This window comes from Nothobranchius furzeri, chromosome 6 (genome assembly GCF_043380555.1).
Source record: "Nothobranchius furzeri strain GRZ-AD chromosome 6, NfurGRZ-RIMD1, whole genome shotgun sequence".
Taxonomy (NCBI): Eukaryota; Metazoa; Chordata; class Actinopteri; order Cyprinodontiformes; family Nothobranchiidae; genus Nothobranchius; species Nothobranchius furzeri.
This window is the reverse complement of record NC_091746.1, coordinates 75,782,545-75,843,492: the sequence shown is the minus strand read 5'-3', so window position 1 is coordinate 75,843,492 and position 60,948 is coordinate 75,782,545. Positions and strand designations below refer to the sequence as shown.

At 44.0% G+C, this 60,948-nt stretch overlaps 3 protein-coding genes across 9 annotated transcripts in view; 1 reads left to right on the top strand and 2 right to left on the bottom strand.

Annotated features, from left to right (window-relative positions):
- Nucleotides 1–338: 338 nt before the first annotated feature.
- LOC107375149 (cyclin-dependent kinase 2-associated protein 1) lies at nucleotides 339–8,670 on the bottom strand. Of its 2 annotated transcripts, none has more exons than XM_015943528.3 (4): nucleotides 8,525–8,670; nucleotides 6,086–6,186; nucleotides 1,036–1,162; nucleotides 339–940 (listed from the first exon to the last, which is right to left on the bottom strand). In XM_015943528.3, exons 1-4 carry the CDS (start codon nucleotides 8,550–8,552, stop codon nucleotides 873–875), a joined length of 324 nt encoding a protein of 107 aa, XP_015799014.1. In that variant the 5' UTR covers nucleotides 8,553–8,670; the 3' UTR covers nucleotides 339–872. The 2 variants fall into 2 exon arrangements, with proteins under 2 accessions (XP_015799014.1, XP_015799012.1); XM_015943526.3 differs by lacking the exon at nucleotides 8,525–8,670 and adding an exon at nucleotides 7,991–8,165.
- Nucleotides 8,671–10,600: 1,930 nt separating this feature from the next.
- sbno1 (strawberry notch homolog 1 (Drosophila)) lies at nucleotides 10,601–50,895 on the bottom strand. Of its 6 annotated transcripts, none has more exons than XM_015943521.3 (33): nucleotides 50,572–50,895; nucleotides 42,114–42,233; nucleotides 41,913–42,011; nucleotides 41,597–41,824; nucleotides 40,094–40,235; nucleotides 36,337–36,437; nucleotides 36,116–36,212; nucleotides 35,788–35,948; nucleotides 32,045–32,178; nucleotides 31,871–31,961; nucleotides 31,224–31,385; nucleotides 31,005–31,140; nucleotides 30,825–30,930; nucleotides 30,586–30,739; nucleotides 30,321–30,503; nucleotides 28,400–28,497; nucleotides 28,172–28,323; nucleotides 27,338–27,532; nucleotides 27,090–27,260; nucleotides 26,835–27,004; nucleotides 26,623–26,754; nucleotides 17,668–17,803; nucleotides 17,472–17,584; nucleotides 17,330–17,401; nucleotides 17,155–17,254; nucleotides 16,953–17,027; nucleotides 16,729–16,875; nucleotides 16,546–16,640; nucleotides 16,389–16,475; nucleotides 11,597–11,734; nucleotides 11,431–11,507; nucleotides 11,148–11,341; nucleotides 10,601–11,051 (listed from the first exon to the last, which is right to left on the bottom strand). In XM_015943521.3, the coding sequence occupies exons 1-33, from the start codon at nucleotides 50,701–50,703 to the stop codon at nucleotides 10,909–10,911; spliced, it is 4,341 nt and encodes a 1,446-aa protein (XP_015799007.1). In that variant the 5' UTR covers nucleotides 50,704–50,895; the 3' UTR covers nucleotides 10,601–10,908. The 6 variants fall into 6 exon arrangements, with proteins under 6 accessions (XP_015799007.1, XP_015799008.1, XP_015799009.1 ...); XM_015943522.3 differs by having other exon boundaries at nucleotides 40,094–40,232; XM_015943523.3 differs by having other exon boundaries at nucleotides 41,597–41,821.
- A 3,306-nt stretch (nucleotides 50,896–54,201) lies between these two features.
- kmt5aa (lysine methyltransferase 5Aa) overlaps nucleotides 54,202–60,948 on the top strand; it is a 17,634-nt gene continuing 10,887 nt past the window's right edge. Inside the window, exon 1 of the mRNA XM_054744749.2 lies at nucleotides 54,202–54,406. Coding sequence (XP_054600724.2) covers nucleotides 54,398–54,406 — 9 coding nt within the window. The 5' untranslated portion in view covers nucleotides 54,202–54,397. The remainder of the gene's footprint in view (nucleotides 54,407–60,948) is intronic.

Sequence of the window (60,948 nt, the reverse complement as noted above, 5' to 3'; positions counted from 1 at the left end):
TGCATTTTTCAAACAGGAAGTGGGAGTTGAATAAGAATCTGGTTGGGGGTGACTTGTTCTTTAAAAAAATAATTCAAACGACCATAGATTTTTAAATCTAAAGTCAAATTTGAGTAAAATCCGTTATAAATAGTAATAACTTTACTATTTAGGTCAAGTTGATCCTAAACTGTGGTAAAAACTCCATTATGTCTAAACATGGTTGGTACAAATGAAGCTGAAGCCACTGAAATCATTGAGTTATAGCAAAGTGAGTTCTAGTTTCACAAAGGTTCTGACCCGCCCGTGTGCCAAGAACCCAATTCATTTAAAACGAAAACACAGTGAATGACAATGTCCACTGTACTGAAAATACAATTTATTACACTGAGTAATAAATACATACAAAGATGCAAGTTACAGCATGTTCCTTTTCTTTGTTAATACCAAAACCAACTTCATCACAGATGAGCTGATGCATTTGGCACATCACTCAACTCAATCGTGTGTCAGAGGATCTGAAAATCAGACCGAATACCAGCAACAAAAGAACAAAAGAAGTCTTTTCCATCTACTTCTGTACAAGCCATGCAGTGTCTACAATTAACCCACAGGTCCGCTCGCATGCAAAAACCAATGATTTAGATATTAAGTCAAACCAATATCCCAAAGTGGGGCATAAAACACAACGTGCCTTCTCAGCGGATTCCCATTAACCCATTCACATGGTTGGAATGATCCTCCTTAGGCATCATTTTGTTTCTCCTCTAAAAACTTGCTTTTCCATCCTGGTTCATTTATATCCTCCTTGCAAAGTCGATGCCATGCAAGTTTTGTTTTGAATTTTTTTATGAAATGTAGTTCTTCTTGCAGGGAGGAATGTGCCTTTGCAGCTAGGATCTTGCATTTCTCTCCGTTTCAGCCAAGCATTCACGCACCAGCCCTCTGGCGTGAATTATGCCTAAGAAACAAACAAACGCATTTAGATTCATTCATACATTTTGGCACTTGCAGCGCTTTAATTCACCCGTTTCCTCTCAGGTTTTTCTGATTCACCTCTTTTCAGTCTCTCCATTGCACTCTTGCTTCCAGCATATGTGGGTCTGATTTCTTTTCCAAGCTCTTCGATGATGGCCAGCAGCTCTGCGTATTTGTTCTGAGGTACTTGACTGCCAGTAGAGCCCTGAAGTTGGAGCAAAATAAGTAATTTTAAACTGCTTTACATTGCTAGTTCTGCAAATTAGAGCAATATTTTATGGAAACAACTAAGGCTGCACAATATTAAAACATTAGATTTAAATGAAAGGACAAGGCCATAAAAAAATCACACACAAAAACAGAAAACAGATGAAAGATCATTAAAATCACAAAAGTCATTATACAGATTTAAGTAAAAGCAAATTTAAATACAAGGGTCTTTTAGTGTTTCCTTTGCTTCAACACACCTGGTTTGAGTCAGAAAATGATTAACAGGCTTCTACAGAGCCTGATGAGCTGCTTAACAGGTGATTCAACCATCAAATCAAGTATTTAGGAGCAAGGAAAGAACTAAAACATGCTGGATATCGACCCTCTGGGTAGGTAGTTGCCAACCTTAGCTCTAAACATTAAATGTCTATGTTGAATTTGGTCTTAAATGGGTTCTAGAACAACTTTAACAATAATAAACTGTTCTCTGAGCCTCTACATATGAAACTTTGTTGGGGCTCACAATGGCCCAAGAGCCCTGATTAATTAGCCTGGCAAGCCAGACTAAATAAATGTATTATTTAGTCTGGCCATGCTCCATTGACGGCTCTCGGTTGTGGGGCGGGTTCTACCGTTGTCTTTTAAATGATCTCCGCATTCCACTGCAATGAATGTGACATACTCTTGTTTCACTCTGTTGCATCATCCCACCCACCAGGCATATAGAGTGCCCTGATTGGCCCACAAAGCGGATAAAGCTCTGTGATTTATTCACTAAGCAGATAGAGCACTATGACTGGCCCACCATTATGGACCAATCACAGCTCTTTATGTGTTTGAAACCCCTCTAGAGAGCTGTGATTGGCTAGCCAGAGTCCTGGTAGGAGCTGCTGAGGTTCCAGTGGAGCGTGCCTAGACCAAACTTTGCAAAGCAAGAATTTGGTCTAGTTCACTAGGCTACTGATTAATAGCACAAAGCCCTACAATGGAAAGACTGGTTAACCTCACCCACTCAAAATGTTAGCAATCTCTTTTCTACCATCTCTAACTGTAGCAAAGCCCTCAAAGTCTTGAGTTTTGCGACCAATCTTCCCTTGTTACTTTATTTTGAAGTGACCGGACGCATGCTTAGATATATAAGCCTTTATACGTGCATCTCTTTAGGTTCATGTAGCTTCAGGTTTATGTTCTGGGTTCCTCTCTGCAGTATGTTGCTGCCCGAGGAGCAGCACCGGGATGTTAAGTGTGTGCGTGGATGAACGGTAAGTGCTTGTCACCATTGGGTTAATTTAGGTTTATCAGATTTGTTCTGTATTTCCTGTGACGAGAACGTTGTTCGTGTACCTCCCTTCATGACTGGTCGCTAGCGTCTTGGTCATACGAGGAAGAATAAATGTGCTTTATATGCGAATGTAAATAAGTACATCTTAAGTGGCATTGTTACGGTGCGGGAATGTGAGTTAGTTCAGAGTAGGGTTGAACGATTAATTGCATATGCAAATAAATTGCGATGTGACAAGAGGAGATTTTCAAATCGCAAAGGCTGCAATTTGACTGGCAGTGAGTGGTTAGCACAATGCTAATATACACTGAAAGACCCATAGGGATGCTAATGCTAATATCGCCGATTACATTCTTACAAATTACGAATTAGGAGCGTGCCAAATTATTACATTTGGAGTCTAATAAAAAGTAAAAACTGTTATTAATCAAATAAGTACAGACAGATATTTTAGTAAGGCTAGAAAACTGTGAGAGACTTCACTGGCTAGCAGCTATGAACGAAATTGAACTACGGAAGCTCTGCATGGACAAAACGTCAAAAACTAATAATGGGACACACTTCCTGCAAATCAATCTTCACAATTGATGCTAACACCTATGGTCTTTCAATGGATGTGCTCCTGGCTGCAAAGCATTGCACCTTAAAATACAAAACTTTGTTTTTACTTGTGAGTGTTTATGTAGACCAGTGGTTCCCAAACTTATTTAGCCGCGCACCCCCTTCTATGTCCCGACCATGTCGACGCACCCCCCAGCCCCCACATCAGGGCATGGATATATATATATATATATATATATATATATATATATATATATATATATATATATATATATATATATATATATATATATATATATATACATATATCTCAGACGTCAAGCTAAACAGACAGGGTTAAAAATATGATCGACCTTTTCCCCATCACTTTCATTTTTTAAATAGTAATTAATAAACATTCGATACCATTTATTTCCTTTGATTTAATTTTAAAGAAATATTTAGAGTGCCCAGGTAGCACATCAAAAATGCAATTTAATGGTTTTCTTAAAGTAGAAACGTTTAACCTGTGCGGCCAGAGCGCTCTCCTTCCTTCTGCTCTGCGTAAACCTGAGCTGATCACCTACTTGTGCGTAATCAAATGTCAATAGGGGAAAATATGGAAAGCTAACAATGAGGTTCACTTTTGCCTCAGACCGACTTATTGCTGTTTTCTGGTGTGGCTGAATCTGCGATCAGCTGCCACGACTGGAACAACAAATGCTGCAGGTTCGGAGTCACTGGCTGGAGCGGACCCGATAATACGTCATCCCAAAATAGAAGCTAATATCTTAATTTGACCTGGAATTAAAAATGTTGTTATAAAACCTCTTAAAACTTTTTATCACAGTGGAGGCAGCGCTCATCTCTGCATTCAGTCTGACGGCACAGCGCCGGAGTTCGTGTGTGTGTGTGTGCGCGCGCGCGCGCCACAGCTCCGTGAGCCGCTCCAGTGACCGCGTCTCGTTATTTGGCGCTATTTAAACCAATGTTGTAAAATTACTTCTGCCCAGCCCAGATGCGCTTGTGCACCCGTGAGCCGTGGTTCCGCTGGAACACGTCTGACTGACAGACGCGCTCTGAATTTCAGATCTTCAGTGCGCTGTTAAAAGAATAATTTCTTGATTTATTTTGTTACATCCACACTGTTCTGTGTGTGAGGTTTACAATGTCAGAACACCTGCATGAGACAGGTGTTAATTACAATCTGCCAGAATGACTCGCCACCTTCAGATTCCTCCAACACCGTTAAAAATGATCAAATACGGACCATATCGGCGTGCGCAGGCCAGAGTGCTGAAGTTCGGCGCATTGTTATTATGAAGCTAGGGAACATGTGGAGGACACACACACACGCGCAAAAATATACTTGTTTTCAATTGCATTTATTGGGCCCACTTACGTTTTCTTAGGCCCACCCACAAATGAGTTTCTGGCAACGCTAATGGTGACTTTTGACAGACTTCTCTGAGCTCGGCAGCCATTACACTTTTCACCTTGTACACCCCCTAGCGGCAGCTCGCGCACCCCCAGGGGAGCGCGCAGCACACTTTAGCCCCATTCCCACCTGTACCGGGTCGGCCCGGGCCGGGTAGCCCCAGTCGGCCCCAGCCTGGCCCAGTTGATTCCACACATCCTTGCCTTAAGCCCATGTGGGCTGATTCTACCCACCAATCAGAGGCTTGCTCTAATGGAAGGTGTGAATGGGCTGATTCTACCCACCAATCAGAGGCTTGCTCTAATGGAAGGTGTGAATTTGCTGTCAGCAGTGGGCGTGTTGGCCCTGGTCGGCCTGAAGCAGTACCCCTCGGGAAGAGGGCCGAGAATGAGCCTTGGTTGGCCCGGGAAAATTCCAGGCCACCCAGATATGTAAACAACCTACGCTACCCGGCCCGGGCCGACCCGGTACAGATGGGAATGGCCCATTTGGGAATCCCTGATGTAGACAAATAAACTTGTTGATATGATATGTAGATAAATATGTAGATACATAAACTTGTTTATATTCAGTACAAGTTACATAGATTATTTTTTGTTTTTGCTTCCGTTAGTTGAAAAATGAGAAAAGCCCCTTGAGAAAATAATTGTGAATTAAACTGCAATTGCAATATTGAAGAAAAAAATCGCAATTAGATTATTTTACAAAATCGTTCAGCCCTAGTTCAGAGTATTTTAAGCTAAGCTAACGCTATTAGAAGTACCCATTTCAATCGGGAAAATAAGTGCGCTTTTATCATTCTGAACCGGAAGTTGACTGCCAATGTTGAGGGTAGCTTGACAAAGCGGACATTTGTTGGCTTTATGTAAGCTGATGGCAAGTAGTGACATCTGACTGTTTAGTTTGGATAATGGGCTCGACACACGGGAGGCGACGTCGCCTCTCCTCCATTAATTTTCAATGAGACATGCGTGACAAAGCGATAATCGCGGGTCTCCCTCCTACCAAGCGAAACGCGAAAAACGTGCGTGTGAAACTTTGCACTCGTGCACGTGTCGTGCACGGACGACCCAGCGACGCGATCCCAGAAAGTTGAAACATTTTCAACTTTTCATCGCTGTCGCTCGGATGAGGACCAATCAACGGAGGTTTCATTCACTGACCAATGAGCGGACAGGATGCTCCGTACATCTCCGAGCAAACATGGAGGAGAAGTTGATTATTATTATGTTTTATAGTAAAATCAGAAGTAAGATTTCACATAACTCTAGCAGCACCTTGTGAAACATCATATCTACCACTTTATTAACTCTGAACCGCTTAAATAACCTTAATTCCCTCCAACCTGACACAGCCAATCAAAACAACGGAAGTTTCGATTTCGCCGTGGAACAGAACGCGTAGACGGCTTTGCCGCTGGCCGCTACCGCGGATCGCCTCCCGTGTGACAGGTAATAAAAGCGACGGCGACAAATTTCACTGATCGCGGTCGTTTGTCGCCTCCCGTGTGTCGAGCCCCTAATAACCGATTATGTGTTGGCAGATGGTTGATATTTGGATGTGGAGTTTCTTGTATAATTTGTTTAAGTTAGACTACACTGTACCTCTAGTACACTAAAATTTAAATAAAACTTCTTTTGGCCAATGGCAGCAGTCACCTGCGAGAATCCCAGAGATGGAGGTCCATAGTCGCTCAGAATGGGCCTGTAGGACTGCAACGTGGCCAGGTTAGCTGCCGACGGAGAAGGAAGGTTCCCAACTGTATGGAGAACAAATAAAAAATCCACATCAGTTCAAATAAACATAGATATTCAATATATGGCTAATTTGTCGCTATTGCAACGTCGTTGCAGCGATCTGCCGTTGATGTCCACGCCCAGTTAAGAGGTTCTGAAACGCTAAAACTCACAGCAAGTGTTGGGAATGCTGTGGTGACAGAATGGAGGAGCGAGGACAACGAATAAAACTGAATGTTTCCCCAATTCTGTGTAGCATTGTTCTCAATATCCTTTCATAAACAGTAGGAGGAAAATATTTATACAACATTTTTATAGCCTAATGACCAGTTAAAGCGCTTTACACACACACACACACACACACACAGGATTCAGAGTCTTGCCCAAGGACATTTCCACATGTGGGAGAAGTCAGGATTGAACCACCAAAGATTTCAAACTGAAGCAATTCTAAAGTAAATATCCTCCCACCAACCAAAAGCGTGTCTTTGGGTGTAAATGGCTGTCTCTGGTGTGAGTCAGAGTGGTTGCTTGTCTCTGTGTTCCTGTGAGGGACTGGAGACTTGTCTAGGGTGACCACTCGTCCGCAGAATGCTGAGACACCAGTTCCCCAAGACCCTATAGAGGATGAGGCGGCACAGAAAAGGAGTCTTCTTCTTTGGCTTTGGGCATGTCCCTCTACAGCCAGTCATCTGTCTCCTTCTAGTCCTGTCTTCCACATCCTCTACCCTCACACCAACTAATGTTATGTCCTCTTTCACTGAATCCCCCCTCAACCTCCTGCCTGCTGACTCCACCCTCGGCATCCTTCTACCTACGTAATGTTTCCTCTGGACCTCTAAGTCTGGTCTCTCTGACTTCATCTCCAAAACAGTGTTCTGCAACCCTGGTCCTCCAGATCTCCTATGTTTTAGTCATTTATTCGTCCCAACAAATGTGACTAACATGCTTCTGCAGCACTTAGTAATTCAACCACTGATTCAGGTTCTTTGGAGCGGGGAAACAAGTAAAACATGCTGGATATGGGAGCCCTCCAGGAGCCCGCTGACCTAACATGAGCTGTCCCCCTGATAAACTCACTCCTGATGCTCATCACTCCCAAACAGAGCCAGAAAATGAGTGAGTGAAAACACAAAGTTCGTAAAATAAAACAGAGGGCTTTTCTTTTGTTAGACATGTTTTCTGCCTTCACTACACCTGGAACTGTAGTGACATCAACAATATATTGATATACTAAAACTCTTTTTAAAAACGCGTTTAAAGAATCTCACGTTGATTGTTCTATTGTAAGCCAGTGATGCTAATTTCATGTAAAACCCGTTTGTGAACACGTTATTAACCCTCTCACACAGCGCCGCGCTGCCTCTTTGTTTAGCTGCAGTACCCGTGTCCAACACCAGGTGTCCTCGATGGGACGTAAAATTCTCAGAGGCAGATCAATCGGCAGCTCCGACCGAGGAGCATCATGGAGGGAACAGAACAAGGCTGGCTCAAGAAGACATAAGTGATACATTTTTGTCACCGTGTAACGGCAACCCCCCGGCGGGACCGCGGCCCCGGACGACGGAGAAACCCATTTTCGGAACCGCCGCCGCCTCGTTTCTCATCCCCACCGTGTTTCTCGGCCGCCGCGGCTCCCGGATGGCGCTCTTTTACATTAGTAATAATGGCGGATATGAATTAGCCTAGCTCCCAGGATCTGACCCTATATATATAACTGGACAAAAACTACAGACACGGTCTTCTCCAGGTATTCTCCGAGACCCCGAATTTAACACTCGATTTAACAGGCGGATGCTTGGATTTTCTCCCACGGTTTCGCCTTACCCTGGTTCCCAGAAGTTCCCGGAATGTGCTGATGGGCATTGGGTTTATAAGACATTCCCAGAGACATTGTAAATTAAAGAAATAAAAATGACCCGAAATTCAGTGAAGCGTCTGTCTCTCACTTTTTGTTTACAACAGCGGCACCGGCAAATATGGCCGTCACTTTATATTGACACCCACCGAGTTTCTACCATCCACTGCGGCTCAGCAGGAAAAACACTTAAAACACGGTTTTCACCAAGAAGGCGTGAAAATCAGCCGCTTTTACACACATTTAGCCTGATTTTATGTAAGAAAGTTAACTCCGGCCCACGGACTTTTAACACTTACAGAAGAATCAACTTTTGAAGGTTTTTATGTTAACTTTGAAATTTTATTTTTCAGATTAAAAGAAAATAATGAGTTTTTACATCATAACAAGAAACTTGATGCAGATGTTTGGAGATGCTTAGTTTGCGTTAAGTCAAACAAATGAGCGAGTTTTATTTACAACACTTAAAAAAATTATGAAAGAAAATAAAGAAATTAAATTACCTAATTTGTTTTGTGTGGGAACTTCCATCGTTTTATTCGCGGATGTTTTAAACCAAAAATCAAAGCAGAAGGCAGGAGCTGTTCTGGTGACCCATGTGCTCGTCTTCTTTTTAAAACTAGGCTTTTCAGGGATCCCTTTTTTCCCCCATCAGGCCACGTGGTTGGACAGTGTTAGTCCCAGTGTCGTGACCCCAGTAGGGCAGGGGCCCCCACAATCGCTGACCCGAGGCTGGAGCACGTTTTTATGGAGCATCATCGCTGGCAACTTACAAACTAAGCGTAATCACAAACCGCTGAAGTAAAAATAGGCAAAGGTAATCCACAAAATAAAAGGCTATTTTCATTTGTATAAGTTTATACAGAAACTATTAAAAAGTACTTGTAGTGGCTTTTTGGACAATTGTACACTCTCTGTGTAATGCACATTTTCCAATAGCCACTAGTATTATATATATTTATACATACTTTAATGCTATTTTAGCATTAGTTGTAGAATTTTTTAAGTCTAAACCTCTATAAGGACACAATTTAAAAATGAAAATACATAAACCTGAAAGTAGCTACAAAAAAAAATTTAAGTTAAACCATCAAATTATGAAATATAGTCAATAACTAATGTTTTATATTTGGTGTTTATTTTCTAGTTTGTACAAAAACCAACAGGGTTTATTGAGAATGCACTCCTTCTTGCACAGGTACTGGTGAGTCAGTACAAGTCTTGTCACTAGTGCAACTCCAGCGATGATTTAGGTGGGAGAAAGTCCTTCTGTTGTTTCCGGAGAATCTTAAGCGACCCTTCCCCTTACAACAGCATTCAAAAACAACCTGCACACACTGCAGTTCGTGTACATGACAAAAGCGCGAGGCGTCCGCTTTTAAAAGGTGCACATTCAAGTTAAAACGTAAGCTGCGATTCAGGAGCAGCTCCCCCAGTGCTTTCCAGAGACTGAGATCCACCGTGTGAAGAATTCCAAACTGTACAAATAATACAAAGGTCTGTTTTTAAATGCATCGTCGGTCAAGCAGACGTGGATGCAGACCCACCGCCAGCTAATCCAGAGGATCGGGGTATGTTCGAGAAACCTGCCCCACAAAAACGCATCCTGAGTTTAACAGCCAGTCTTCAGACCTAGTGAGATGTAGGAGTGAGGGGGCAAAAGGGTCACACTTTACCACAGAAAGATTTAATTACAACAGGACCTAAAGAAAGGAGACACCCGTTTGAAATATGTACAAAGAAAACAAGCTGCAAGTCCAGCTGAACGCAGCGAAACATCACTGAAACTGAAGACTCTGGTCATGCTTTTTGGAGCTCTGGGTACGAGCGCCTCCCCTGAGCAGACTCAACAAAAACGGTGTGAAGCCGTCAGGTCAGACTGCTCTGGAAGCAGATAAAGATCATTTCATCAACTCTACATGAATGAAAATCCAACTGCTATAAACTCAAACTCGGGTCAAATGGGGGAGGGGGGGCATCTTTTGGAAAGACCGGGAGTGCAGCAACACAAAATCAGCGGTTATTAGAATGTTAAATAACATTTAACGGATTTATAACACAGACCTCATAATGAGTTTTAACTGAATTGTCAAAAACCTGCAGCTTTTCCTTTTGAGCATCTAGTGGAAGAAAATATCTACAACAGAAAACTAGAAATATACAAAATCTGGACAAAGAAAATCCTTTTTAGCAAACATTAAGCTTCAAACTCATTACATGCTGCCACATCTCCTATCAATAATAAACCGAGCCACTGCTGCAGCGAATCCCTTCTGCATCACTTGAGTTGGTCTTCCCCGCAGACGTGTGTGACGAACATCTTCAGGGCTTCACCGGGCTCCTGACTGCTCTACTAACACAAAGGCATTCTGGACCCGCTCTGGCTGCTTGTGTTGGGATTGAGAAACAAAACAAAACCAGCAGGTGATGATCTTCAGACCCGTGTGTGAAACAAAACCAAATTAACTGGACAGATGTAACTGTTTGGAATACCGACGGTGCTTTGATCTGATTATGAACAGAATGTTGGAATATTTCGAACGATTAATCCTGTATTTCCTAGTGACAGATGCCATGAGTCAAACATCAACACAGGACTTTACTTCAGCCAAAGAAGCTCCTCTGGTTCTTCCACCATTAGCTTGGACCCAGAAAGCTGGACTAACCAGCGGAGATCTACACGCTCGCACTGAATGCCGGGTGTCTGCGTACGAGCAGCGATGTTCGGGAGACTCCGATTTAAAACACAACCGCTGTTTGGCATCCAACAGTCACCACGGCTCGGCGCCTCAGGCTTCGGGGAGGTTTGGTGGAGGGTGAGCAGCCGCGGCTCTGAGACATGCAGGTCAGGGACAGAGACGGGACAGGAGAGGAGACACCACCCGATCTATGTGTTGGGTGCATGGCTGAGGCTTTGAGGGTGAAGCTGCTGCCTCTTCTGCTGCTCCTGCACAGCCAGCTGCTGGCTCTGGTCCGAAGTGGAGAGCTTGTTAATCAGTGGAGAGACGCAGTTTGCTGGAATGATCAGCCCTGTGAGAAAAGCAGGTTAGTCTGAAAACCTTTGGTGAAAAGCCGGTTGTGACTACTTTCACACAGACACATGACCTAACCCTCGCTTCCACTCACCAACTATTCTCTGTCCATCTTCTGTTCGGAGGCGGACTATCTGCACCTTCACGTTGGTTCCGCTGACCGGGGAAAGCACTTCTTCCAGCTCGTTCCACACGCTGAGCACTGAGCCACACAGAACGTAGTACGTCCTGCAGCGGAGCCCCACCTCACACTGGAGCCCCACCGAAGCCTTCTTACAGTTCCCGCGCCTATGATCCCAACAAACACGAGTTACCCACAGCAACCGACAGAACCTGTGCTTGCTGGCACAACTGATGCACGTCCAAGGGTAACACACCAGTATGCGTGAGAGCAGATGTTTGCTGAGGACTTGTACTGGTCCGTCCAGTGCTGCTTGGCATCTTCTGACAACACCTAACGGGTTAGAAACACAACAGATGTTTTACAACAAACAGCGTGCATTACTTTGTCACCATCAGCCAGAAACCAAAGAAACATCCAACCTTTTTGAACTTCTTCTTGATGTCTGCGTACGTTTCCAGTTTCACTTGTCTGCCGGTGTTGGGTCTGTACACCAGGAACAGCCTCTTCTTAGTGTTCACCTCTTTGACCAGAATGGCCGTTTTCCTGTTGTTCCTCATCTGAACACGAACGCACGCACACGCACACGCACACGCACACGCACACGCACACACACACACACACACACACACACACACACACACACACACACACACACACACACACACACACACAGGTCACACAGCTGCTTTTGGACCAGAACCCTAACCCACTCTGGTTAGCAGCATGCCAACAGCTCCTCACCACAACAATAAAAGCCATTTTCTTCTGCTTAACACTTTGAATTTGTCACACTGAAAGATTTATAAATGACTCCAAGGTGAATCTAAAAAAGACAACATCCGTGTTTCCATTACTGGAACTCCAGGGTAAATTCTGGGGGGGGGGGGGACAGACCGGGAGATATGATGTTATAACAATCAGCCCCTAACTTGAGTCCAGGAGAGGGATTGCTGATATAGGGGGTCCCCTGAAAAAACACCCTTGAACACAACATATTTAAATATAGGATCACCCTCTCTCGGCACTAAAGGGCTTCCATACAACCTTCCTGCGACGGTGGCACAGGGGTTAAGTGCTCGCCCCGTAATCGGAAGGTTGCAGGTTCGAGCCCCGCTCAGTCTGTCGCTGTCGTTGTGTCCTTGGGCAAGACACTTAACCCACGTTGCCTGCTGGTGGTGGTCGGAGGGACCGGTGGCGCCAGTGCTCGGCAGCCTCGCCTCTGTCAGTGCGCCCCAGGGCAGCTGTGGCTACATTGTAGCTCATCCTCACCAGTGTGTGAATGGATGAATGACTGATTGTGTTGTAAAGCACCTTGGGGGGTTCCAGGACTCTAGAAGGCGCTATATCAAATACAGGCCATTTATCATTCCCTGCCAAATAAGACAGAACACCAACCACTTGAGCTCTCCCACGTATGTTATTGTTATTCAACTTGAATCATGTGACGTTCATACATGGCTTTGGTGTATATCCTCCTGGAAATTAATCCCCTAAATGTCCATCTACAGCACCGCCATTATGCGCTTAGGAGATCTCTGATTGGTGCGTAACACACAGACTCAAATGCAACCGAAGCAGTCCAGAAATAGAAAATAAGTGATAAAGAGCTCCGGGAGTTGACGTCACTTCTCCCGGCATGCAACAGTTCAGATCGAAACGGCGCCATATTGGCAGGCAGAAGCCCGCAGCTGGACTATTTGTTATTGTCAGAAAACTCAATCAAACGGGAAATATGGTAGATTCCTGTTGTGCCCCAGGATGCAGAGCAGACGCGGACGACATAAGGAATGAGCCATCTACAGTATTCCCCAAGATCCGGAGTGCCGCAAACGTTGGATCATTGTAATAAAACGCGCTAGTGACCGGGCTAAAATGAAACTGTGGGACCCCGAGAGTAAAGGTTTTCACTTATGCAGCGACCGCTTCATATCAGGTACTTAATTAGCACAGGATCTCCACAGGGCTGTGTACTGTCTCCTCTGCTCTTCTCCCTGTACACAAACTGCTGCACCTCGAGCCATGACTCCGTTAAACTGATCAAGTTTGCGGACGACACCACCCTCATCGGGCTCATCTCTGACGGTGATGAGTCCGCCTACAGGAGGGAGGTGGAACGGCTGGTGTACTGGTGCAGCAGCAACAACCTGGAGCTCAATGCTCAGAAGACAGTGGAGATGATTGTGGACTTCAGGAAAGTCACAGCCCCGTCTCTCCCCCTCGTCCTGATGGACACCCCCGTCACCACTGTGGACTCCTTCCGCTTCCTCGGAACCAGCATCACACATGACCTTAGGTGGGAGCCATCCATCAGCTCCCTGATCAAAAAGACCCAGCAGAGGATGTACTTTCTGCGGCAGTTGAAAAAGGCCGAGCTGCCGGCCCAGATGATGGTGCAGTTTTACACGGCCATCATTGAGTCCATCCTCACCTCCTCCATCGCTGTGTGGTACGCTGGAGCCACAGTGAGGGACAAACACAGACTGCAGCGCATTGTGCGCTCTGCTGAGAAGGTGATTGGCTGCAGCCTTCCATCTCTCCAGGACCTGTACATCTCCAGAACTCGGGGGCGTGCAGGTCGGATAGCAGCTGACCCTTCTCACCCGGGTCACAGACTTTTTGAGCCACTCCCCTCAGGCAGGAGGTTACGGTCCATCCAGACCAGAACCTCTCGCCATAAGAACAGCTTCTTTCCATCTGCCGTTAGACTTGTGAACAGCTTATAATCACACAACCATGCTGGTCTTCTGTACTCGACACAACGTCACGTTATCGGCCATGTTACCTCTACCTGCCATTTTTTATAGCAAAGTTTTATGCTACTTTATTATATTTTATTCTACTTTATTCTATTTTTTAATTATATTATTCATGTTATATGTAGCACGTTAGAACCGAAGCAAGTTCCTAGTTTGTGAATTGTTTGTTCACTGACAATGGCAATAAACCTTTTCTGATTCTGATTCTTCTGATTCTGATTAAACCAACGTTTCCTCAACTGTGTATGGTATTTATTTTAAATGCTTTTATTATGATTCTTAGTGGACTTCCTAAACTTATTCAGGCGTGGCTTTTTCTGTCTTATTACTCACAGCAACAAATAAACATCACGTAAAACGTTGCCTCGTGAGTTCTGCGTGCTGCCGTTTGTTTTTTAACAGTCACCCGTAGAACTTTGCACAGAGGTCAGCATATCGCAACGTCAGCACACGTTTGGCAGTAAGTGACGTCACTGATCAGCACCAAAAAGCGTCCACAGTAACACGAATAACATCAGAAGCACGTATTCTATCCAAGTAGATCATGATTTCATCCATTCAGAGGACAAGAGCTGCTGTGATGCAAAATGTGGCGTTCAAAGACCAGAAGCAGCTCCGTTTTTTCCAATGCTCTGTGAGACAACAAAACCCCGTTTGTTGCTGTGGGGGAGTTTCGCTGTTTTGCAGTGTAAGGAGCTACATTTTAAGCGTGATGGTGCTCATTTTCTTTTGCTTCCTTTCTGCTTCACCGCTGCTGCCGGTTGTTTTGGACGTCTGCTGATGCCATTTCCTACCGAGCTAACAAGGTTCCACTCGGCTGCTCCACTGGGTCGTGCCCGAGTACCTACCTCTGATCAGGTACTCAGAAAGTTCTGGAAAACGGTTGTTCGGCTGGCCCAGTCAGGGGGTTCCTATAAATCTAGCCTGAAGTTCTGCTAATGGAAACACACCTACTGAGTTTTGAGGGAGCTTTTATTATTGCTAAAATGTTTTTAAAGATCTGGATGAATGTTTTACTAACATGTAAGACACTCATTAAAAACCAGCTTCCTAATTTTAGCAAACACAAAAGGATTCACGAGAAACGATCAGAAAAGTCGAGACAACCCACACGTTTAGCAGGAAGGACTTTCTACGAAACCTGAACGACAACAAAACGCGCAGGGGTCTAAAAGCCACCAACAAAAGTGAAGCCGAGTAATAGAAGAGCACGCCGCGCATCATCCAGAGGACATCAGGTGCTCCGATAGCCCACCGGACATCAAATGTAGAGGATAAAGTACTGCTGGAGCAAACTGGTCCTCAGCGCTTTAAAGAGCAAGTCACCCCCTACCAGATTCTTACTCAACTCCCACTTCCTGTTTGACTAAAGTCGTCATTTGCATGTTTTTACTGTGTGGGCGTCGGACGAGCCCCCGCACCGTGAGAACAAACATCTCAGCTCTAAAGCGGCTCTTCATCCGCGTACGTCACACGTCACGTGACCAGGAAGCAGAACATCCATGTGTTAGATCGTTTTGGGCCGCTGCTGTAAAAAAAGTGAGGCACGAACTGGAAAAGCTTCTGCCGATCACAATTCAACAACGGATTATGAAAGAACGGATAACGCTCGAAACGCGCGGATTCTTCCTGATGTAAGAGGTGAGTCTCCGCTTTGCTTTGGTTGTTTTGGCGTCAACATCATCCTAGCGCACAACGTTCTGTCACTCTTAAAAAAACAGTAAAAACGGTGAGAAACGCTGGCAGTGAATGAGTTAAAGTTTGTTTTGCACCTATTGAAGTGCTGAGGACCAGTCTGCTCCAGCCATACTTTATCCTCTAAAGTAGAGCCGATTTCAAGTCTTCATGCTAGAACTTAGTAGCTTCATAGAAACTGAAAACTCAAGCAGCTCAGTTATTAATCCCTGAAAACCAGTTTCTAAAACCCGCAGACACTTCCTCCTCCCTGTTTACTAAACACACTCTGTTGTTGTTTTATCCAGACGGATGACGTTAAAATGAAGACAAAATAAGGGAAAACCCCAAAAGAAAAAAGGTTCCTGTTGGCTTTCTGTAGGTTCACAGGAGAAACACTAGGACCGTTTTGGCAGTGGCTTAGGGTTAGGCTTAGGTAAGGATCCACAGAAACATTAAAAGTTTTATTCTGTCAAATATACGGCAATTCGATCCATTCATCCGGGCCTTTCTGAGCACCTAGCCACTGTTCAGGTACTAAAAGGTTCCTGACGACGGCCCGTTCAGCCGGCCCAGCCAAGTGGGGACACGCAAAGTTCTGGTAAAATTTCCCTGAAGTTCCGATAGCAGAAACACGCCTAGAACACTTAGTCACTTTCATGCTTGAGTGTTTATAGAGGGAGTAGAGAGCCACATGTTGGTGCAAAAGGTGTTTTGCATCATTTGTTCCCTTTAAATGAGAGGACACTCCAGGCTAAAAATAAAGACGTCCCTCTTCTACCTGCACATAGAAGCCATCATCCGGTCCGTTCTGCTCTGCCCAGGCATGCGTGGCTTCTTCCCAAGACATTCCTCTCTCCACACCAACCTGGGAAACAACAACAGCATCAGCTGACGTTACAGCTGAACGAAGGAAACGAGGGAAAAGCGGGACTTACAGTGTAGAGTTCCACATGTCCTGATGTGGTGTATCCCGGCGTTAGGAATTTCCTGCAGTCAACTTTCTTCACCTTCTCGTCACCAGAGCCGAGGTCTGGCATTAGACGGAGGACATTAGTCCGGCACGTGAAAGGTCAAAGGGGAAATGCAGCCTCATAATGGGGCCATCAGGGAGAACTCACCGAGGATGCCCATGTCATATCTGCCGTTCTTCTTGGCTTCCTGGATCACTGCTGCCAGTGTGTCGGAAAAGTACTGGAACAAGGCGTTCTGCTGCTGGACCTCCATCCCCAAAATACGGTTCAGGAACTTCCCGATGTTGTTGTAGTCTGCAAAGAGGATAAAGCGATTATTAAATCATTCCTGACGCCACACGTAAATTAGTTCTAATCCAGTAAGAATTCACCTTTGTCCAGTGACAGGACGCCACATTTGTCCTCCACATTTATGAGGCCCACTCCTATCAACCCGCCCTGGATTTCTGCACAACAAACAGGGGATGAGGACTCGGAAGAAACGGGTCGACTTACAGAAAAAATAATACAATGAACCGGCTAATATTTATGTGGTGAACGGGACATGAAGCCTGTGAAGGAAGCGACTCAGACCTTTGAAGAAATCCCCTCTGAAGTCAGAGGGCGGAGACACCAGCGGCGCATCCAGCTTCACAATAGACTTCATCACAATTTCCAGAGCATTTCTGCCATACTGCAGGAGAACAGGACACGGGTGAGAAACCAGCACAAAGACGTTCTCGTCCGTAAAAATGGCCGACATGCATACTTTGTTGTCAAAGTTGAACCTGCTGAGATCTCGCGTTTCTGTGGCCCGCCTGTCTCCGTGAGTGAGAGCGCCCTGCGAGGACAACAGTAACCGATGACTCCATCCTTTCTCCAGAACATTTAAATAATTAAGAGTTACCTACCAGGCTCTCCAGCCTTTTGGCAACAATAGATGCAAATCTTTGTTCTCCTGCGAGCTCTGATATGAGGAACACGTACTCTGGAGCTGTGACCTGGTTTGATCGATGCGTTCGCCCTGCAGGAGAGCAACTACTACTTAAGCACACTTTTAAACTTTTTCAAAGTGAGATCAGGCCTGGAAAACAAAAATCCACGGACCAAACTGCTGAATGGCTCTGTCAGCGCTCCACGGCAGCTCCAGCGTCATGTGAACTCTCCGCCGCTGGTTCTTCACTCGTCGATCGGCCTGCAGCGATATTCCTGAGCTGGCAGCCTCTGAGATGATGGCGATGTTCTGGTTTAAGACAAACGTTATAATTAAACTTTTTGAACACTCTCTGTACAAATGCTAGCAAAGCCAAACTTTCACATAAACATAAAATCTCTGAAAAGCGGTGGCTGAGGTTATTTCACACTGCCAGTTCACCATGGCAACTACGCATCTGCTGCACATTGCTATGGGTGGTTCACAGAGCTGAGGCTCCTCCAGCCATTTCTCAGTGTTGGTATTATTTAAATATTTCTCCCAGTGGCTTGAGAGGATGAAGGACTCGAACAGCAGAATAACTCGCTGGTACCTGGCGATGCAACCCTTCCAGTTTGAGATCCATCATATACCTGGGCTGACTACCTGTCCCGCTGGCCCATGGAGTTTCCGGGGGGGGGGGGGGGGGGGGGGGGGGGGGAAGGAGGTTCCTCCAGCCATTTCTCAGTATTGGTATTATTTAAATATGTTTTCCACACGCTGGTTTATTATTTCATTTTGTTGCAATATTTTAAGATGTTTATTAATGGGTGCACACATTTAGTACTTCATACAGTATATTTGATCTTTAACTAGTTTCATTTGTATTCTGCTGAGACTGGACGAACTGGCAGAGAGAGGACACTTCCGGTGTAACTCCAGGCAGGAAGTGGAATATTTCATCTGGCTGCTGGAAGCAGGGAACTTGATCATGAAGAAAGCAGACACCAGAAGTTCTGAAGCTCTGATTGAATTTACCAGATTTTGTTAAGAGGTATTAGTTTAACTTTATTGTGGTAGTTATACTTTGTTAATTTAGTTTCCTAGGTTTATTTACTGTTTGTCTTGGTGTCCCCCGTCTCTCCCCTCCTCGTTGTCTGTAGGCTAGCCTTTGTGTATAATGGGCCATTCCCATCTGTACCGGGTCGGCCCGGGCCGGGTAGCGTAGGTTGTTTACATATCTGGGAGGCCTGGTATTTTCCCGGGCCAAACAAGGCTCATTCCCAGCCCTCTTCTGGAGGGGGTCTGCTTCAGACCGACCAGGGCCAACTCACCCACTGCTGACAGCAAATTCACACCTTCCATTAGAGCAAGCCTCTGATTGGTGGATAGAATCAGCCCACATGGGCTTAAGGCAAGGATGTGTGGAATCAACCGGGCCAGGATGGGGCCGACTGGGGCTACCCGTGCTTTCGTTCTTTTTTAAACACAGAAACAGTTTTGTTTACCTGTTTGTAGCTACGGTTTCGCCGACAGCTGCCGGCTTCTTCAGGCTGACGCTGATGGTGGCGCGTCACTTCCTTCTCCGTTTATCTGCGGGCAGCAGAGGACGTTGTAGCCCTCTACTGCCCGCTCTCCCCTCTCCGACGATGCAGTCCCATGCGTGGTCCAGCGTGTAAACTCCGTCGTCCCTGTTCATGGTCCCACATCCACGTCTCCTTATCTCTATTGCTTCCTTGATCCATCTTTTGTATTTTTGTTGTTCGGTGGTTATGATCCGTGTGCTGTCCCAGTCCATTATATGGTTTTCTCTTAAGCAATGTTCTGTTACGGCTGACTTTTTTATTGTACTTTCTGCTTCTTCTTTTGCTGCTCTTGTGTGTTTACGATTTGCCTCTTTCTCGCACTCCTTTCTGTGTTCTATTGTCCGTGTATTGAGTTGGCGTCCGGTTTCTCCTATGTATGTTTTATTGCATATTTTGCATGGGATTTCGTAGATGACTCCACATTTTTGTCCAGCTGATATTTTGTCTTTTGGGTGTACTAATCTGTTTCTAACTGTTGTGTATGGCTTTGTTGGTGTGTTTATGTTGTGTTTTTTCATTGTTGCTCTTATTTTTTCCATTATGCCTCTGATGTATGGTAGGGTTATCACTGGTTTTGGTTCTTGTCTTTCTGGGTTTCTGGTTCTTTTTTTGGGTTGTTCTTTGCTTTCTGTTTTTGTTTGTTGTTTTCCTTTGTTTATTGCCCATGTCGGGTATCTGCAGGTCTTTAAAGCGTGTTGTATGTGTTTGTCCTCTTGTTTACGGTCTCTCTCTTCTGTTATTATGTTTGCTCGGTGATATAATGTTATGATTACTGACATTTTGTGTATGGTGGGGTGTTCCGATGTCCATAATAAATATTGGTCTGTGTGTGTTGGTTTCCTGTATGTGTTTATGTTTAGGGTCCCGTCGGTCTGCCTGGTGATTTTCATGTCCATAAATGCTATGCTGCCTTCTGTTTCTAACTCATAAGTGAATTTTATGTTGCCCGTGTCGTCAATATTGTTTAAGTGTTGTGTTAGTGTTTCTGTTTGACCTTTTGGTATGATTTCCAGTATGTCGTCTACGTAGCGTTTCCATAGTTTTATTTTGCAGTTTGGGGGGGCGGTGGCTATGGCTTTTTGTTCCAGGTCTTCCATGAAAAACTCGCACAGGGTGGCTGATAACGGGTTACCCATGGCGAAGCCTTCCAGTTGTTTGTATATTGTGTTGTCGTATGTGAAGTAAGTGGAGTTAGCTACCAGTCCTATCAGTTGTGCTATGTCATCTGCTGTGAGGTTTGTCCTTTTATGTAAAGTTTTGTCTTGTCTGATTCTGTTAACTACTATGTCTATGGTTTTTTGGGTTGGTGTTTTTGTGAACAGAGATGTGACGTCATGTGAGATGAGTATGTCGTTGTCTTCTATTGTAATTTCCTTTAGTTCTTTTGCCAATTCTATGCTATTTTTGCAGTGTTGGTCTGTATTTCCTAATAACGGGCTGATGATTCTGCTGATATCTTTTGCCATGTTGTATGTTGGTGTACCTATGCTGTCAACTATTGGTCTAAGTGGGGTGTTTTGTTTATGTATTTTTGGTGTTCCATATATTCTTGGTGTTATGATATATAACCCCCACCATACACAAAATGTCAGTAATCATAACATTATATCACCGAGCAAACATAATAACAGAAGAGAGAGACCGTAAACAAGAGGACAAACACATACAACACGCTTTAAAGACCTGCAGATACCCGACATGGGCAATAAACAAAGGAAAACAACAAACAAAAACAGAAAGCAAAGAACAACCCAAAAAAAGAACCAGAAACCCAGAAAGACAAGAACCAAAACCAGTGATAACCCTACCATACATCAGAGGCATAACGGAAAAAATAAGAGCAACAATGAAAAAACACAACATAAACACACCAACAAAGCCATACACAACAGTTAGAAACAGATTAGTACACCCAAAAGACAAAATATCAGCTGGACAAAAATGTGGAGTCATCTACGAAATCCCATGCAAAATATGCAATAAAACATACATAGGAGAAACCGGACGCCAACTCAATACACGGACAATAGAACACAGAAAGGAGTGCGAGAAAGAGGCAAATCGTAAACACACAAGAGCAGCAAAAGAAGAAGCAGAAAGTACAATAAAAAAGTCAGCCGTAACAGATCATTGCTTAAGAGAAAACCATATAATGGACTGGGACAGCACACGGATCATAACCACTGAACAACAAAAATACAAAAGATGGATCAAGGAAGCAATAGAGATAAGGAGACGTGGATGTGGGACCATGAACAGGGACGACGGAGTTTACACGCTGGACCACGCATGGGACTGCATCGTCGGAGAGGGGAGAGCGGGCAGTAGAGGGCGACAACGTCCTCTGCTGCCCGCAGATAAACGGAGAAGGAAGTGACGCGCCACCATCAGCGTCAGCCTGAAGAAGCCGGCAGCTGTCGGCGAAACCGTAGCTACAAACAGGTAAACAAAACTGTTTCTGTGTTTAAAAAAGAACGAAAGCATGGATTTACAAAGACACAGCAAGAACACACCTAAGATGGGGCTACCCGGCCCGGGCCGACCCGGTACAGATGGGAATGGCCCATAAATCCCACGTGTGTCTCAGCTCTGGGACCAGTCTTGTTTGTTACGTTTAGTTAAGGTTATTTTCGTGGCCATTTTTTCCTTTGGGCCCGTTTTGTCTTGATTTTTGTTTATTATTTATGGAAATAAATTAAGAATATATTCTTTTTATACCATTGTCCAGGAGTTTTACTGCTCGGCCCCTGACACAGAGACACAGATGATCTGAGTTTAAAGAGCGAATTGAAAGTTACCCAGAATCCAGCTCTACTGGCCCGCTGAGCAGCACGTTTCATCCATCGACATATACACTGGACACTTCATTTCCACAGGCTCCAATAACACGTTTTTGTGCCAAAATGGGAGGTGGCCACCACCACCATTTTGACCGTGTCAAAGGTTCCGTCAAGCCCAGACAATTCCACAAAAGGGAAGAGAGGTGGAGCTGAGGGTGGGGCTGTACAGGTGCTGGCCAGTAAATTAGAATATCATCAAAAGGTTGAAAATATTTCAGTAATTCCATTCAAAACGTGAAACTTGTACATTATATTCATGCAATGCACACAGACCAATGTATTTCCAATGTTCATTACATTTAAATTTGATATTCATAAGTGACAACTAATGAAAACTCCAAATTTGGTATCTCAAAAAATTAGAATATTCTGAAAAGGCTGAATATAGAAGACACCTGCTGCCACTCTAATCAGCTGATTTACTCAAAACACCTGCAAAGGCCTTTAAAAGGTCCCTCAGTCTTGTTTTGAAGGCACCACAATCATGGGGAAGACTTCTGACGTAACAGCTGTCCAAAAGACAATCATTGACACCTTGCACAAGGAGGGCAAGACACAAAAGGTGATTGCTAAAGAAGCTGGCTGTTCGCAGAGCTCTGTGTCCAAGCACATTAACAGACAGGCGAAGGGACGGAAAAAATGTGGTAGAAAAAAGTGTACAAGCTCTAGGGATAACCGCACCCTGCAGAGAATTGTGACGACAAACCCATTCAAAAATGTGGGGGAGATCCACAAAGAGTGGACTGCAGCTGGAGTCAGCGCTTCAAGAACCACCACGAGGAGACTCATGAAAGACATGGGATTCAGGTGTCGCATTCCGTGTGTCAAGCCACTCTTGAACAAGAAACAGCGCAAGAAGCGTCTCGCCTGGGCCAAGGACAAAAAGGACTGGACTGATGCTGAGTGGTCCAAAGTTATGTTTTCTGATGAAAGCAAGTTCTGCATTTCCTTTGGAAATCAAGGACCCAGAGTCTGGAGGAAGAGCGGAGAAGCACAGAATCCATGTTGCATGAGGTCCAGTGTAAAGTTTCCACCGTCAGTGATGGTGTGGGGTGCCATGTCATCTGCCGGTGTTGGCCCACTCTGTTTCCTGAGGTCCAGGGTCAATGCAGCCGTCTACCAGGAAGTTTTAGAGCACTTCATGCTTCCTGCTGCTGACCAACTTTATGGGGATGCAGACTTCACCTTTCAACAGGACTTGGCACCTGCACACAGTGCCAAAACCACCAGCACCTGGTTCAAGGACCATGGTATCCCTGTCCTTGATTGGCCAGCAAACTCGCCTGACCTTAACCCCATAGAAAATCTATGGGGTATTGTGAAGCGGAGGATGCAATACGCTAGACCCAACAATGCAGAGGAGCTGAAGACGACTATCAGAGCAGCCTGGGCTCTCATAACACCTGAGCAGTGCCACAGACTGATCGAGTCCATGCCACGCCGCATTACTGCAGTTATTGAGGCAAAAGGAGCCCCGACTAAGTATTGAGTGCTATACATGCACATTCTTTTCATGTTCATTCTTTTCAGTTGGCCAACATTAGAGAAACAAACATTTTTTCATTGGCCTTTAGAATATTCTAATTTTCTGAGATACCAGATTTGATGTTTTCATTGGTTGTCACCTATAAATATCAAATTTAAATGTAATAAACATCGGAAATACATTGGTCTGTGTGCATTGCATGAATATAATGTACAAGTTTCACGTTTTGAATGGAATTACTGAAATATTTTCAACCTTTTGATGATATTCTAATTTACTGGCCAGCACCTGTAAGGCTGGGATCAACTGACGACACCCGGTCGAACTAGCTACAAGCTAACCTGAAGCTAACCCAAAGCTAACGCGGAGGTGGGAGCTAAGCTAACGGAGGTAGCTACATACAGTGGCGGAGCTTGATATGTGCAATATGTGCGGCCGAACAGGGCGGCAGTCTGCAGGGGGCGGCATTTAATTTCCTTTTTTTTTTTTTCTTCTAAAAAAATTTTTTTAAGCATCAACCAATACATAAAAAAAACATAGAAATTGCATGTTCTTAATAATAGTGATGATAATAATACTATTTCTGTAATAAAAGCACAACAAAGTGTAACCCATATCAACTACTCCCTGTCACATGACCCACGTCAGCTGATGTGAGGTCCCTCTCCTGATTGGCTCCTTCCACGTCGCGGCAACAATGAAAGCTGGCTGTGGGGGAATACTTCCGGGCTAAAAACAAAGCGTTTTTCTCCCCTCAATTCATTTATACTCTCATTTTACCTCAGCGGTAAGTGTTCTTAACATCTACCAATAACACCCTTTTACTTGTCAGTGACCAGTCGATCGTTTTCGCTATAAAAAATGACCTTGTTCGGCGGAGTTCCCACCGCGAGCAGAACTCCGGTTCAAAAACGCTGTTTTTGAAACACTTTTATTTACTTAAGCACTTTAATGGGCTTAACTTAAAACCAAGATCAATCGAATGATTATTGTTATGTGTTGCCTTGAATTCGGCTATGTTGTCTGTCAGACAGTTGCTTTCCTTTATTGTTGTTTTTGTATTTGTTTGTAGCAAACGCTACTGGAATGTATAGATTAAGCTACGTAGCCAAGATGATTAATAATTGACCTGTTGTACATTCGTGATATGTTTACCGGTAAACTGAATCGAACTTGATGTGCTAATGAACGTTTCTCTGGCCTACAGGTCAGGTTTTTTTTCCCCATGTTGAACTGATCTTCTTCATATTGAAGTGGCGAGCTGGTAGGACCATTCTTTCTTTTTGGAATCGGGAAATGAGCTATTATTTACCCCATGAAAAACGAAGCGGCAGCGGGCTGCTGGAGGTGCCCTGCTAGTAAGATCCCGTTTAAACTGAAAACTGCCATAAAATAAAAACTATAATAGCTAGAGCGTTCTTTTTTAGCTGAAAGTTGAGACTCTCGCCTTTCAGCACTTCTGTACTGTACAAGTCGATGATGCCATCATGTTGCGTTAAGTGTGTCTATTTCAGTAGAACTTTGACAAGTGGTGAGAAGGTGGCCAGGAGCTGGATGTTGTATTCAGTCAGCAAACGTTGTTATATATAATACACTCCACGCAATTTGAAACAAAGTTGTAGGTGTAATGTTTTTTCTTGTGTGTGTGTGTGTGTGTGTGGGGGGGGGGGGGGGGGGGTCACAGGGGGATCTCGCACAGGGCGCCATTTAGGCCAGCTCCGCCTCTGGCTACATAGCTACAACCGGAGTTAACTGTGCCCAACACCAGAGCTTCTGAGTCAGAGATACGCCGGGCTGACCGCTGGGTAAAACCAGGTGGAACACAGAGGTCTCCGAGAGCTCCACAAGCCGGCAGCCAGCGCAGCAGACAGAAGCCGCGATCAGACAGAGATGGACCGAGCTGCGGGGAGGGGAGAACGGGTGGAAAACATCGGTCTCCCGAGAGCTCCACAAGCCGATAGTCGGAACCCAGCTCCACCAATATGTTATATTTCAACCCATTTTGTAAAGTGCAGCATTATGTTAAATGCACTGGGTTTTACCCTATTACATTTAAATTTCATGGTTAAACAGTACATGTTAAAATCTAAGCTCAGCTCGGCAGTGACCTAAAATACATAAATATAATTTTACTTACCAAAAAAAATGAAGTGGAGACTCCTTGGACGCTCTATTAGTGCAATTAATGCCACAGCAAGTCTTTTTGTCCAACAATTGCACAAATAATATCCAAAAATACACAAACACAGAGACTCAAAATCCCGGAGCAGTTTCCAGGCCAGACCGAGGCTCTACTGAGGCCTTTAATGCTCATTAATTATACAGAATTTTAGGCTTTTAATACACTTAAACAGAAGAGTGAGAAAAACATTCACCCCCTCAGAGTTGTCATGACGTGTAAACTAGATCATTTAAACCAAAAACATGTTCTGGTACCAGGCTGTAAACATGTTTATTTCTGCTGTGAAATTGGTATTTTTAACATGGGAGTCAATGAGGATTTGCTCGCTTCTCACACCAGCCCCTAGTGGATGAGGGTGGAACTGCAGTTTTGGTACTTCCGGGTTGGGACCAATTTTAGAGCCGCATTGTGAGGGCTTGGTTTCTTCTAACCCGGTTCTGATGGTGATCTGACCTCCAGAAATCTGCATTTAATTTTTTAAACCCTACCACAGGTCTCTGGAGCCCAGCGCGGGCCTCCCTGTCCCGGTACCGACCCATGTGGGCTACAGAAGTCTCGTCTTTTCAGCTGCACAAAACGCCCTCTGGCACGAAGAGAGAGGCGTTGTTTCTCATCTGGAGTCTTGTGGACTCGATGTCCAGACGGGCTGGAGTTGGTACAGCCTTCACTAACTATAGTTTATCAGCATGAACACAACCCATAACTAGTAAACACACACACTGACTGGATCACGACCTCACTACCCTAAAACTAGCCACTCTCCACACCGAGCTGAGGCAGCTGAGCTTCCAACTCCCTTTGGTGACATCAGAGTTCAGATTTAGAAAAGAAAAAGAGCCTTTTAGAAGCTCTGCTGAGAAAGGCTCTTTTTACTCGAAAAACTGCCAAAACAACATTTTCACAATAAGCATTTCAAATCGTATTTTATATGAAACAGAAAAAAAATGAACCTGCAAATTTGCTCTTTAAGGTCATTTGGGCTAAAGGTGTTTGCACAGAAAAGGCCATTGCATCCAACTCTACGTGGTGTTCGCCCGTTTTAACTGTGTCTTTACCTTCTCACCATCCATGAATCTCTGCTTTTCTGTCAGATTAAGGATTTCCACTGGGACGTCCAGCTCAGAGCGAGTTTCATAGGTGATGGTGCCGTCATCGTTACTGACCACACGACCTTTGCGGCCGGTCATCTGAAACACAAAACCACGAGTCCAAACACCAAAAACTAGATGCATCTTTAAAAACATGCACAGCTCTCACATCTTCTTACCTCAGCCACATTTTCTGGCCCTCCCAGCTCATCTATTAGCTCATCCAAAGTGTTGGGCGGTAAATGTTCCGATAATTCCTCCAGTTGTTCCAGTAGATCTTTCTTCATTTTCTGAGCGAGTTCCACCGAGTCCTGACTTGTCAGACAGCTGTCCTGACTCTCTGTCTTGACTTGAAAACAAACAACAAAGGACTTATTAATCCCAGGAGGAGTAAATCATAGCAACTTCGCTTCAGTGGGAAGCAACATGCTCACCTGGGGCAGGTGTGCTGGGGGTGTTGACGGAGGCTGTGAACCCAGGCCTGGTGGAGCCCAGCCCGGAGGCTAACAAGGCACTCTGAATGGAATCAGGATCAACACTTCTCCTCCTCCTCTTCTTTTTCTTGTCCTTCTTTTTCTTTGGCTCCTTCCTGATAAGCCACGGGTCTGAGAAGGGGAAGACGGGATGTTAGCTGCGTGACTAAAGTCTGCCGTTTTATTTCCAGCCGTTTCCACGGGCTCACCGTCTTCCTCGTCGTCGTCGGACTCGTCTCTGAACGGGTTGAAATCATCGTCTTCGTCCGCTGAGCTGACGGATTTGAAGCTGTCGTCGCTGTCTTTACCCGACTCCTCGGACTCGCTCTCCTCTGAACTTGTACCGGAAAGACCGCCGTGCTTGCGAGGCTTCTTCCTCTGCTGCTGCTTTTTGAGATCTGAGCCTACAGTAGGATCACAGAGGAGGACATCAGAAGAATAAACTCTGAACGTCGTTCACTCTGCGGGCGCGCCAACAGCTGGAGTGCAATGGAATGAAGAAGAAAAAAAAACACAACGGACCTAGAGGTCACTCAGGGTTTGAAATACATCAATGGCCTGTGTTTGTATAGCGCCTTCCCAGGGTTCTACAACCCCCCCCCAAGGCGCTTCACAACACAATCATTCATCCATTCACACGCTGGTGGGGGTGAGCTACGATGTAGCCACAGCTGCCTTGGGCCGCACTGACAGAGGCGAGGCTGCCGAGCACAGGCGCCACCGGTCCCTCCGACCACCAGCAACAGGCGGGGGGGGGGTCTTGCTCAAGGACACAGCAGCAGAATTCTCTGGTTGGAGCGGGGATTGAACCTGCAACCTTCCGATTACTGGACAACCCGCTCTACCTCCTGAACTACTGCTGTACCTACTGCGGTTTAATAGGTGCAAATAAAGAACGTACGACTTGAGTTTTGATGCTGCACGCGTGCGTCTTCATTAGTAGTCGTGTTTCACTTGCACCTGTCCACATTACTCACCTGAATACCCTCCAGGCCCAGAGTTCTGTCCCGTTGTTTTAGTGGCGTTAAATTAGTTTATAATACCTTTTCTTTTCTTTCCCTTCTGGTCAGGCTGTGGTGCAGCGTCACTGGGGGAGGGCGTCTTCTTTGCAGAGAGGTCGATGCCCAGCAGGCTGTAGAGCTTCTGTCTGTCTGGAGCTGGAAAGTGCTTCTCGATCAAGGACTGCAGCACGCCCCTGCAACACAACACCGTGGCTGCAGTGATGTATACCAACAGCAGGATTATGATGAGCCTTTTTAGCCGATTCGTACTTTGCTGTTGACACAAAGTCGTTGAGTTCTCCTCCTCCTTCCTCCAAGGCCTCCAGCGTTCGTGCTTCACCAGTGGACTGGAGGCCGATCACCACACACTGCACAGGGAACAGACACGTAATAATTAGCAACTTCTTCTGACCTTTTCTATTCATCATAATTATTATCAAATAAAATCCGCCCAGTTTACCGAAAATAAAAAAAAAGTTTTATTCGGAGCATTTTGATCATTTGCATCTTCTTATGGATGTGGTCTAAAGAATCGTTTCCTGTAAAGAAGGCCGTTTTAGTCTGAGACTAATCTGCTGAAGCTGCCCGACGACTAAAACTTTATCAACAACGAAACACTGACATCTGCTACGGCGTTAATTCTTTGACTTCTTACAGAAATGTCTTTGATTCACATTCAAGGTTGCTCAACAGATTTTAGTTTTGGTGATGCCCAGTGAGCTCTTGGTAGAAGTTAAGGTGCTGCATCACCTGACGTCGGAATGCTATGATAAGAGTATTCAATCATTACTCAGTCTGTTCTTGCTTTTTAATGGTAAATGGCGCCTTCTTAGGGTTCTACAACTCCCCAAGGCGCTTCACAAATTATCTCCAGCCCAGGGGCCTCGTTCATCAAGCTAGCTTACACACAAAACGGGGTCGGAAAACTGCGTAAGCAACTTTCCACACAAACTTTGGGATTTATGAAAGAAAACTTAGCAGAAAAATGTGCACAACTTTAAGCTGACTAAGGACCTGGCTTACACACATGAAGGACATGGAGAGCACCTGCAGTGCTGCTGCTGAGAAGATACAATTATGAAATCCTGCACCATTATCACTTGTACCGCTTCGTTTTTACATGCACACGCGTGCGCGCACACACACACACACACACACACACACACACACACACACACACACACACACACACACACACACACACACACACACACACACACACACACACACACACACACACACACACACACACACACACACACACACACACACACACACACACACACACACACTGAAGCGCAGAATGCAGAATATCAGCAGGGGGACAGATTGAGACAGAACATCATGCGTCTGTGACAGTGTGTGTCCCGTCACTGTGACCCGATTGATCATGCACCCTGGCTACCTGTACAGGTGAGATCTGTGTTTGGGTGACTAGTTAGCGCGCGTGACTTTCACCTGGGAGTCTGGGGACAAATACCGATCGAGCTATTTTTAAATACCCGCCACAGATCTCTCTGAAGAACCCAGCATTGACGGCTTCAGCAACGCTGAGCCACTCCGTGGATTTTCTCTTATTAGTTTTGCAAAAGCACTTCCTTTCATTTCTCCACCTCACCCACAGGTACCTCAACTTCTGCTTGTGTGAAATAGCGCTTCCTTGATCTGCCTTGATCTACGGTCGCCATGTCATTGGTGGAGCGCTGCAACAGCCGGCTTATGTATATGCATGAGGTCCACAAGGCATTTTGCATTGACCATTTATGGCAGTAAGTGGGCGTGGTGAGGGCAGGATGCGACTAAAATGCAGCTGAGAACCATCCTCGTTAGTCTCTGATTTATGAAGCGGAGGTTGCGTGCAGCTGTGCGTACTCCATGTTTGATAGATCACACACCTGCTGGGTGTAAGAACATTTTGTTAGCTGAGCTTAAATACGTTTTAGTAAGGATTCTACGCATCCATCCATTTTCTGAACCCGCTTGTCCACGCAGGGTCACGGGGGGGTTGGTGCCTATCTCCAGCAGTTAATGGGCAACCAGGCGGGGTACACCCTGGACAGAGAGAGCCAGTCCATCGCAGGGGATTCTACGCAATGTTTGATAAATGAGACCCCTGATCAGGAATTCAGGACAACCCCTGAGCCGAAGAGGACGGTTTGAACTGTAATCCACGTTTCAGGAGAAAAGTTACCTTTCCGTTCTGGACCTCCTCTCTGGCCAGCTGGACCACTCTGCGAACTTTGGAAGCAATGCAGAGATATTTGAAGAACCTCTGATGGGCCGACCAGAACTGACCCCACATAGATTTCTTCATGCGCTGCTCGGCCTCCATGAGGTTTGCAGCCTGCTGGAACTTCTCACGGGCGCTCACCCACTGCAAGGTGAAGAGAAACGTGATGCTGATTTGCTAAGTGTCTGCACAAGTTAAAGACTGAAAGGAGACATCAAATGCTCACCAGCTTCACAGACTTGTTGTACATTTTAACGTACTGCTGCGTTAAGGGAACCTCGTCAATCTTGAAAGTCACGCCTGTGAAACTCAACTGTCGTGCAATATACATGCCCCTTAGCTTCATGTCCATAGCTACGATCTCCATGGCGCCGACACCCCTAATCAAACAGAAGCCAAATCATGTAAAGGGTTTTTTACAATCAAATATCTGTTCTGTGATATTCTCTGTCAAAATAAACGTACCTGCGCTCCACAGCCTGGATAAAGTTGCCAAACTCTCTAAACGGCGTTTTAAGGCCCCATATTCCCAGCCGGTTCATGTACGCCATGTTCCGCGGCTCCGAGGCACCTGGATGACAAATCACACGTTCAACTCTTCTATCCAACACCGAGTTCAGCTGGTACCTGCTCATGTTCACCAACCCGTGGCGCTGGCGTACACAACCCGAGCTTTAGGGAGTTTGTTCTGCAGCTCCAACACAGCAAGGCCAGTTTTGGTGGGTTTGGAGGACCCGATGGGACACACGTTTTTGGCTTTGTGACACTCGTCAAAGACGATCTAAAAGACTTGGTTAAAGAAGAATCAACACATTTGTCTTTCTATTCACAAGCATAGTTTTAGAGTTCGGCACAAAAGGATACGACCCCATCAAAGTCCTCTCCGCACCAGTGGAGAAGCTGATGAAATCTGGTCTTGTACTTCCCCCCCGACTGGCTCTCTCCTATCAAGGATGAGTAGGTGGCAAAGATCACACCTTTCTTCACACTCCCGTTGTGTTTGGAAGAGATTTTGCCATATTTGAACTGAAACGTTTAAAACACAGTAAGTTAAAAGCATTCAAATGTTGTCGTCTCATAAAGCCGGGCTGTGCGACTTTTTCACTCGTAGCACTCAGCTTCAGCTCAAACTGTACGACTTCCTCGCAGGGCAGATCTCACGAGTCATGTGCTCACACTGCACGACCTGAGCGGTGTTGATGCATGATTGCGCATGTGCCGTGAGCGGTTCTGATACTTTTTGGGTCGCAGCTGCTCGCAGCGCCGCTTCAACAGTGCGATACCCTCACGAGGGACGAGCAAATTTTCAAACAAGCCAGAAGTCCGTGCGAGCTCACGACTGCTGATCGGTAGCAGGTCACGTGGTGTTAATGGCCTCTCGTAACCCCCTGTACACTACACGACGCTCGGCGCAAAACTCGCCCCGATCTCGTGGATTCTCGCGCGACTGGAAAATCGGCTCAAAAAAGTGAAAAAGTCACACAGTGCACGCCCGGCTTAAACCATCTTACCTTGTTCAGTGAATGGACTTGGATATTTTTGGCTCCAATGTCCCTTAAATCCCGTTCAGCGTCATATTTTAAATCGTTAGAGACACTAAACCTAAACAGAAAAGCAGATTATTGTTTACATTTAAAAGTCAATGCTGTGCTGCAATGACTGCACGAAGACTTCAGGACATTTACCAGAGCGATCTCTTTCTGCCCAGAAGGTAATTCTCATAAATGACCCCAGCGATGGTCCGGCCTTTCCCCACACCTGCCCCGTCACCGATCAGGTAGGCTGCTCGATCGCAGTTCGGGAGGAATGTCTCGTGTTGCTGTTGAACAACAGTTTCAGTTTACTTGTGAGATCATAATGAATGATCGATGTGGGCTAGAGGTGGTAAAACATTTCATATCAACACAATTCAATTTCAATTCAAGTCAAGTTTATTTATAAAGCACCAAATCACGACAAGAGTCGTCTCAAGGACCTTCACATAACACTCCAGTACAGGTCAGTTCATTACGCCAATCAGAAATAATGTTTCCTATATAAGGAACTTAGCAGGTCGCATCAAGTCACTGACTAGTGTCAGTGACTGTACAGCAATCCTCATACTAAGCAAGCATGTAGCGACAGTGGAGAGGAAAACTCCCTTTTAACAGGAAGAAACCTCCAGAGAATCCTGGCTCAGTATACAGGTGCTGGCCAGTAAATTAGAATATCATCAAAAGGTTGAAAATATTTCAGTAATTCCATTCAAAACGTGAAACTTGTACATTATATTCATGCAATGCACACTAGGGTTGTCACGGTATGAAAATTTAACCTCACGGTTATTGTGACCAAAATTATCACGGTTTTCGGTATTATCGCGGTATTTTTTTTAAACGGTGTTGCATATGTTCAGAAAGCATTGATAGTCCTGTTCTACACAAACTGAAATAGTTCTGAAAAGGTTTAACAGTGTTTATTAAACCTAAAATAACACAAAGCCTTAGCAAAAGTGCAACTTTTCACAAGTAAAGGAACAAATAGCTTATTTTTCTGGAACATGTTACAGTAGTCAGTGCAGGTTTAAATTATACAAATCCAAACATTCAAAACATAAACAATATGTAAACAAATCAAAGAAACACCACTTGTTTTCTCATATACTTGTTTTCTTCATTATCAAAATGAAAATCTAAAACTCCAGTCCACACTTGACTTGAGCACTGTACAAGTCAACCTTAAAAAATATGTATTGAAAATAAATAGCCACTTTAAACAAATTACTAAAATAACTACTACACTATGTAATCAAATCCAAATGTTCAAGTATAAATGGCATTGAATAAGTAAACAAATCCATGACAAGGAACTAATTGTATATTTCTCTTCATCATCAACAAATAAGATGCTTCATCCAGCAACAGGGTGTCCGTGACACGGTTTAAATGCTGGCAGAGGACGCTGCGGCTGCAGTATATAGACTCGTTGCATTCTCCCTCAGCCAAAAGTCCTCACGTCATGCATTTCAGCTAAAATGCTAATGTTATCTTACCTTGCACTGGCTGTGGAGACGTGGGTGATCGTCACGCAGATGTGCCATGAGATTTGAAGTGTTGCTGCCTTTTGCAGACACTTGTTTCCTGCACGTTCTGCAAACGGGATAGCCGTCTTCTATTAACTGTCCCTCAGCATTTTTCAGAAATCCCAAATATGCCCATACTTCCGATTTAGTCTTCTTTGAGGGCTGATGGATGTCCTGGGCGCTGCCGTCGCCTCCTTCAGCCATTATTTCAGCTTCAAAGTTTTGGTGCCGTTGCAAATTAAAAAGTGCGTGTGCGCGCAGCGGGAACTTCAGCTGAAGCGACGGTGGCTGGTAAGGGTCATCGCGCCGAAACCGCGGCCACGGTAAACCCACCGAGATAATATAGTTTTTTAAAAACTGGACGGTTATTTTTATTGTCAACTTTTTTACCGGGGTTTACCGCTATACCGGTTACCGTGACAACCCTAATGCACACAGACCAATGTATTTCCAATGTTCATTACATTTAAATTTGATATTCATAAGTGACAACTAATGAAAACTCCAAATTTGGTATCTCAAAAAATTAGAATATTCTGAAAAGGCTGAATATAGAAGACACCTGCTGCCACTCTAATCAGCTGATTTACTCAAAACACCTGCAAAGGCCTTTAAAAGGTCCCTCAGTCTTGTTTTGAAGGCACCACAATCATGGGGAAGACTTCTGACTTAACAGCTGTCCAAAAGACAATCATTGACACCTTGCACAAGGAGGGCAAGACACAAAAGGTGATTGCTAAAGAAGCTGGCTGTTCGCAGAGCTCTGTGTCCAAGCACATTAACAGACAGGCGAAGGGACGGAAAAAATGTGGTAGAAAAAAGTGTACAAGCTCTAGGGATAACCGCACCCTGCAGAGAATTGTGACGACAAACCCATTCAAAAATGTGGGGGAGATCCACAAAGAGTGGACTGCAGCTGGAGTCAGCGCTTCAAGAACCACCACGAGGAGACTCATGAAAGACATGGGATTCAGGTGTCGCATTCCGTGTGTCAAGCCACTCTTGAACAAGAAACAGCGCAAGAAGCGTCTCGCCTGGGCCAAGGACAAAAAGGACTGGACTGATGCTGAGTGGTCCAAAGTTATGTTTTCTGATGAAAGCAAGGTCTGCATTTCCTTTGGAAATCAAGGACCCAGAGTCTGGAGGAAGAGCGGAGAAGCACAGAATCCACGTTGCATGAGGTCCAGTGTAAAGTTTCCACCGTCAGTGATGGTGTGGGGTGCCATGTCATCTGCCGGTGTTGGCCCACTCTGTTTCCTGAGGTCCAGGGTCAATGCAGCCGTCTACCAGGAAGTTTTAGAGCACTTCATGCTTCCTGCTGCTGACCAACTTTATGGGGATGCAGACTTCACCTTTCAACAGGACTTGGCACCTGCACACAGTGCCAAAACCACCAGCACCTGGTTCAAGGACCATGGTATCCCTGTCCTTGATTGGCCAGCAAACTCGCCTGACCTTAACCCCATAGAAAATCTATGGGGTATTGTGAAGCGGAGGATGCAATACGCTAGACCCAACAATGCAGAGGAGCTGAAGACGACTATCAGAGCAACCTGGGCTCTCATAACACCTGAGCAGTGCCACAGACTGATCGAGTCCATGCCACGCCGCATTACTGCAGTTATTGAGGCAAAAGGAGCCCCGACTAAGTATTGAGTGCTATACATGCACATTCTTTTCATGTTCATTCTTTTCAGTTGGCCAACATTAGAGAAACAAACATTTTTTCATTGGCCTTTAGAATATTCTAATTTTCTGAGATACCAGATTTGATGTTTTCATTGGTTGTCACCTATAAATATCAAAATTAAACGTAATAAACATCGGAAATACATTGGTCTGTGTGCATTGCATGAATATAATGTACAAGTTTCACGTTTTGAATGGAATTACTGAAATATTTTCAACCTTTTGATGATATTCTAATTTACTGGCCAGCACCTGTAAGCAGCCATCCTCCACGACTCACTGGGGATCGAGAAGACAGAGCAGACACGCACACACACACACACGCAAGCAAGCACGCACGCGCGCACGGACAAAGACAAAGTAATGTCTATAGTTACATTGTGATGTCTTAGTAAATATTCTATGTGGTGAGAGATAAACTTTATTGTATTTATCCTAGTGGATCTATAATTAAACGGGTAAACTAGTAGTAGCACATCCAACGTCACAGCTATCCAAATTCACGTCAAATACAAATGTAGCTCAAAAACGTCCCATCATGTTAGCAGTGCAGCAGAAAAATCTGGCCAAAAGAAAAAGAACAAAATGTGATTCTCAGAAGGAGTTAGCAGGTAGCATTAAAACTCAGCCCTCTGGTTGGGCTAGATGGTTTACTTTTGAGGGAGAAGCTCTGCTCACCTGGGCTGCATATGTGATGGCCTCCAGCTGCAGAGCAGACAAGCAGCCGCGATCAATGGCTTCCTCTGGGATGGAGAGCCGGTACCACACATCAGGAGGGCTCACGCTGGACAGAGAACTGGTCTCCACTACAGGATCGGGATGCCTCAAGCCCACTTTCACTGCATTTACAAACAAACTCATCAGTGAGGAGAGTCTCTGAGCTGAAAAATGTGGTCTTTGATCTTTCTATCATCAGGTTGGGTTTCTCATTCATTCAACATCCCAGTCCACAGGGACCAAATGCTGCTTTGATCACTTGATCTCCACAAGCACAAGTCATCCTTACATTTCATCGGCATGTACTCTGCATATGTTTCTGCGTGACCCAGCTCATCTTCCTCCTCCTCCTCTGGCTCATCTTCTTCTCTTAGACCCGGAGGTTTCTGTACAGGAAAATTCCACCAGAGAGTTTTAGAAAATAAGTACAGAACCTTTATTACATGTAGCACAAGGTGCTTTACACCAAACTAGCAAAAAACATGTTGTAACAACAAAGGAGAGACTTACCAGTGCATTAGAAAGGTTTTGGATCTTCATGTCATCTTTAATCCAGATTCTGGTGCCATCTTTACCCAGCATCTCTTTTTTAATCCCGTTGTTCATTTCACCTGAAACACAGAGACACCAAGCTGTGACTGATGTGATGGTCAGTGGTACCCCAGCATGGATTTCACCTCAGATCAGCTCAGGAGCCTCCAACATACATTTGGTGACACTTAACAAGGTTCTAAAAGCATCGCAGTGGCCACTAGGGCTGCAGCTATCGAATATTTTTGTAATCGAGTACTCTATGGAATCTTTTATTGATTAATCGAGTACTCTAATAAATGACCCTTTTGTGTTTGTAAACATATCAAATAGCATGTTATAAAATATGAAAGACCTCTTAAAATGAGCACGCAATTGCCAGTTATTCTTCAAGTTTCATTCAAAATCAGTTTTCAAAACTTCAGCACTTCATCTTTACTCCACAGTAAACAAACGCCTGTGCAACAACATGTATACAGCCTGGACCCATTTTCCCCTCGTGTGACCCTAACCCTACCCTAACAGCCTGCAAGCCAGACAAAAACTAGGATAACTGTTGAAGTAGCACAGCGAGCGGCTGCGGCCCAAACAGCACCAGAACCGCTCACGGCGCATGCGCAAACATGGCTCGCCAGCTATTTCCCTATTATCACACGTCCGTTTTCATTTCTACACTTTTTTTCTCACACAATAACAAGGATTGTCGAGAAAGCATGTTTGCCATGGTTATGTCAAATTATACCGATCACAAAACATTTATTTACTGTTTTCGTTTTCCTTTCATAAATACCCGCATCCTCCTGCAGCAATCCCGAGGGACAACAATCAATCAATCCTTTATTAATCCCAGAGGGAAATTAGAGGACTAGGAACAGACTAGGGTTGTCACGGTGTGAAAATTTAACCTCACGGTTATTGTGACCAAAATTATCATGGTTTTCGGTATTATCGCGGTATTTTTCTTTTAAACGTGCTACATTTTCAGACAACTAAATAAACCCTGTATGTCAGGAAATATTGTCCTCAGTTTGTGTCTAAATTTAGACTAAAATGTGTTATTTTGTAATTATGTTGTTTATTTGTTTACATTTTTTCCCTTTAGTCTTTAAAATACCAATATTTGCCCATAACTTCTTATTTTTTTGTCTGTTTGATGTCATCATTTTAAAAATATTAGATCAGATGATACTCAGTACTCAAGTAGCCTTCTAATCAGATACTTTTTTACCCTTACTTGAGTAATAAACCCTATATCAGGAGAATATTGTCCTCGGTTTGTGTCCTTCCAGTGAGCTTTGCAGATGTGGGAAAATGTCATCAGGCAGTAATCGTTGTTAAATTCATAATTATTCTCGGAGAGAGACCAACTCTTATCTGCCCCTGGGAGCCCCGTAATGCATAGCGTCATTTCAATATGGGGGTGTCCGCGACACGGTTTATATGCAGGTAGCGGCGCAGCGGCTGCTTTATATAGCGACTCGTTGCGTTCTCCCTCAACCCAAATCCTCGGATCACGCATTTTAGCTAAAACGCTAACGTTAGCTTGCCTTGCGTTGACTGTAGAGTTGTGGGTGATGGTCACGCAGATGTGTCATGAGATTTGAAGCGTTGCTGCCTTTCACAGACACTTTTTCTGCACGTGCTGCAAACAGGATAGCCGTCTTCTATCAGCTGTCCCTCGGCATTCTTCAAATATCCAAAAGATGCCCGTACTTCCCACTTTATTTTCTTTGAGGGATAATAAATGTCCTCCTGAGGGCTGCCGTCTCCTCCTTTGGCCATTATTTCAGCTTTAGCTTCAAGAAAGTTTTGGTTGTAAACAACAAAGTGCGCATGTGCCGCTGGCAACTTCAGCAGATGATACGGTGGCTGGTGAGGGTCACCGCGCCTACACCGCAGCCACGGTAATCCACCGAGATAATATAGTTTTATAAAAACAAGACTGTTATTATTATTGTCAACTTTTTCACCGGGGTTTACCGCTACACCGGTTACCGTGACAACCCTAGAACAGACATCAATAAAAAGTCTGACATGTTGCGTAAAAACGTTTTTTTTTAGTACATTTTTAGGTCCGACGTGTTGCTACCAGATGCACAGTGTGAGCTGAAACTGAGAGCTACAAACAAAAAGTTGCACAGTGTCCGCAGAATACATAGCAGACCTCCGAGTCCGCTTGCAGAAGTGACATTTACATGTGGATGTTTCCTGGTCAGGTGCTGCAGCATGGAGGATGTGGTGTTGTGGTAGGCTAGATCCATTTTACAGTTTTTATACTGGACTACGTTTTCCGCCTTACGACATGAAAAATGGTCCCGCACCTTTGACCCTTTCTGTCTTTTTCCACACTCCACCGGGGTCCACGTCATGCTCCATGGCTTAAGAGAAAGTTAAGTTACATTTGCTACTCGCGTGTGCATTCAGTGCAGTGTGTATGTGCATCACTTATTTCGGTCCGGATGAAACATGACCCCGGGCGATTGCAAAGCCATGAATTAATTATACATGAATTAAGCGAAGCCTCGAGGCAGAGAATTTGACTCGAGGCTTTTTTTGTACTCGAATTATTCAAGGTACTCGAGGAATCGTTTCAGCCCTAGTAGCCACTCCTCGCTTAACACAGTGACACGCTGAATCAATACAGGATTGCCTGGAGGAGATCGTTCTTCTGTTAGCAGCATCATCATCTCAGATGAAAATGACGTACAAACTGGGAAACATTAGGGAAAGGGGATATAGTAAATTTTCCAATGCGAGAATGAACAGTTCTAAATTTGTTCTCTTGAAATCTATTTTAATGATGTAAAGGCAGGAAGCAAAAGATGGAAGTGGACAAGCGCAGACTGTTTATGTAGAGCAGAAGAAAGATGTTTTTTTATTCTGCACCTCTAAAGACGACGAGGCGCTTCACAAGAAGAAACATGGAAGCATTCTGTTATTGGATAAAAATTATTATATCTCAACTTTTGTCTTCTTAACTCATTCACTGCCAATGAATGAATTTGCAGTTTATTTTTTTTTTACTGTGTGGGCGTCGGACGAGCCCCCGCACCGTGAGAACAAACAACCTAGCTTATACCACATAATTATGACCATCACTTACATCTGCACTGTTTAAAAATGGACTCCACAATTATCGACTTCCGTACTATTGAGGTTATTTTTAAAATATTTTTTCTAATTTTTATTCACCCTGTGTCTTATTTATTTTTAGCTGTTATTTTTGGGAATTTTGTTGTATTTCCTTTTTATCTTTTATCTGTGTTCGACATGTTTGTATAACGCCAGTTTAATTAATCTAACATTTTTAGTGTACAGCGCCTTGTTTGGTTGTAATGCCTTGTGAATGCGCTTTATAAATAAAATTGGATTGGATCCCAGCTCTAAAGCCGATCTTCACACGTCACGTGATCAGGAAGCAGAACATCCATGTGTTAGGAGATCGTTTTGGGCCACTGCTGTAAAAAAAGTGAGGCACGAACCGGGAAAGCGTCTGCCGATCACAATTCAACAACGGATTATGAAAGAACGGATAACGCTCGAAACGCGCGGATTCTTCCTGATGTAAGAGGTGAGTCTCTGCTTTGTTTCGGCGTCGACATCATCCTAACGCGCAGCGTTCTGTCACTCTTAAAAAAAAACAGTAAAAACGGTGAGAAATGCTGGCAGTGAATGAAATCCAATGATCTGGCTTAAATATGAAAAAACGTTCATATTACACCTTTAAACGTCTTACCTGAACCCGTGGCTGCTGCGGTCGCCACTGGAGGAGCGATGTCAGGAGGAGGCTTCAGCTTCATGAGCTCCATCAAGCTGTTGCCTTTTAGAACGCTGGTTTTTACATTGCCGGTCCGAAGCATGTCTTTCAACTGAATCTGCTGAGAGATTAAAATGCATTAGCAGGATAGTCAGTCTACTGAGATAGATAGATGATAGATAGATGACAGACAGATAGATAGATAATCTTTATTGACAGACTCTTAGGTCCAGATAAAATACATATAAAACAGACCAATGAAACAAAATAAATCAATAGAAATAAAAAGATAACAGCATAAAATTGAATAAAAATCTAAATGTAATTAAAAGCTTTACTATAAACTGTTCCACACAAGGTTAACCACACAAACACTTCAGCCAGTGTTTCCTTACACTGGACAAATAGTGACAACTGCTCACAGTAGGATCAGTGATTGCTAAAATGAGCTATCCAGTCGGCCTGTAAAAGTGAATATGAGTTTTCTTAAAAGAGCTTTAAAAGTACAAATGCCTGCTGTTACAAACATCTGACTGGCACTGCCCCCTCTGGGTATTTTAAGTATGACCCTTAAGGCATCGTTGTATGCAACTTGCAGCTTGTTCATGCTGCTTTGACTGTAGGATGACCACAGTTGGGCTGTGTAGAGCAGAGTACAATATGCTTTAAATAAAGCCACCTTAACTGGAGTGAACAAAAACCAAACTTACGAGCTATAGTGTTAGCTTGTGCATACAGCTTACAGCACTGTCTGTGGATGTCAGCATCATCACGCATTTGATCGGTTATAAAGTGGCCAAGGTATTTCACCTTCTCACACACATTAATATCACTATTAGACAGTTTGAACACAGGAAAGTTTAGCTTTCTATCCTGCTTGGTTCTACATATCAAGATAGCACTTTTAACAGCATTATACTGAATATCGTACTGCACACCATATTCAGAGCAGATATTTAGGAGCTGCTGTAAACCAGCACTACTTGGACTAAAGACCACCAGATCATCAGCATACATCAGATGGTTGATCAAAGTTGTACCCATCAAACATCCTGTGTTACAGGCTCTCAGCTGCACAGACAGATCGTCAACGTACAGATTAAATAAGACAGGAGACAGAATTCCACCCTGTCTAACACCATTACTAACGCCAAATGGTGCAGAGATGCTGGCACCCCATTTAACCTTTATCTTCTGATGAGCATACCAGTAAGACAGGATTCTCACAATAAACCCAGGGACCCCCCGTAGCTTTAACTTAATAAAAAGTTTTCTGTGGTTTACACGATCAAAAGCCTTAGAGGCATCAATAAAAAACATAAGGACAGAAGAACTTCTAATTCTATACCAGTTGACCATTTCTTTAAGTGCATATATACACATGTCAGTACCATGTTTTGGCTTAAAGCCAAACTGATTATCCAAGGAACTGAGATTACATTTATCAGGGTACGCAACAAGCCATAAGGCACTAAGGCTCACCTGATCTTTGCTAGAAGGCACTATAGTGGACACTGAAGAAGGAACGTTTGTAGCCAGTGAGGTTGATGAAGCTCGCAGTCCTGGATTAGCCACATGGACCACCTTGGTGACAGTTATGGTATGCTTGATTGGATTTGTAACCGTCTGTTTGGTCACAGCAGCTCCCAGCGATGGCAGCTGATTCAGCTGATTTAAGACAAATGTGGTGGCTGATGGCTGAGGCTTCTGCTGTGTGAAAATATGACACAGAAACATATTTAAAACAAAACAATGCCTCACAAATACTCCTGAGGAACATTGTGTTCTGTAATCTCACTCGGACTGTAACAATGGGAACTGCAGCTGCAAGCTCAGATCGAACAACCTCCACAGATTCTGTTCCCACACCAGCATCCAGCGCACTGATGGAGATGGACTGGGAGAAGAGCAGAAACCCCAAACTCATACTTACACTGTAAATGCCAAAAATAACTAAAAATGATGGGTTCTCAAAGAGATCATCCAAGAACCATCTTACCTGCTGGGTTGTAGAAGGCTGTGTAACATCCTGAGAATCAACATCTAACAGGCCAATGTCATTTGGGCAAATTCCACTTTCACTTAAAGCAGCAAGGAGTAAATCCTGTCCAGGATCCATCTGTAAAAATAAACAAAGATAACTGTATAGTCACATAATGGAAGATGCCAATGTTTTGTATTTAAATAAACCAAAGGGGCAAACATTCAATAACTCTACAACATTCAGGGGTGAAACAATTATCGGCCAAAGTGAATGATTAAACTGTAATCAAAACATTTGCAGTGGTCTCAAGTAGGAATGAATGCTCGGGGGAAATGCCTAGCTGGAGGAGAAAGTCGGGTTGGGCAATTCGACAACTTATTCAACCATCCACGATAGGTAGAGCCTTTCAACAATCATTTTTACAAGAGTGATCAGTTTAATAATTTATTTTCCCCATTTGTAAAAAAACTACTCGGGCAGGCGCACAAATATTTTAAATGAGGACACAGAGCACATCACAGAGGTAAGTAATCAAAAAAAGATTTTCATTAGAGCATCTGAGCATCATCTCACACTTTCTCTGCATCTGGCTGTTGACAGCGTGCTAAAGAGGAGCTCGGAGCGCGTTTGTGACACACCTATGCATAAGAGCACAATGTTGAGCGCTTCCATCCAGATCTGGGAGGTAGAAACCCAGAATTTAAAAACGGGCTGATTTAGTGCTTGTTTGTCAGTCTCAGTGTGCCAGCAGAGCGCAGATTCAGCCACCACAACAACATTAAGACTACCACGAGTCTGTCCGAGACCAAGTCCAGAACCTCGTGACTACAGCGTCTTCAGCAAGACCCCTGAGACATCCATTTACAGACGGACAAGTGGGTGAACCGTTCGGGTTTACCTGGAGCAGAAGCAATGTGTGTTTGAGCCGCAGCAGGTTAAAAGCATAATTCAAGTTAAATCTGTTAACTGCATTGTTTATGTTACTGGGGGACTGTCTGTTCATCCAGTTTGAACTGAATATTAATTTAAAATTAATGGAAATTTAATGGTTTTATTGGATGTCTTTCTTTAAAGAGCAAGTCACCCCCTACCAGATTCTTACTCCACTCCCATTTCCTGTTTGAAAAATGCAACAAATGCTGTTACCTAGCAGACCGAGAGGGCAGAGCCGCTAACAAATACACACACACACACAGGCTCACAGTGACATCATATGGTACCAGCTAAAGTTCTAGGGTACCTCTTAAGCCGGGCGTACACTGTGTGACTTTTTCACTTTTTTGAGCCGATTTTCCACTCGTGTGAGAATCCACGAGATCGGGGCGGGTTTAGCGCCGAGCGTCATGTAGTGTACAGGGGGTTACGAGAGGCGATTAACACCACGTGACCAGCTACCGATCAGCAATTGTGAGCTTGCACAAACTTCTGGCGTGTTTGATATTTCGCTCGTCCCTCGTGAGGGTATCGCACTGTTGAAGCGGCGCTGCGAGCAGCTGCGACCCAAAAAGTATCAGAACCGCTCACGGCGCATGTGCAATCCTGATCAACGCCGGTCGCCCGCTATTTCCCTAATAACACACGCTGTTCGTTTTTGTTTCTACACGTTTTTTTACTGACAAAGATTGTCAAGAAAGCGTGTTTGTCGTGTTCATGTCAAATTAAACTGATCACAAAACACAGATTTACTTTCTTTATTTGGTTTTCCTCATCCAACCCCCATAAATCCCTGTGTGTCCTCCTGCAGCACTCCCGAAGGACAACAGGCAAGACAAAAAAGTCTGACGTGTTGTGTAAAAACTGCTATTTTTAGCATATTTTTAGGGCCGACGTGTTGCTACCAGACGTAGTGTGAGCAGTCGGGTCGCATCCGAGAACTGGGTCGTGCAGTGTGAGCGCATGACTCGTGAGATCTGCCCTGCGAGGAAGTCGTAGTTTGAGCTGAAGCTGAGTGCTACGAGTGAAAAAGTCGCACAGTGTCCGCCCGGCTTTAGCCAATAGCGATGGCAGATTTAAATTCAAATGCAGTGCAGAATTTTTACCTGACAACGGCACAACACTGACAGTTTTAGGCAAAAAATTAAAATTTTAACTAAAATGCACTAAAGTGCTAAACTATTGACTACACGTGTCTGCAGCACGATTAGACACACATTTACATAGTTTATCAGGAGAAAAAGTTGATTTGGGGGTGACTTGCTCTTTAACAAAACTGACAGATAAATGGATCTCACAAACTCAGGCTGCAAGTAAATGCACCCTCCTCAGAGCGCGTCCAAATGCATGTATGATTCATTCCATTTCCTACTCAAACTCATAAAAGTAAGAAAGGCAGTAGCCTATGTTCAGAGAAAAAACCCTTTTGTTTAAAGTAAAAGCCTCACTGCAGGGAAACAAAGTCGAGGCTTCTTTTTATCACTATAACCATGTTTAATACAGGCTGTTAATGTCATTCGATAAAATATAAAATTAAACAAAAAGCAGGAAAAATTAAAATGGCTCTTCCAGTTAACATCTGCACTGGGTTTTCATAAAAAAATATTTAAAAAAATCCATGTTTCTGCTTCTTCTGTCAGTTCGTGCATGATTACGTTGCTCTGAGTCACATAAGCAAATATATCATAATTTATTGGACGGGCGATTGGAGGTTAAAAACATTATACATATAACTAGAGCTGAAACAACTAATCGATTTAATCGATTATAATCGATTATTAAAATAGTTAACAACTTTTTTAGTCATCGATTAGTTGTTTAAGAATCATATTTTACAGCATAAAGTCCATGTTTTACCACAATCTGACATCGGTTACAATCTGTTAAATTTGCCGCCAGTGTGTGGCAGTAATGAGCCACTGATCTACCAGTGGAGCTATAGAAGAAGAAACGAGCCAATAAGTGCACTCGGTTTTCATGACGTATCACGTTACTGACGCTCATCTTGCTGTGAGAGATGGCAGAACAAGAAGAAATACGGAAGAAAAATAGAAGCGACAAAACTGAAGAGAAATCCCGGACAAAAACCTCACGAGTATGGGAGCACTTCACTCTAGATGCCTTGAAAAGACGGGTGACCTGCAAAATATGCAAAAACCATCTAGCATGGCACGGAAGCACGACGTCCCGAAGTGAACATTTGAGACGAAAACATGTGGGGGCTGATGCAGCAGAGGAAAGTCCGGTAAGTAGCAGAAAATAAACAAGCTAACGCAGATCAAATTTGGGAGCTGAGTTTGTTATAGTGAATGTTAAAGATGTTTTTTTGCCGCGTCAGTCTACGGTGTTCTACTTCTGATTGACTAGATGCAATCGTGAATCTCCTCCGTGTTGTGTATCATGCGCTTGCCAAATTTAGCACATCTGTTTATTAGGGCTGGGGGTAAACGATTATTTTTAAAACGATTATTCTGACGATTATTTTATCGAATAGTCGACTATTCTAATGACTAGGGCTGCAACAACGAATCGATAAATTCGATGAAAATCGATTACTAAAAGCGTTGGCAACGAATTGCGTCATCGATTCGTTGTGTCGCACAACTCTTCCAAAAGTGCCCCCCCTTCCCACCCGCCGTTGCGCGCAGACCAGAGCAAGTCAGATCAGCGCGAGGGAGAGCCGGCAGATCAGCGCGAGGGAGAGCCTGCAGACTTGCGCTGCTGCGAACCGGTTCCGCATTGTTGCACAGCGATCCAGGCAGCTGCTTCCAGCGCACGGTCCATTCTCAAAGTGGCGCAACCAAAAAACTATAATTAGCACACGATCGTTCATGTCCGCACATGTTCTCTATTTTCTGTCTTATTTGTGCCTGAAGCTCGCTACTGCGGAGCTCATCACCTGTGCTGTGGTGATGTCACCTCACGCAGCATCGAAAACGCGCTCTGCGCTTTTCGGTCAGGAGATCCCTTTGATCTGCTCAAAAGTAACTGATGAGGTGAAAAGGTAAGAATCCAGGCAACAGATTTTCTGGAGAATTAAGAGGAGATGCAGGAAGATGAGAGACAGACAGGACAGGAAAATAGTTCAATAAAAACAAGGAAACAAAACAAAGTGTTGAAAAATAAAATGTAGGTAGAGTTATCACCACTACACGTTTTTACCAGTAAAAAACAATAAGTTATACACATGTCTTATTTATACATCTGATACAATTCAGATCACCTTCAAAACTCAGTCACACACCCAGGGCCGTTTCAAGACATTTTGGGGGCCAAGGCAAAATGCCCAACCCCCCCCCCCCACCCCCCCCCAAATAACTGGGCTCCCCAGAAGCCTCTGTGTAATTCATGCCCTCTCCAGTAGTGTTAGTTATATGGTGTTTATAAATGCCCCTCAGACATTACTGACATGTTCTAATATTATCAGATGAAAAACTAAATTATCAGACATGCTGTCTCATCTGCTTCTTTTATAAACTTGCAAAAAGTAACAAAACCATTTGAAAGCCACTATTTGTGGATTCTCTGAAAGTTTCCATGGAGTTTGTGACAACTTATTTTTTCATTGATCCTATCGTCTAATCTCACAGCTGAAACAAGCACCCTTAATAATCTGTGCACAGGAAGCTTACCGATGATGTAGTAAAACAAAAGGTATAATAATTTATTATTAATGAAACCTTGTTGCAGCACTAAAGCAGAAAAATTAGATTTTGCATTAAATATGCAAAATATTTACATATGAATTGTTTTAGAGCCCTTTAATTGGCAGAATCTGATATTAATTTAGTTCTTACAAAAAGTGGGTCCCAACGTGGTTTGTGTGGCGTTGCCATAGTGTGACGTCATAGGCACAGATCCCCTGTCCTCTTGTTTGGAAATGGAAATATGATCACCCTACATTAAATAAACTGTCCACCCGGGCTTTTGCGCTGCACAGAGACGCTTCGCTGCCTACGACTGAACGTCAGTTGAGAGTCAGTCTCATGCAGAATGACCAATGAAGAGAGGGCCTCAAGTTAAGACCCTCTCCTCATTGGTCAGTCCACACGAGGTGGGTCAAAGGTTACTCTGGGCGGGTTACGTGTTGTCAGGCATTCAAGTATTGAGTATATTTACTGCATATTACAGTAAAATATTCTGTATGTGACCACATTATGGTGATCCTTGGGTCGTGATGATGGAGCCCTTGAATATTGTTGCCCAGGGTACAACAAAGTGTTAATCTGGCCCTGGTTCCGCCATCACATTCCCGCAGAAACTGGTTGATCACACCGGGGCCAGACTACTAGCATGTGGTTTTACAACCACAATGTCCTCAGAAGCAAAAACGCTTTTAAAAGGGAGGGATGAGTCCTAACTGTTGCTGCAGGCGTGTTGTGTGAGAGTGCAGTTATATACTGGTTAATATATTTTTGGGTTCAGTTGCTTTCATGTGGCCTAATGTGAGTCTATTTGGGATCATTGGAATGATCAGCAGCATTTCTTGATGTGACTTTATGGCAGTTGCCCAGGGCATCATCGCAAATAGGATGGCATTATCCGATTAATCGATTAATCGTGTCGAGACCCCATCCGATTAATCGATTATCCAAATAATCGTTTGTTGCAGCCCTAGAATCGAGCCGTCGACGTCATCGAGGCTTCGCTACAGCCCTACTGTTTATAAGAATGTTCTCGTTAAGAGAAAAACGGCACAAACCCATAACTATGTTCCTCATTCAAAAAAGGACAACTCCGCGGAGAAAAATATACAGACGAGCTGTGTCCAGGTGAATATAACGCGGCATAGTTGTACGCTTTCAATTTTTAAATACAGGAGAAATTCAGAAAGTCATTTTTTTTACTATTAAAATGCTGTTTTACTGTCTAACGCTGCAAAACGCCTCACAACACATTTTTGTCAAAATAAATGATCACTGTATATTGTTAATTAATTCAAATAATGTAATATTGATTTAGTGTTGTAGTGTGTGTGCTGCTTTATTTTATATGTGTACTTATGTCAGTCTATTTGTGTTTCTTATGCAGAAAAAAAAAACAAGCAACGATGGACAACTACATGGGGAACAAGACACATTCACCCCCAGCAATGCATACCACTTACAAACTCTATTCTAGATTCTACATTATTTTTTATGGAAGTTACCTCTTATATTTTCATGCCAAAAAATGATTCTGGACTGATATTTTGCACTGTTTAGCTCATTTTACACCGCTGACTGTGTTCATGTGCAATAAAATAGATTGCAGTCAACTGCACAATTCTCTTACGTTTTTCTTTTTCTTAACTGAAATGTATTCATCACTTGTATAGGTTAAATAGCTAAACAATAAACCGATTAATCGATAAAATAATCGACAGATTAATCGATTATGAAAATAATCGTTAGTTGCAGCCCTACATATAACCCAACCCTAAGAGAAAGTAGCTATCTGGAGTCTTATTTCCTGACATTTGGAAATCTCTTCTCCCGATTGGCTAACAGCAACACTGCTGTCTCTGTTTGCTTTGCAACTTTAATGATTTATCTCCACAAATGACACAAGCCGGATGCCGTGTGATGGAGTTGCTAATGCTAACGTTAGCTTCTACTAGCAGACGCTCTGCTGTCTCCTGGATGTTAAACCAACAACAGTCTTCCTCGTCGTGGGTCAAGATTAAAGGTAAAATTCCATTATTTAATACCAAACTGGTGAAATTCCTCTCTGCACTTGACCCGATCTCCCGGTCCCAGGGCGGAGACACTACCACTAGGCCACTGAGAAGGTTGGTGAAGGTAGGAGAGTCCTTGAATGTTAAGCGAGTGTGACATAGCTCTGGTAGGATTTTCAAATCCTAGAGTTTCACCCTCTATTTTCTAGCAGAAGCTAACGCAGGAGATAGGTGTAGGAGACTATTTTCATGTTCAGCCTGCATTAAAAACTCAGAGTGACTGATCGTAATAATGAGAGTTTGCACAAACAGAACTTTTCGGGTAATCAATTAATCAATCAATCAAAGGTTTATTTATAAAGCGCCTTCCGCGACCCTGTCGGGAAGCCCAAGGCGCTGAACACGGTACATGAGAAACATGTAATAATGGTGTTTACTTCCCCTTACATTAAATCACTTTTGTTTAAAGGTTTTATTCATAAATAACCAAATAAATTCAATCCTTACTCAACAAAAACAGGAACTAGAACTTACCAACGTCCAGAGAATTAACAACATTAAATCCATTTTAACAGCTTAATGTAAACAGAAAGAAGGTCACTGAAGGTAAATAAAACCTAGTGCGAGACTAAATATACTTAAAACACATAGTTAAAGATGGTAAGACACTAAAAATAGCCTCTAGTATTTATTACCAAAACAAATGATTACTGAGGACCCCACATAACAGGTGACTTAACGTCTTTTAACTTGCTTTTCACGACTTTAACTGCCATTACAATAAAAGGAACATTCGTAACTCCTTTTAACGAATCAGATCGCTCACCAACAATGAAAATGAAACTGTTTAATGTTCAAAACCGACCAGGGGCAGGTTCTCTAAAAGGTAAACGAATTAAACGTTACAGAATAACTCGTAAACGACTTGATTCAAAGTGACCCAAAACAAGGCACGTGTTTGCAATGCCCTGCCTTCAACTTCCTGCTCTCATTGACTTACCCTAGCTTCGCTAAACTTTTACCAGGCAAAATAAATAATATTTACAACAAGCGCACCTACAGTGCATTTTGGGGCCCAAACTTGCCCCAAAAAATATAATTTAATATGCAAGAACGACTGTTTCCCTGTTGTCGTAACAGCTAAACCGGCCTGGTAGTTAGCTCAGCTATGCTAGCTTGCCTACTAGCAGTAAGCTAAAAGGAACTGGGCTGAGGTACATTTTGAAAATATTACTGACAGGCGCTAGTGTTTCTTCAAATATAAACGACAGTCTGACTAAATACTAAGCAAGGTGCAGATGGCTACACGTTTGTTAGGCGACACAACCTCAAAGCAGTCATGGCTGAATGTTATTGACAGCAGATGCAGCTCCATATGGCAGACCACCTTTTCATACAGTTTAATTTTCGCTCATGGAAAGTTACTAAAATTTGTAATAGTTGTCCTCAATTTTTGTCTTGTGAACGGCCGGTTAACATAATGGATAAGAACGTTTACAGGGTAACTCGTAACGCTGAAGGTGTTGGAAGTTGAGTTGTTGATAAATGACGTTAGCAAAATCATTTATGAGCACCGCAGGGTTAGGAAATCACCTTTAACAATTTCCAAGTGTGTTGTTTCTAACCTGTAACACAAAAGCTGAGCAACGGTTAAATGAGCGAGCCGACGACCCCTGTTGCTGTAACGTTATAACGGTTTCACGAGTACTGGGTTGTCTGATGCTAACTAGCTTTAGCACCAGGAGAAGGCAGTAACAACCTCAAAACCAACTACTTAAAAGTTCATCTTTCAAATCTAAAATCGGAACGACAAATGAGAGCTTGTGAAATGTCAGGACGTGTGACTAACTAACTGAAAAAGGTATGAATGTAAAGCGAACTCACCTGGCCAGCTGTACGGGCGTTGCAGCTCCTGGTAGGGGATCTGAGCAGTTCAGGGTTTGTTGTCCTCGCGGCTCCTCCGCGCTCACGCCATCTTTTTATCAAACGCTCCGCCGCATTCTGGTCACGTGACATGTAGGCCGATAGTGGCCGTTTTCGCTGCGAAACTTCTCGAGCCGCGTCGTCCAAAGCAGGTCTCTGAACAGCTGTAGAGCCTCCGTCGACGACAATAAACGGATAAAAGCCAGAATTGTGGCATTTCTAAAACATTAACATAAACGACAAACATAGCAGAGTCAGCGAGCTAATATCACATCACGTGACCCCGCCTGGTTTCTACGGGAAGTGACGAAAGACAATTTTTTTTCTTCTGCGCTCTCTTCCCTTTCTCCTTCACAATTTTTTTTTTGCTTTGAGTTTTATTTACTGAACTTTTTTATTCCATACCAATCACCTTATTTACACAATGCTTTTTTTTGTTCTGTTTACATTTAGATTTCCAATGTTACTGATGTCAACCACCCAAAAACAGTATAACTGCCGAATACTTTTAATAAATGCTATATGTGAGTTGAAACTTCACAAATTACAAGAAAATGTGACAAAGCTATTTTCATTTGTTCACGGATTTGTGTGATGTGTGGAATAAATTAGACCAGGAGCAAAAAGATTGTTCAACAATGGTAAAGTTTAAGCGTATGTTTAAATCAAATGTGATTAAATATTATGAATCAAGTCAATGAAAAAATGCATAAAACATTAAAGGTCATTTTTTTTATAAAGCAAGAATGGCAATTTGAATATATTCCCATACATTTAAAACATGATGTAAAAATTATGGAATCGGTACGCTCTTCTAAAATTTTGTTTAAGTTCAAAGGGTTTGGGGGGTTGGGTTTATAAGCTCATGCTTCTGCCTGCACCCATTCTTAGCATTGTGTAAGTTGTGTGTTTGCTTGTAAACCTGCAAATGTTTCTTTGTTATACTATTATATTGTACTATTGATTTTAATTTCTCATTAAACTTCTCTTCTCTTTCTCATTAAACTAAAAAAACTAAACTAGATTTAATCATGTTCTGTGCTTATCAGACTTTTTGTAGTTTTAATTGTTAAATGGTTTTGAGGCTGATGTCTGGGAGTGGTGTCACCTTGGGTATGTACTAAATTACAGATCACTTCACATTAAAACACATTCAAAAAGATTACCAACCAGTGCTTGTTTATTTATACACTCTAACAGCTTCAGTCTGTAGGTAATGTAACAGGATTTAATGCAGAAAAGCAGCCATAACATTATTAAGACAGGACAATCAACAGACTTCAGCATAAATTACAGATAAAAGGAGATTTGCAACACAAAACCTACTTTTTTCCATTCTGCTCATTTCTATATCCTGTCACAAGTTGAGCTTTGGGCTCTTTGGCTTGCACTCATCTTTTAAAATCGTCAGTATTCAAAAAACAATTTAAGTTCTGTTGACCATTTAAAGCACTAAATGTCCTGATAATAAATTAAATCCACACATGCATGCTTCTTCACAAACCACACTCTCCCCAACAAACTACAGGCAACGTGTGGATCAATATAACCATGGGTGAACTGGAGAAACAGTGTTTAGATGGTTGGATGAAACTCGTTCTCTGCTCAGCTGGAATTCAAAATAATGAAAGCAATAATGTTAAGTGTTCAGTTTGTACTAGGTAAATTAAAATATCTTAAAAGTGTTATGAAAAGATGTAGATGTTTATTTCTGTAAAATTGCACATAGTCAGCTGCAGCACCGATCTAAAATTTCAGCATCAATAACAGAAAAATCTCTGTGTAAGCGCATGAGTCGTTGACGTTAAAAACAAAATAAATGAATTAAAATACACGTTAGATGAGGGCATCAACTCTTAATGAAAGTTCTAATTCAGATGTTTGTATTTCTAATATATTTAGTTTTATTAATTTGATGTAACATTTGAATTTTGGAGTTAGACAATGTGCCAAACATAGTACATTTATCTAGCCATAAAACTGACCAGTTTATCTATTTGTATTTTGATATTAAAATTAATATTGAGTAATTTAGTTAAAAAAAACTTTACTAAGTAAACCAAAATGTCTTTAAACGTAAAGAAAAGGCTGCAAACATTTAATTAATTTCACTTACTTCACTCTCATGTTGAAATAATGGAAATATTTTGTAATATTTTAAATTAAACTGTTTATATGTTTATTGGTTTACATTTAAAGAAATAAACATTCGATATCTTCTTACTATTATTATTATTATTATTATTATTATTATTATTATTATTATTATTATATTACTATTGTTATTACTATTATTATTATTATTATATTATTATTATTATGATTATTATTATTACTATTATTATATTACTTTTATTATTATTATTATATTATTATTATTATTAGTATATTATTATTATTATTATTGTTGTTGTTGTTGTTGTTATTTATAAATTTTGTTTAATCTGTTTTTGATTTTTTGTATGTTGATTGTTTATTTTACATAATTTATTCTTGAAAAGAGATTAAATGTTGGATGATAAGACAGACCTAAACTAAACTAAACTAAATTAAAATGTGGATGTGGAGAAAAAATAATTGTTTTAAATATTTTTTGGCTTGCTTTTTTGCAGATGTTGTGGTCCTGTTGGCGTCATCGGACAGTGATCTCCAGCTCTCACTGGAGCGGTTCACAGCTGAATGTGAGGCAGCTGGGATGAGAATCAGCTCCTCTAAATCTAAGACCATGGTTTTGAGTGCCTTCTCTGGGTCTGGGATGAGGTTCTGTCACAAGTGGAGGAGTTTAAGTATCTCAAGGTCTTGTTCACGAGTGAGGGAAAACTGGAGCGTGAGATGGATAGGCGGATTGGTGCTGCATCTGCAGTGATGCGGGCGTTGTACCGGTCTGTTGTGGTGAAGAGAGAGCTGAGTCAGAAGGTGAAGCTCTCGATTTACCGGTCGATCTACGTTCCTACCCTCGCCTATGGTCACGAGCTTTGGGTAGTGACAGAAATAATACAATCAGATAGAATACGGATACATGTGGACAAAATGAGTTTTCTCCACAGGGTGTCTGGGCTCTCCCTTAGAGAGAGGGTGAGAAGATCGGTCATCTGGGAGGGGCTCGGAGTAGATCCGCTGCTCCTCCACATCGAGAGTAACCAGTTGAGGTGGCTCGGGCATCTGGTCAGGATGCCTCCTGGATGCCTCCCTGGTGAGGTTTTCCAGGCTCGTACAACAGGGTGGAGACCTAAAGGAAGACCCAGGACATGCTGGAGGGACGATGTCTCTCACCTGGCCTGGGAACGCCTTAGGTCTCTTCCTGGGAGCTGGCCCAATTGGCTGGGGAGAAGGAAGTCTGGGCCTCTTGACCCGTGACCCGACCCCGGATGAGCGGCTGAAAATGGGTGGATGGATGTAACATTTGCTGCCTCTTGGCTAGGACTCCTTTGAAAATGAGTTATTTTTTATCCCAATGGGACCTTCCTGGTTAAATAAAGAATTAATAAAATGTTTGAATGGATAAACATAAATTACTTCACTACCGCCGTCAGACCTACAGGGGGCGCGATTGCTTCTCCCCCTCATTCATTTCTACTCGGACAGAAACATGGCGGAGTGGAGCTGTGGAGGTTGCGTTGGCTGAGCTGCTGGCGACTCGACCACAGCTCCGGTACACCCAGCCCCGGTGACCGGGGAACGGCCCGTGAAAGCAGGCCGAGGCTAACTTCCGACCGTTCTTTTGTTGTGATTTTTCCCTCCGAGGGTGAGGCAAGCGGCGACCCGGAGCCACAAAAACAAGTCGGACATGAACGGGGTAAGTTTTCTTGTTTGTAAATCACCAAGAAGCGGTTAAACAAAGCAGCGCCTTTTGATCTGAGACGGGTGGTTTTACCTTTTAGAAGCCATGTTTGGACAAATGTCACGTTTTTAGTGTAAGTGTGTGTGTTAACATGAGCCACAGACAGCAGCTTTTTGTTGGACTGCTAACGGCTAGTGGCCGCTACATGTGCATGTCAGCTGATGACATAACGAGCTTTTCTGGCGTTCAGTGAAACCAAAATCACTCGTTTCTCCCCAGAAGGGTTCTAGTTCAACAACAGCCGCGTGCTTTATTGTGAGTGGTTTCCACTGGTAGAACGTGGTAAGGAGGTGTGTGTGTGTGTGTGTGTGTGTGTGTGTGTGTGTGTGTGTGTGTGTGAGAGTGAGTGAGTGAGTGTCTGTGTGTGTAAAGGGACAGAGTGGGTCACGAGCCCCTCCCACATCTGTTTTGGGTTAGTCCATCTCGCATCCCGGTGTCCAACCCCGCTCCTTCAGGGTCTCATCCAGCATGTTTTAGTTGTTTACCTGCTCAGACACACCTGGTATCACTTGTGCAGAAGAAGAGTTTATTTGTATAGCATGGGCAGTTCAGTTCAGAGTACCCACCCTTTTTGGAGTCCCTGGGACGAGTGCTAGATAGTGCTCCATCAGGGGAGATTCCATTGTCCTGCTGGGGGACTTCAATGCTCACGTGGGCAATGACAGCTTGACCTGGAGGGGTGTGATTGGGAGGAACGGCCCGCCTGATCTGAACTCGAGTGGTGTTTTGTTATTGGACTTCTGTGCAAGCTGCAGTTTGGCCATAACGAACACCATGTTCGAACATAAGGATGCCCATCGGTACACTTGGTACCAGGGCAGCCTAGGTCGCAGGTCGATGATAGACTTTGTAGTTGTATCATCTGACCTGCGGCCGTATGTTTTGGACACCCGAGTGAAGAGAGGAGCGGAGCTGTCAACTGATCACCACCTGGTGGTGAGCTGGATCAGATGGCAGGGGACGATGCCGCGTAGACCTGGCAGACCCAAACGCATAGTGAGGGTCTGCTGGGAACGCCTGGCAGAAGAACCTGTTTAGACGGTCTTCAACTCCCACCTCCGGCAGAGCTTTGACCGCGTCCCGAGAGCAGTGGGGGACATTGACTCCGAGTGGGCCTTGTTCCACTCTGCGATTGTTGAGGCAGCTGTTGCTAGCTGTGGTCGCAAGGTGGCCGGTGCCAGTCGTGGTGGCAACCCCTCGTACCCGCTGGTGGACACCAGAGGTTCGGGGAGCTGTCAGGCTGAAGAAGGAGGCCTACAGGGCGTGGCTGGTCTGTGGGTCTCCGAAGGCAGCAGACAGGTACCGGATAGCCAAGCGGGGTGCAGCAGTGACAGTTGCCGAGGCAAAATCTCGGGCGTGGGAGGAGTTTGGTGAGGCCATGGAGAAAGACTATCGATCGGCTCCAAAGAGGTTCTGGCAAGCTGTCCGGCGCCTCAGGAGAGGAAGGCAGCAACTCGCTCACACTGTTTACAGTGGGGATGGGGAGCTGCTGACGTCAACTGGGGCTATAGTCGGACGGTGGAAGGAATACTTTGAGGAGCTCCTCAATCCCTCCTATGCGCATTCCGAGGAGGAACTAGAGCCGGGAGACCTGGGAATGGACTGTCCAATCTCGGGGGCAGAAGTTGCTGAGGTAGTCAAACAACTACACAGCGGCGGTGCCCCAGGGGCGAATGAGGTTCGTCCTGGGTATCTCAAGGCTATGGATGTTGTAGGGCTGTCATGGTTGACACGTCTCTGCAACATTGCGTGGTCATCGGGGGCAGTTCCTGTGGAGGGGCAGACCGGGGTGGTGGTCCCCATCTTTAAGAAGGGTGACCTGAAGGTGTGTTCCAACTATAGGGGGATCACACTCCTCAGCCTCCCTGGAAAGGTCTAGTCCAAGTAGGGCTGGGCGATATGGCAAAAATAGAATATCACGATTTTTCCAATATTTTATCACGATTTTGATTTTATCACGATTTTTTATCCATGAATAGCATAACTTCAATTGCGTATTAAAGAAGAGAAACATTGAATAAATAAACATTTATTCATATTAGGGATAATCAGCACAGTGCTAACACACTTATATTTTAAACTCACACCAGAGATGATAAAAGCCCTGAGAGAAACAATTACAAAAATCAGTTTTTCTCGTTTTTCAAGTAACTTAACATAAATTAAAATCGTAAACATATTTAAAGTGCAAACATGTCAATTGCAAACGTATTGTGCAAACATTAACTTGTTCAAAATACTATGTAGCTCCCAGTTGCTCATGTAGTGGATAGTTAAGCTCAAATACGGCTCTGATGTGCGGCTGGACCAGAGATCGCTTGTGGTAGCAAAAAACCATTCTGAATATTTTCTGCAACAAGTCTCTAAATAAAGTAAAATTTTCCAGTGCAGATTGGAGACAACCCATAGAAGCACTTATTTGATCTCATTTCAGAGAAAAATAGAACAGGTTAGATGCACCTAATAAATAAAATTACTAACAAACTCAGGAATCTTTCTTTGCTTCACTGTTCTGGTGCTGAGAATATCTCTAATGTGGATCAAAGGAGATGCACAGATGAATGCATCTCTTATTATTTGGAGACTACATTTACCGCAGCTGGCAGAGGCAGAGATTGTGTCTATTGATACACGAATTTACAGAATCATTTTAAATTGTAATAGGGGAAGACTGCAGGAGGGAGCGGTGAAATACAGGGGGTCCCAGCAAAAACAAGAAACTACGAGTCTGATGAAACCCGCTGGTTTTCCATCAGGCAGTCACGATGCAGCTCCAGCGACCCAGTGACCGAGCTCAGTCCGGTACCGACACCGGCTCGGCAGAGGGTGGACGAGCCGAGGCGGCGTCGTGCTCTGCTTAAGAAGCGGTGTTATTTTCCCGCTTCAGAAGAAGCGTCCAACGTGTTTTTACGCTTTCTCCGAGACATGTCACGTCACTAAGTTGTTAGCGCCGCGCGCTAAGGAAACCCTGCGTTCCTCTTCGGAACGAAAACCTCGTTGTCGCTCAGCCGCGGCCGAAGCCATGTTTGTTCACAAACAGGTGAAAACAAGCGGGGCATTAATATATTACTATGACTCATTCTGATTGGTTAAGGGTCAAACAAAGGCGTGTCATTCGCCTGGGGTAAGTTCCCTTTTCATTCAGAGGCAGAAATTCAACAGCAGAGCTGTGAATCGTGATAAAACGGTCTCTCAAAAATGACAGACCGTCAGATGTGTGGATCGTAAAACGGTCTAAAATCGTCATATCGCCCAGCCCTAACTCCAAGGTACTGGAGAGGAGGGTCCGAGCGATAGTTGAATCTCAGATTGAGGAGGAGCAATGTGGTTTTCGTCCTGGCCGTGGAACTGTGGACCAGCTCTATACCCTTGCAAGGGTGATGGAGGGGGCATGGGAGTTTGCCCAACCAATCCACATGTGCTTTGTGGATTTGGAGAAGGCTTATGACCGTGTCCCCAGGGGCACCCTGTGGGGAACGCTCCAGGAGTACGGGGTGGGTGGTTTTCTGTTAAGGGCCATTCAGTCCCTTTACCAGAGGAGCGAGAGTTTGGTCCGCATAGCCGGTAGTAAGTCGGACCTGTTCCCGGTGAGGGTTGGACTCCACCAGAGCTGCCCTTTGTCACCAGTTCTGTTCATTACCTTTATGGACAGAATTTCTAGGTGCAGCCGTGGTGTGGAGTGTGTCGAGTTTGGTGGCAGGAGAATCTCGTCTCTGCTTTTTGCGGATGATGTGGTCCTCCTAGCTTCATCCAGCTCTGACCTTCAGCTCTTGCTGGGTAGGTTCGCGGCCGAGTGTGAAGCGGCTGGGATGAGGATCAGCACCTCCAAATCTGAGACCATGGTTCTCGACCGGAAAAGGGTGGCTTGCCAACTCCAGGTCGGGAGAGAGGTCCTACCTCAAGTGGAGGAGTTTAAGTATCTCGGGGTCTTGTCCACGAGTGAGGGTAGGAGCGATTGGGAGATCGACAGGCAGATTGGTTCGGCGTCTGCAGTGATGCGGACGCTGAGCCGATCTGTCGTGGTGAAGAGGGAGCTGAGCCGGAAAGCCAGGCTCTCGATTTACCGGTCGATCTACGTCCCAATCCTCACCTATGGTCATGAGCTTTGGGTAATGACCGGAAGAACGAGATCGCGGATACAAGCGGCCGAAATGAGTTTCCTCCGTAGGGTGGCCGGGCTCAGCCTTAGAGATAGGGTGAGGAGCTCGGACATTCGGGAGGGACTCGGAGTAGAACCGCTGCTCCTCCGGATCGAAAGGAGTCAGTTGAGGTGGTTTGGGCATCTGGTCAGGATGCCTCCTGGACGCCTCCCCGGGGAGGTGTTTCGGGCATGTCCTGCCAGCAGGAGGCCCCCGGGTCGACCCAGGACACGTTGGAGAGGTTACATCTCCAATTTGGTCCGGGAACACCTTGGGGTCCTGCCGGAGGAGCTGGTGGAGGTGGCCGGGGAGAGGACGGTCTGGAGCTCCCTAGTTGGGATGCTGCCCCCGCGACCCGGACCCGGATAAGCGGAGGAAGACGACGACGACGAGCACAGGCAGTTGTATAGCAGCAAGTAGAAAAAGAAGAAAACATCTTTTCTATGGCGCCTCTCAAGATAAAAATCACGAGGCGCTTCACAAAAACAAAAAATGTAAAAATATAATTTAGAAAATGATTAAAAGTATATTTAAAATGAGCAAAAATAGACAATTGTGATAAAAATGTAAAGAAAGAGAGAGAGTGAATATGAAAGAGGGAAATCAGTGGATCCTGAGGAAGGTGGAATAGGTGGGGAGAGCAGAACAAGGTGAGGGTGAAGAAGGTCACACCAAAACCAGCCTGAACAGGTGAGTCTTCAGCTGCTTTTTAAAGGAGTCCACTGAGTCCACTGCTCTCAGGCTCAGGGCGAGAGAGGTCCAGTGTGTCGGGGCCACAGCAGCAAATTATCTGTTACTTTTGGTCTCTAGCGTGGTGCGCTGCACAATCACTAGGCTTTGGTCTCTGGACGTCAGAGACCTGCTGGGGTTGTAGGTAAATGGTAAATGGCCTGTATTTCATATAGCGTCTTGCTAGAGTCATGGAACCCCCCAAGGCGCTTTACAACACAATCAGTCATTCATCCATTCACACACACATTCACACACTGGTGGGGATGAGCTACGATGTAGCCACAGCTGCCCTGGGGCGCACTGACAGAGGCGAGGCTGCCGAGCACTGGCGCCACCGGTCCCTCCGACCACCACCAGCAGGCAACGTGGGCAAAGTGTCTTGCCCAAGGACACAACGACAGCGACAGAGTGAGCGGGGCTCAAACCTGCAACCTTCCGATTACGGGGCGAGCTCTTAACTCCTGTGCCACCGTCGCCCCGGTACTAGAGGATCATCAATGTTTGATAGTGCTTGTCCATGTAAGGCCCCAAAGACCAGAACCAGGATCTTGAAATTAACCCTGAATTTAAAGGTGCAAAAGCAAATCTGGAAAACAAATTAGCTTAAAACATCTTTTCATGCCTCTTAACAATGTCTAACATCGTATAGCTATGAATATACTGTGGAGATAAAAAAAAAAAACTGACATTTGTCTAAAAACCTCCACCAATAACACGTTTCGGACTGAAACCAACGATTGGACCATCTGGTTGTCAGTCTCGCCAAACTGCCACACTTCCCTGGGTCCTCCACTCATCACACACCTGCGTTTATAGCAACAGAACAGAAACAGCCGGCTGCTTTCAACTTTAGGGCAGCTTGAGGTAGGGCTGGGCGTTATGGCAAAAATAGAATATCGCGATTTTTCCAATATTTTATCACGATTTTGATTTTATCACGATTTTTATCCATGAATAGCATAACTTCAATTGTGTATTAAAGAAGAGAAACATTGAATAAATAAACATTTATTCATATTAGGGATAATCAACACAGTGCTAACACACTTATATTTTAAACTCACACCAGAGATGATAAAAGCCCTGAGAGAAACAATTACAAAAATCTGTTTTTCTCGTTTTTCAAGTAACTTAACATAAATTAAAATTGTAAACATATTTAAAGTGCAAACATGTCAATTGCAAACGTATTGTGCAAACATTAACTTGTTCAAAATACTATGTAGCTCCCAGTTGCTCATGTAGTGGATAGTTAAGCTCAAATACGGCTCTGATGTGCGGCTGGACCAGAGATCGCTTATGGTAGCAAAAAACTGCACATTCTGAATATTTTCTGCAACAAGTCTCTAAATAAAGTAAAATTTTCCAGTGCAGATTGGAGACAACCCATAGAAGCACTGATTTGATCTCATTTCAGAGAAAAATAGAACAGGTTAGATGCACCTAATAAATAAAATTACTAACAAACTCAGGAATCTTTCTTTGCTTCACTGTTCTGGTGCTGAGAATATCACTAATGCGGATCAAAGGAGATACACAGATGAATGCACCTCTTATTTATTATTTGGAGACTACATTTACTGCAGCTGGCAGAGATTGTTTCTATTGATACACAGAGTTTACAGA

Excerpts from the sequence above, each read along its gene's own strand:
- LOC107375149 (XM_015943526.3), bottom strand. The coding sequence starts at position 8,057 with ATGTCTCTGGGAATGTCTTATAAACCCAATGCCCATCAGCACATTCCG. Across the intron at positions 1,163-6,085 it reads CATCTCTGGGATTCTCGCAG|GGCTCTACTGGCAGTCAAGT; the intron begins GTGACTGCTGCC and ends CTCCAACTTCAG. Across the intron at positions 941-1,035 it reads AATGGAGAGACTGAAAAGAG|GCATAATTCACGCCAGAGGG; the intron begins GTGAATCAGAAA and ends TTTGTTTCTTAG.
- sbno1 (XM_015943521.3), bottom strand. The coding sequence starts at position 50,703 with ATGTCACGTGACCAGAATGCGGCGGAGCGTTTGATAAAAAGATGGCGT. Across the intron at positions 17,585-17,667 it reads CAGAGCCATTCAGCAGTTTG|GGCGAACGCATCGATCAAAC; the intron begins GTCCGTGGATTT and ends GCTCTCCTGCAG. Across the intron at positions 11,508-11,596 it reads TCAAGAAGAAGTTCAAAAAG|GTGTTGTCAGAAGATGCCAA; the intron begins GTTGGATGTTTC and ends CTAACCCGTTAG.